Source organism: Gossypium hirsutum, chromosome A13 (assembly GCF_007990345.1).
Source record: "Gossypium hirsutum isolate 1008001.06 chromosome A13, Gossypium_hirsutum_v2.1, whole genome shotgun sequence".
Lineage (NCBI taxonomy): Eukaryota > Viridiplantae > Streptophyta > Magnoliopsida > Malvales > Malvaceae > Gossypium > Gossypium hirsutum.
The window spans coordinates 6,671,757-6,743,845 of NC_053436.1; the positions used below are offsets into that span (position 1 = coordinate 6,671,757).

Here is a 72,089-nt window from a genome sequence, read left to right on the forward strand (position 1 = left end):
GTTGGAGGTCTATGGAGATTCTGCGCTAATGATCTATCAGCTTAAAGGTGAATGGGAGACAAGAGATCCTAAGTTGATAGATTATTGAAGTTGGTCCTTGTATTAATTAAAGAGTTTGATGATATCATCTTTTGTTACCTCCCACAATAAGAAAATCAAATGGCTGACGCCCTAGCAACTTTAGCTTCCATGATCAAGGTGAATAATCAGGAAGATGTGAAACCGATCCAGATGAGTATTTATAAGGCTCCGACTCATTGTTACAACATTGAATAAGAGGAAGAAAAAGATGATCATCCTTGGTACCACGATATACTGCAATATGTGAAGAATCATGAATACCCTGACTAAGTTACTGAAAATGATAAAAGGATGTTGAGAAGACTGGCCAGTGACCATGTCTTGGATTGGGAGATCTTATATAAAAAGAGAAAAGATCAGGTGTTGCTAAGATGTGTAGACGCTGTTGAGGCCAAAAAAATTTTGGAAGAAGTTCACGAAGGTGTCTGCGGAACACATGCTAATAGTTTCACAATGGCCAGGCAAATCATGAGATTCAGGTATTATTGGTCTACCATGGAAGGAGACTATATCAATTTTGCCAAGAAATAGCATAAGTGCCAAATTTATGGAGATAAAATTCATGTACCCCATTCGCCTCTACATGTTATGACTTCTGCATGACCTTTCTCTATGTGGGGCATGGATGTCATTGGGCCAATTTCGTCAAAAGCTTCAAATGAGCATCAATTCATCTTTGTGGTCATCGACTACTTCACCAAGTAGGTAGAAGCCGCTTCATATGCCAATGTTACAAAGTCGGCAGTTAACAAATTCCTGAAAAAAGAAATCATTTGTCGATATCATGCTAGAAAGGATCATATTTGACAATGCATTGAATTTAAACAACAACACGATAACAAATGTTTGTAGTCAGTTCAAGATCAGACACCACAACTTGTCACGGTATCACCCGAAAATGAACAGTGCAGTCGAGGCAGCCAGTAAAAACATGAAGAAGATCGTGGGGAAAATGACTGAGACTTATAAATATTGGTATAAGAAGTTGGCATTTGCCCTCTATGCTTATTGAACGTCTATCAAGACCTCTACCGGGGCAACGCCTTTCTTATTGGTTTATGGAATGGAAGCGGTTTTGCCCATTGAAATTAAGATTCTTTCTCTCCGGGTTTTGTCAGAATTGAAGTTGGATGAAGCAGAATTGATCCAATCCCATTATGATCAGCTAAACTTGATTGAAGAGAAAAGGTTGAAAGCCATACGTCATAGTCAGATGTACCAAAAGTGAATGATGCAAGCTTACAACAAAAAGGTTCATCCCAGAGAATGCCATGAGGGAGACCTAGTATTGAAAAAGATTCTGCCAATACAAAAAGATTTAAGAGGAAAATGGATGCTAAATTGGAAAGGACCTTATGTGGTAAAAAAAGCCTTTTCTGGAGGAGCGTTGATATTAACTGAAATGGATGGCAAGACTTTGCCTAATCTGGTAAACTCAGACTCAGTCAAGAAATACTTCACTTGAAAAAAAAAGGAGGGGACGCCAAAGCAAAAACCCGCAAAGGGCGTCTTGAGACTAAAGGGGTTTTAAATTGAAAACCCGTAAAAGGCAATTCAAATCTTGATCAAAGATGGTATGCGGTAATCTTGCTTCCTTCGAATTAACGAGGAAGAGAGATTCTACGTCTTAGGGCATCGACAAAGTACTCTAGATCTCCTTAACACATGTTGAGCTCAAAATGGTCCTCAAGAAGTTCGTGCAGAGAAGCTCATGCTGCGATATTTAGGGCACCTATTTTCCTTTTACTCATTTTGTATTTCAGTAATGTTTACTTTCTTTGATTAATTTTTTTCCTAATAAATTTCAGCTCTGTCCATTATTATGATCTTTTTCAGGCATTTTGCATTGAAATAATGATTGTTGGACTAATAATACTTTCATAAAAGGAGTTCCGAATATTACTCTAAAAGCTTCTAAGTAGTATAAGAACCTAAAACAGGACCACTAGTTAGAACTAACCAAACCTAGGAGCTGGAAACATTTAAGAAAGAATAGTCTAAATTGTGACTATTTCTTCAGATTTTCTGCTAAAGATACTAGCTGAACAAGAATGCTTGGTAACACATCAATGACAGAACCTCGATGCGCAATGAGCAATGACAACCTAAGCATTAAAAAGGGGATCATTCTCTCAACATGACATTCTGCATTCATGAAAATATCATGCATACACATCTAGTTAAGAGCATTTGATTCATTCAGATCATGATATCCAAATCTGTAATACCCCCTACCCGTATTCATTGCCGGAATAGGGTACGAGGTATTACCAGAGTTTACGAATTTATTTATTTATTTATTTTTAGAAAAACTCAATATAATCCCTTTACAGATATCTAACCTTCCCTGCAATATTATATCGAGACCAATCCAAATCAACCAATCCAATTCAACATATTTTCAAGATAAATTCATGCATATTTATAAAATAACGTCATCACATACCCAAAATCAGGTTTGTTAACCATACCAATGGCCAACTCTACATTCATTTCATAGAATCATTTACTTTATTCGCTTATACATGCCATTGATTTCCAAAATAAAGTTTCTTTATATACCGAAGTCCTGAGGTTGATAGTGTGATGTGTCTTCGACCAAATCCGACCTCCGAGCTCTTAAAACTACAAAACAGGGAAAAAGGAAACGAGGTAAGCATTTTGTGCTTAGTAAGCTCATGTAACAAGGATTATACTTACCTAATATTTTCAATACAATACAATAAACATTCCTATATCCATTCAATGCATTATTACCCTAATATGCACAAACTCAACATTCAAGTTAGTACAATAATTTCCATGTACCAATAATATATACTATGATTGATGAGCTCATCAATACCATGATTTCCATTTCCTTGTTATTTTTCCATATTTATCCCGTTGAATTTCTTGGAATTTTCGATGGATTTTCAGAGATACACTTTTAGTGTACATTTTCAGGTTCGTCAATTTATATTCATGTGCGCACATATCCATTTCAGAGAGCACACTCCCGTGAACCTCAACCTTGCAGCGGGATTACCAGTCCAGGCTAAATCCCCTGCAATATAAACTCATAGAGTATTGTCGGGATTACCAGTCCAGGCTAAATCCTCTGCAACGACAATTACTCTAATAAGCTTGGATCTGAATTACCAGTCCAGGCTAAATTTAGACCCTAATTCGGATTACTCGTCCGGGCTAAATTCATTTTACACATATTCTTCGGGAGGGCTATATCAAGATAGGATCACCCGTTCGGGCTAGATCCTTTTTACCGTCAATTCCTTTTCAGAGATGCATCGAATTTTCCTTTCATTCAACCGGGATTTCTTCCCATTTTATCAAATATATCAATGTTTCATAAATTTTCATACAATGAACATTCAAATCATATTCACATCAATAACATACAATCTCAAGCATTTAAGAATATAATTCAAGTTACACGAACTTACCTTGATACTTGTTTGTAAACAAAAAAAAATCTACTAATCCCGAACTTTTTCCTTTCCTCGATCTAGCTTCGTATTTGAATCTTCTGAATCTAAATAAATAAATTTAATTATCAATTTAATACATTTCATGTTCATATGCAACATTCTCTATAATTCAACTATTATTTATAGTTCATTCAAAGTTGTCTACTTGAGTCATAGTCACTAAATTATTTTTATCTTGAGATACAAAAATCCAAATTAGGATCTGATAATTTTCCGTGAAACTAGACTACATATATTCTTACCATAGAATTTTTACAATTTTTGGTTTAGCCAATCAGTACAGTTTATTCTTTAAAGTCACCACTGTTCTGATATCGACAGTTCTGACCCTTCTTCACTGAAAATTAATTATCTCTTCATACAGAATTAAAATGATGTTCTCGTTTGTTTTTATTAAAAATAGACTCATTAAGTATTCTATACATATAAATTTAAGCCCCTAATTGTTTCTATTCAATTTTTTATGATTTTTCAAAGTTAGAATAGGGAATTTGAATTCATTCTGACCTTGTCTCACAAAATTAATTATATCTCAAAATTTACAAATCCATTGCTTACACTATTTCTTCTATGAGAAACTAGACTCAATAAGATTTAATTCCATATTTTTTTCATCTTCTAATTCGATTTCTAAAATTTATGGTAATTTTTCAAAGTTAGTCTACTGCTGCAGTCCAAACTGTTTTTGTGCAAGCTGTTTATTACCATTTTCCCCTAAGCTTTTAATAAATGATAATTTCGTCCCTACTCAATTAGCCTCTCAATTGAACTGATTTTTCTCAATTAATATTTTATTCTATCACCTTAAACTAGTTTACAACCTTTAGGAATCAGAATTTCAGCAATAGACTTTAATTCCAAGCATTTTCACAATTAGGTCTTAAAAATCAATTTCTATTGAAATTACCTAATAAAATCATCTCATAAACAAATTAAAGCTTTAATTTCATTCTATTTCATCATAAAATTACAGCACTCAACCATGGTGACTTTCAATTTCATCCATGAAATCAAAAACTAATGAATTTAATAGTAGGACCTAGTTATAAAAGTCTTAGAAACACAAAAATTACAAGAAAAAGGCAAGGATTAACTCACTTGGTGCAAAAATTATGAAATACCAGCTTAGAGAACCCTCCTATGGCGTTTTTAGCTGCTGGAATTGAAGAGAAATGAAGAGAAATCTAGATATTTCCTATTTAGTCCTAGCTTTATTTAGTTAATTTTGCAATATTCCAATTTTACCCTTAATTTATCAATTTTTCTACTGATTTCATACCCTAGCTGTCCAGCCCAAATAAATTTTGGGTCTAATTACCTTTTAAATCCTTTTTCATTAGACTCTTAAGCTATTTAATCATTCTAGCAACTTTTACACCTATTACAATTTAGTCCTTTTCATTTAATTGACTACCCAAACATTAAAATTTCCTTAAAATTCCACACTAATAACATTTCATAAATATTTATAAAATTATTTTCGACTCGGTTGTACAAGATAGAGGTCCCGATATCTTGTTTTTATCCAATTTCTTCAATAATTTCTTTTTCTAACTAACCATTAAATCGGTAAAATTTTTCTATCAATATTTTCATACGATTTTCCTATCATATCAATTTTCATGCAAAAATATTGAAATAAATTTCTCTTTATATCAGATTTTTGGTTATGAAACCACTGTTCCGATAACCTTGAATTTAGGCCATTACAAAATCAGTAGGCATAAATAGGTCCATGAAATGGATTCTACAGGTCATGTTCCCCAGAGAACGGTGTAACAGATCAGTAAAGCCACAATTCCTATAACCTTGAAGTTACAGTGGGACAAATTGAAGTTATAATGACGAATCTCATTTCCCTAAAGTTGTAGTGGAAAAGATTAAAGCTACCAGTCACAAATCCTATCCCACTAAAATGGTAATGGAATAGATTGAAGTTACAAATCTTATCTCTCTAAGTTGCAGTGGAGTAGATCAAAGATAGAAAACCTTATCCCCCTGAAGTTGCAGTGGGGTAGGTTGAAGTTACAAGTCTTATCTCCCTGAAGTTGCAGTGGAGTAGATTACAGCCACTAACCTTATCTCTCTGAAGTTGTAGTAGAGCAGGTTGAAATTACAAGTCTTATCTCCCTGAAGTTGCAGTGGAGCAGACTGAAATTACAAATCCTATCCCCCGAAATTGTAGTGGATCAGATTAAAGCGACAAGTCCTATACCTTTGAAGTTGCAGTAGGCCGGATCAAATCTACCATGGCAAATTTTATCTCCCTGAAGTTGCAGTGGAGCAAATTGAAGCCACAAGTCTTCTCCCTAAAATTGCAACGGGGTAGACTGAAGATAGCTAACCTTATCTCTCTGAAGTTGTAGTAGAGCAGGTTGAAATTACAAGTCCTATCTCCTTGAAGTTGCAATGGAGCGGATTAAAGCGACAAGTCCTATACCTTTGAAGTTGTAGTAGGTCGGATTAAACTTAAAACCACAAATCTTACATCCCTGAATTTGTAGCAGAGTAGATTAAAACTACAAGTCTTATTTCTCTGAAGTTGCGATGGAATGGATCGAAGCAACAAGATATGGTGTACTGGAATGAGGTGACCTGAAGAAGAGGAGCACCAAAGAAGTCAAGACTCAGTGAAACCGGGCAAAATTGGTCTTTCTTAAAAGTCTTTGCTCTGTTCTCGTTACACGACAACGAGCAAAGAGGGATAGCTGTACAGCCCAATTTTGGCCCCGGCTAAAACAAACCCAAAACAAACCTAAACCAACACCCAAAATACAAAACCAAAACCAAACCAATAACCCAAAGCCCAATTACAAAACCCAAAGCCCAACTAAAAACCAATCAGCCAAACTAAACTACCCTAGCCCAATAACCCGATAGCCCAAACCCAACATTTTCAGAAAAAAACAGATGACGTAACCCCAGCCCCAAGTGGTGCCGTTACTACCACCCTTAGCCTACGCCGCCACCGCACCTCTTCTGCCACCAACTGCACCTACAAAAGAGAAGAAGAAACATGTAAAAATCAAGTACAAGAACAATAGAAAAAAGTAATAAAAATAATATGTAATGTAATGACTATAAAAGCCATGAAAAAGATTGTAATAGGGTTCTTTTTCTTTTTGAAATAAAAATACGGAGAGAAATATAAAACAAAAAAATAGCAAAAAAGAAAAGAAGAAGATCTTCAAAGATGGTTCTATCTTTATTATTATTATTATTATTATTCCTTTTTTTTCTTTTTCGAATCTGTTTTTGTATATACGTATATATAACAAAAAAGAAGAAGAGAAAACTTATCTTTTTTTGACCGCCTGGAAAAAAGAGTATTTTTGGGCTCCAGCCGCCATGCATGACGGTCGTTGGCGGCGGAGCCCACTGTGGTAATTTGCTGGAGTTAAGCCGGACTTGGAGAGGGGGGGAGAGAGTTCAAAGTTCTTTTTTTTTGAAGTTTTTTTTAAAAAAATGATAGAATGATTTTTATTTTTATTTTGGAAAAAATGTGACTTAAATAGTACGTTAAAACGGCGTCGCTTTGGCTTAAGCTCATAAGCTTTAAAACGACGATGTTTTGCCCTGATCCGACCCGATCCGACCCTACCAGCCTAGGATCTGTGTGTTTTTAAGCGGATGGGCTATTTGCGCATTTAGCCCTTCCGCTTTTTTTATGGTTTTGCAATCAAGTTTTTTTTAATTTTAATTTTTTCCCTTTAATTTATTTCGTTTCCAATTTAGTCCACTTCGAAGCTGTGCATTTTGGGAGGAAGGGAAAATTTCCCTTTTGGTCCCTCCTTGTTATTCGCGCGTTCAATGTGGTCATTTTCCTTTTTTATTTATTTCATATTTTCCCCGAATTTTTGTTTTGAGTTCAATTTTAGTCCTTTTTTGGTTATTTTTTCTATTTTATTAGTAAAATTAATTAATTAATTATTATTATTAACATATCATTATTATTAATGTATTATTATTACTATTTATTATTGTTACCATTATTATTACTATTATTTTTATTTTTATTACTATTATTATTACTAATTTTATTATTGTTATTATTTTTATTTTTATTACTATTATTATTACTAATTTTATTATTGTTATTATTTTTATTTTTATAACTATTATTATTATTATTACCACTATTATTTTCTTTTTTATTTATTTACTTACTAGTTATTATTTTCATATTATTAGATCAATTTTGTATTATTATTACTACTATTATTATATTTATATTTATATTTATTTACCTAATTTTTTATACATTTATTTTATTATATCGTTTATTATTTATTTATTTCATTTTCTATAATTTTAAGACCTTTTTATATTATTATTATCATCATCATTATTATAGATATTATGATTTTTAACTTGTTTTACTCTATATTTATTTATTTGTTTGTTTAATATTAGTTCTTTTAGTTTCAATTTTTTTACTTATTATTTCTTTTTATTTTGACTCGTTTATGTTAGTTTATTTTCATCCTTATTATTGTCATTCATATTAATGCTTTTACTATTATTATTATTATTATTATTATTATTATTTATTCATATTAGTGTCATTGTTTATTCTTTTACATTTTACTACAAAATTGTGTTACATTTTACTCGATACATAAATCGTGTTTTTTAAAATAAGTAATATTTCATATTTTAAGATTCGAAAAATCGTTCCCTAACTTACGGGTTTTGACTTTCTCGATAAATCTAAATACTCGAACATTTTCAAAGCATTAATTTTTAAATATTCTCGGGAATTAAGAAAAATCGTATTCTAACTTACGGAATATAATTTCTTTCTAAAATCGAGATAATCGAACATTTTTTAAAATTAATAAATTTTTGGCGTTTATTCTCGTTTCGAGGATTTAAGGCATTGTGTACTAACTTACGGGACTAATCCTTTTTCTCAGTTAACGTGAAATATACCTATTTTTTAAAAAAATCAATTAAACAATGTTTAACAAAAGGATCTTATTTTTAAAATTTTCCTCAATTTTTTAATTTTCGACACTAAAAACACCAAGTAATCGACTAGGTACCAATTTTGGGCGTATCGAGGGTGCTAACCCTTTCTCGTGAGTAATCGACTCCGGAACCCGTTTTGTGGATTTTGTAGACAAAAAAATCATCGTTTTAATAAATATTAAACTTTTGTTAAAATGATTGAATTACCAGGTGATCCGATCACACCTAAATAAAAAGGATTGGTGGCGACTCCCGTTTTTTCCATTTTCATTTTAAAATCAAAGTCGACCCCGTTTTTCAAAAAAAAAAGGTTTCGACAAGTCCAATTCAAGTTTTTATGATTTTTTAAATATTTATAAGTTTATATCAATTTTAATATTTTTTTATTATTTTTAAGAATTCTAATATGTTTTTTTAATTTTAAATATGTTTTATTAATTTTATAAATTTTTTTGTAATTTATTTCAATTTATTAGATTTTTATATTTTTATAATTTTTGCAAGTTTTTATAATTTTATTGCAATATTAATATTTGTAATACTTTTAGTTTTTATAATATCTTTTAATTTTTCCTGATTTTTAATTATTTTTATGGGAAATTATTAGGTTAAACCTGAAGTTGCTATTTTTCACCATTTGATTCGTCCGTCAATTTATTTGAACAGTCAACACCGTTGATGACAAAAATTGTTAATGGATGGTTTAATTAATTATTTTAGTTAACAATATGGGCTTAATTGGGTGTGAATTTAATATAGGAGCTTAATTGATTTTTATTTTTATTTTGCATTATTAAAGGATTTTTTTACACGTAAGCCTAATAAAAAAAATATATTTTCTTCTCATCAAGAATATTTTCTTCTCATCAAGAATTAACGTGGACAAATAGTTGTTCGGATACATATGAATCTAAACACTCATTTATCTAGATTCATTCTAGATGTATTTTTAGTAAATTTATATGTTTTTTTATAAAATGTTAATTTTTTTATATTATTATTTTGAAATAAAAAATATATAAAATTTTAAAATCATAAGATATATAAATTAATAAAAACATAAAGTTTTTTACGTTAAGAATGAAACCTAAATACAAGGTTATTTAGATACAAATGTATTTGGACAACCATATGTCCTTTCATTGTAGAGAGTTTTTTTAGTTCTTTTATATGTTTATGTATTTTTATAAATTTATAGTTTTTATTAATTTATATATTATATATTATAAATTTGGGAAATTATTTGATACATTGTCAGTTGAGTTTTTAAATTCCACAAGCAGGGTCAGGAGTTGATAAGTGTTTTATAGAGGTATAGTAAAATATTAAAAAAATAAGTATTTTTTAATGAATTACAATAGAAGAGTAAAGTCCTAACAGCAACGCGACTATCGTAACTCAAACCTAAGTCACATCTGGGGCAGTGAACACCCTAAAAATAAACATTTAAAAAAAGAAATATATGTCAAGTTTTTAAGGCTATTTGTGGAATAAAAAAGTACATTGTTAGTGTATTAAATACTCACCCTATAAATTTTTATATATATTTCTAATGGAAAAATATTTGGTACACTACTAGTGGAGTTTTTAAACTCCACAAATAGGGCTAGGGGGTTGACAAGTGTCCAATAATGTATAGTAAAATATTAAAAAATAAATGTTTAAAAAAAAAGAAACACATGGCGATTTTTTATGGTTGTTTACGGAATAAAAAAAACACACTGCTAATGTATCAAATACTAACCCATTTTTATTTGCATATGTATATATTTATGGATTTATGTTTTATATATTTTAAAATAATAATAACCAAAAAATTAATATTTATAAAAAATTGAAAATAAGTAAACTTATTAAAAAAGAGAATGGATCTGGACAACTATTTGTCTAAATCCATTTGTCCAAATTGTAACCTCCCTAATCCGGCCTAAACGTTAGACCCGAATTCAGGAGATTACATTGACCACCGAAATGGCCTAGTAGCGATCGAGGTTTATAAAACAGTCAATTTAAAATTTTATTTATTTTAGAAGAAAACTTAATTTATTTTCAGAAAAATCCATGAGTTAAAAAAGACAATTAGTTTAACATCTTTCTTGTAAAGAATGATTATCATTGAAAAACAAAAGTGATTTTTAACTTAGTTTTAATAAAATCTATATTTCATGCATATTTGATTAAAGTCTATAATTCAACATTTTTTTAAAAAAAAATTAAAAGATATGCATGCTAATTAAAACAAACCTAAGTCCCAAACTACGATTCAAAATAAAACGATATAGTCTTGGAATAATAAAAATATCAAATAGTAATTTTAAATTTTTCTTATGATAGAACGGTCAATCCGAGTTGAATCCTCTGTATGCAAAGTCCACATCCTAACCTAGTGGGTTATTTGTAAATATAGAAATAAAAAGGGAGTGAGCTATGAAGCTCAGTGTGAGTTTCATCACAATAAAATCAGTGCAAACAGTAGACAAAACATATAGAATATTAACTGAAAGGATAAACACAAATTGAATAGCAACTCGAAATTTCGGTGTTTTAGATTAACTCATTATCATAATTTCTCGATATTCACTGCCATTAAAATGTTTATAAATGCAATGCAATTTTAATTTATCAGAAAAGGGTCCTACCTCACAGCTATACACCACAGTAGGAGTTCTCTAGAACTCCTCTACCTTTACACCACATTGTGGATAACACCACATGAACCACTCATTGTAGATAAACCACTAGTAAAAAGGGTGGATGAACCATCGGATTTTTTGATAAAAAGTTTTTGCAGATAAGTTGCCAGAAGGTTGTGGATGCATAACATGTTTGCAGATTGAAGCTGCTAATACGGTGTGGATAAACCACTCAATAGTGCAGATAAACCACTCAACTTTCTCCGTTCGCATCATCCCACCCCTTACAATGCAATATGGCAAGCTCAAACAGAAACTCCTTTCGTAATTCTATACATAATGTAAGTACCCAAATTTACCCGGACCCAAACCATTAACCAGCCCAAACAAAAACATAAAAACAAAAACCAAATAACAAATAGTCCAAGTCCAAATCTAAGCCCCAAAAAATACAAAGCCCGACAGGCCCAAAATGTTTAAAATTTTCAAAAACCCTAGGGTTTCTATCCAACCCCAGCGCCGCAGCCTTGGTTGCCCCGCACTCCACGTGCCTCCGTCAACGTACCCTTTGCCCGATGGTTCCTTCCTTGCACCGAAATGACAAGGTTTTCCCTCGTTGACCTTTGCCCCAACCTGCAAACATGGCAAAGAAAGCAGCAAACAAGAAGAAAGCAGAGAAGCGAAACAATAACAATAAAAATAATGTATTTTGTTTGGCTATAAAAGCCATCACCGAATGAATGTAAAAAAAAAGGGATTTAAAAAAAAAAGGTTGTATTACACATATTAGAAATCAAAACGTAGAATAGATTTTTGAAAAGGTTGTTATTTTAATCTTTTTTTATTTCTTTTATTTTCTTGTTTTTATTTTATTTCATTTTTTACAAATTTATTTAAAAAAAAAAGAGGGGCTCACCTGAATCTCGCGGCCGCGATGTCGGGGACTCTTCTCTGTCGCCGATATCGGACCTAAGAGGGGTGTTGAGAGTCTCCTCCCTTCGATTCTTAGGGCTTCGGTGGTTTAGCCTTCAAGGGCACTTAAGAGTAGGACTGAAAGAGCCCGTTATTGTGTGGTTCCGGCCACCGCTCATGGCGAAGGCACGATGAACCACCGGCGAGCCAAGGGTCAGCCAAGAGTGGGGGGGTTGAGAGTATTTTGAGAGTATTTGAGGGTTTTGGAGATTTTTTTTAAAAGGGGTAAAGAGTAGAAATAAAAAGGAAATTTTTGCTTTTATATAACACATGAAACGACGCTGTTTTAATGTGTAGGTTCAGAGGCCAAAACGACTTTTATATAACACATGAAACGACGCTGTTTTAATGTGTAGGTTCAGAGGCCAAAACGACGTCGTTTTGGCCTTTAACCTGTGACCCAACCCGTTCCCCTTGAGGATCCACGTGTTTGCAGTGAATGGGATAATTGTGCGCCCAGCCTTTCCGCTCTTGCGACGCCTTGCAATGTGACCTTTGTTTGCCTCTTTTATTTTTTAATTTTTCCACGTATTTTTGCGTTTACTTCAGATCGGTCCATCTTGAAATGCAACGCATGAGGGCTGGGGATATTCCCCATTCAATCCCTCATTGTTTCAGCGCCTTTCATCTCGGTCCTTGATGGCCAATTTTCCGTTCTTTACAATTTGCACCTTAATTTTCAATTCAATTTCTGTCTAGTCCTAATCAACTTAATTAATTTATTTGTTTACTATTTCAGCTTCTTAGAAACTGTTTTATTATTTATTCTAAGTTTGTTTATCTTTTATTATTTATATTGAACCATTTTATTATTAGTCATTTGAACCCTTTTTTGTTTTTTTTTTCTTTTTACGTCTTATGTACTGTAAATTATTATAGATTTAAATATTTTACTTATATTATTTATTTTAACTACTATACATATTATTTATTCTGAAATATTTCCATACGTTATTTATTTTAAACTATTATTTATGTATTATCTATTTTAAGTTTCTTTTCAAATGTTATTTAGTTACACTATTTTACATGAAAACTATTTTTAAATTCTTTTATTATTTATCGTAAACCTTTTATTATTACTAATTTTAAGATTTCATACGTTACTTATTTTAAACTTTTATATATGTGTATTATTTATTTTGGAATATTTATTTATTTATATATTTCTATTTAAATTATTTTTGTACATTATTTATTTTAAATTTCTCCTTTACACATTATTTATTCTTAAGTTCTTTCATATGTTATTTTAAAGGGTTCTTTTTATTTTACCTTGTGTATTATTTTAATTTATTTAGCATATTATTTATTTGAAATTTGCGTTATATATTATCTTATTTCAAATTGTTTTATTAACGTTGAATCTTTTTCATGCGTTGTTTATTTTGAACCTTTCTTTGGAATTATGAGTTTTAAATCTTAATTATTTCATTTGTTATCATTTTTAAACTTTTATCCTATTTACTTTGAAATAGTAAACATTTTTAAGCTTTTATCATTTTTAAGCTTCTTAGAAATTATTTATTAACATCTTCATATTGTGACATTCATTAATATTGTATTTAATTCATGTTTCATTATTCCATGCTTTATCTAACACTTTTGTTTTATTTAGCTCAAATCATATTGTGTGTCAGCTCCAACGTATTTGTTCAATATAGACCCATGTCTTTTATTCAAAAACAAAAATTTTCAAAATAAGGTAATGTTTCGCGTTTTGGAATATCGAGGAATTGTGCCCTAACTTACGGGATTTCGGTTTTCTCATTAATCCTAAACGGCCAAAACATCCTTCCGAGTTTTAAAATACATAGAATTCCAATGAAAGTTAAGGATAAACTTGCGCTCGGGAGTTCATGGTATCGTGTCCTAACTTACGGGATATGATACTCCAGTATCTCGAGACGAAGAAAACTTTAGCGATCATTTTGATCTAATTCAAGCATTTTTAAAATCGACGTTAATAAAAAAGGATCGCATTCTAAATCCATTCCCCATTTTCAACTTCCGACATTAAGACACTAACTAATTAATTTGGTACCAATTTTGGGCGTGACAAGGGTGCTAATCCTTCCTCGCATGTAACTGACTCCCGAACCTATTTTCTCAAATTTCGTAGACCAAAATTGTTGTTTTAGCAAATTGAAAGATTTTATTAAAATGACCAAATTTCTAAGTGATCCAATCACACCCAAACAAAAAAGATTGGTGGCGACTCCCGTTTTCTCGTTTTCTCGTTTTCATTTCCAAAATCAAGTCGATCCTGTTTTTAAAAAAAATGGTTTCGACACATAATTTTAGACATAATTCATACGTAACCATATTTAAGTAAAAATAAATTTAGATAAAACATAGACTTGTTCAAAGATTGAATTACATATTCAAGCTAAGAATTGAGCCGGTTTTGTAGTACAACACAATGTTGTAGGCCAATTTTGGCCCAGATACAACCAAATACCCACCCCAATTTCATCAGCCCAACATCATCAAACCCAATCTAAACCAACAGCCCACCTAAACTAACCTACTAAACATTTTCCAGCAAAGAAAAAAACCCTAGCCACCTCCCCACTTTCCTCTGACACCAGCCACCATCACCTGCTCCACCAGTCACCCCCATACCCTGCAAAAACAGAGCAAACAAGCAAGACGGGAAAATATGGCAAAAGTAATAAAAAAACTTGTAAAAGATGGCTATAAAAAGCCATTCAAAAATGTTGTAAAGGGGGGTTTATTTTTTTTTAAAAGAAAGATTGTAACACAGATATTGGAAATAAAAACGGATACGAAAACAAAAAAAGAGAAGGAAGGTTCAAGAGGTTTAGTTTTGTTCTTTTTTTCCATTTTTCTTCTTTTTGTTCTCTGCTTACCTTGTTTTTTTCATATTTATTCATTGTTTTTTTCCTTTTTTTTCAAGAAAACCTTTTTTTAACAAAGAAACATAAAAAAATTTTAAAGTAGGTACCTAGGTTGCGCTCCTTCGCTGTACACGGCGGTCACCGCCGTCGTCGTTGGCGGTAGGGCGGGTCTCTAAGGAACCCAATCGACAGAAAGAAAAAGGGGGAGGGGAAGAGAGCATGGAAGTTTTTTTTGTTTTTTTTAAGATTGGGGGTTGAAAATGAAACACAAAAAAAAATCTTTGTTTTTAAATAATGGTGTTGAAACGACACTATTTTGTTTGGTGGATGGGGTTTGTGCACTTTCCCTAAAAGGGAAATTTATGCGTTTAGTCCTCCTCTCTCACAACCTCATTCAATTAACCCCCATTTTCTATCTTCTTTTGTTTTTTTAAATTTGGCCCTCAGATCTTGTTTGGTTTTCGTTTTGATCCCTAATTAACTATCCAATATTTATACTTTTATATCCCGAATTTTAATTTGTTTTTAGCCATGTCATAAATCTATTTAATTCATTTATTAACCTTTTTTTAAAAAAATGTTTCATTTATATGTTATTTCAAATATTTTATATGTTGTTTATTTACATCATTATTGTAAATATTTTATATATATATTTTTTGTACATTTCCTAATATTTTCTTTTATTGTAGATATTATTATTATTATTATATACTCTTATTATATGCATATATATGAAGTATCTTTTATGTACATATTATTTTATATTATTATTACCAAATATATCATTTTTTCTTATTATTAGTACATGATTTATTTTTATTTTCTTTTTTTGCAAATATCATTATTATTGTTATAATAATTTCTAGTATTCCATGTTAAAATTTTTCATTAATGATATCATTGTTTGCGTCGTTTATCTATTTTTAAATTCTCACTTTAGAAATATTTTTTTCTTATGTTTTAATTAATTTCAATAAATAAAGCAACGCGCCGATTTAACATTAAGTCGTAGATTTCATCGCTATGTTGGGTGGAATTTGTCGGCTCGTGCTAAAGACGGAACACCCTTCTAAAAAACCAAAAAAATAAAAACTAAAATTTTTCGTCTTTTCAATCGGATCACGACTAAATATTACATTGAACTCGCATTTTTTAAAATCAAGACAACACGTGTTTATAAGATACTAATTTTGGGCGTCGCGAGGGTGCTAATACCTTCCCCGCGCGTAACTGACTCTCGAACCTTATTTTTCTCTGGACTTTTGACGTAGACCTAAACTCGACCTTCCTTTTGTTTTAAAAAATAAATCTAATAGGTGTCCGATCACACCTAGGAAAAAAGATCGGTGGCGACTCCCTCTTTATTTTAAAATCAAACTTCAGTTTTCAAGTTTTCAATAAATCGCCACAATTAGCGACCAAAGCTAAACATTTTTACGTCGCTACAACTGGCGACTCCGCTGGGGAACAGTTTTTGAGAGTCGAGTTGAATTAAATGCGTGTTGTCAAAATTTTCAAAGTTCCGTGTTCAAATTAATCTATAATCATGATCCTTAAGTTTTGTTTTCAAAAAATCATACATACATATCTCCTAATTTGTTTTATCTTTCGTTTTTCAGTTTTAAGTTTTACGGTTTTAGTGTTGTAGTTTTAAAATAAATGAAAGGTTTGCAAGTTTCTCCTCACGCACCGTGCACTTGCATTTTGCATAACATGAGCTCTCTACCCGGGCTCCGTCCCTGTTAAGTGAAAGTAAACGCTACGCCTTCGTGAGTTAACTCGTTCTTCCGCACAGGCTAGTGAATACTTTCGGGTTACATATGACTTATGCTTTCGTGAGTTAACTCGTCCCTCCGCATAGGCATAAGTAAATGTAATCCCTCGAATTGATCTCGTAAGCTTATGATGGGCCATGGCCGAGACTCTGTACTAATCTTAGTAGATGACAGTACAGACGATTCGAGTACCCATCTAGAACCAAAACCGCATATAGTGAACCATACGAGCCATCCAACTAGAGCCATGCTGAACCTCCGTCTGTTTAGTAGTCACCAAAATAAGTGCACGGGAGGAACGCCTCTTGCCTTTTGCATTTTCACTGTCTATACAAAGAGGATTGGGTCTGTTTAATAAACTAGATTTGGGTAATTTGATTCGTTCAATTTTCCATATTTTTTCTGTCTGTATTTAATTACTAATCAAGATTATTTGTCTTTGCCGTATTGTTTTTCATCATGCATTATAGGCATCATATTAGAAAGGTGTTAACTAAAGATCGGTTGCCAAAAAACGGGTTTCTAATGGAAGAGTCAATTATACAAACAACCGAGAGGAATGCCGCGGTTCGAGACTGGTCTCTAAAGACTCAGAAAGAAAGAGGGGATAGTCTAGTGGAGGGATGTATTGCCAATCTGCCCGAGCACGTAACTGTAAATGTTCGCCAAAATAACCTTGAAGATTTGGTTCGGGTGTGGAATCAGTGGGACTCAGATACTAGGGGTATCTTCACTGAGAGATATGGAGACATAGCCAACTTGATTGCTGTCAGCGTAGACGAACGATTGATCCAAGCCATGGTCAGATTTTGGGATCCGGCTTACACATGTTTTATCTTTAACCAAGAAGATATGACTCCTACTATAGAGGAGTATGCTGCTTTGCTCCGTGTCGATAATGTAAAATCCTATAAGATATATGTGAAAGAGCCTAAGCCAATGACCTTCAAGAAAAAGTTAGTGAGATTGACAGACATGACTGACGCGTGGGCCGAAAAACAGATAAAGAAAAAGAATGAAACCATTTGCATTCCATGGTTTTCCCTACGAGACTTGATTCTGAACCATCCCGACATGTTGAAAAGGGTAAATCTGTTTGCTCTGGCCATTTACGGTTTGATCATCTTCCCGAAGGTCCTTGGACACATAGAAGTTGCGGTGGTAGATTTCTTCGAAAAATTAAAACAAGGAATCAACCCCGTCCCAACTATCCTGGCAGAAACCTTCAGATCACTAAGTAGCTGTAGGAAGAAAGGGGAAGGTTGTTTTATCGAATGCGCGCAGTTACTTAATGTTTGGATTCTGAGCCACTTCTGGAAAGTAGAGCGCACACCGTTCCATATGTTTTCTAAAGCATTCTCCCCGTTAGAAGCTTATCTCAAGAAAGAATGGCCGAAGGAGGTCACTGAACAACACTGGGTCTCAGTCTTTCAGAATCTTCGCGCCAATGACGTAACTTGGAGAGCGCCGTGGATACGCCCGTCAGTTCTGCTATACAAGGTCGAAGATCAAGATTAGGTGCCACTACTCGGACTATGGGGAGGAGTCGGATATGCCCCACTATTAGTCCAAAGGCAATTTTCTTCGCGGCAATTCATACCAGCCACTGGAGGATTAGCATAATCAGAATTCGCTTTCGTGGGTGAAGGATATATGAAGAAGGTCCGAGACAATGCAAAATCTTGGAAGAAAATTCATCTAATGGAATTGACCTTATATGCTGATACCCTAACTCAAGATTACGACATATGGAGGAAGCAACAGATAAATAGTCAGCAAATCTCATCAACAAACTACACCGTCCAGAATCCTTTCTCAGAGGAAATGTCATCTGAACTAGAAATAGCAAGACAAGAATTTGAACGAGAAAAGGCCAAGATGTCTCGGGACCTTAGTGCCCTTCAAGAAGAAAACTACCAATTGAAGATCGACATTCAGATTGAAAGATCCAGAACTGAGAAAGTGCAAAAAGAAGTTGAAGTCGTGAGAAATGACTTAAGAGACCTCCATCTGGAAAATAAAAAGTTAAGAGGCACAATAAAAAATAGTGGGCTGGGCAAGTCGTCAGCAGAATGGAAAGAGGAGATAAGCACCATTAAAGGAGGGATGGAGTTTTGGAAAGGAAAAGCAAAGAAAGAGGAAGAAAAGGCTGCGCGGGCTATGATAGAATTGAGGAAGAAGAATGCCGAATACGAAGTCGTGTCTGCCGAGGTGATGACTAGTCGATCTAAACGTCAAGAACTAAAAGAAAGGATACGAGAGTTAGAAGATATGCTGTAAGATGGCCAACAATAGTTAGATACTCTCTTGAAGGCTTTGGAAGAAAAAGATAGTCAGTATGATAGAGAAGTTCATGCTTACGAAGAGGGCCTCCAGGAAAAAGAAAGTCAACTTAGCTATTTGATCAATGAAGTTCGTGGGGTAGCCATGCACGTGGTACAATTATCGAAAGAAGTTGAAAATCTCAGTTGTCAATTCCCACCAAGCCAACGATCGAGCATATCGGAATTCTTAGAGCGAATAAAGAAATATGGCGATATAGCTAGAAAGTTTGTGTAATAGCTGAATCAAAAATGGCAAAATATTTTGTAATGAACTCTTTTGATGAATGAAATGCCTAAATAGGGGCTATCTTGAAATCAACACCAATTCCTTACATGTCATTCATGACTAACATTCATTTGGCATTCAAGCATTCATGCATTTATTCATTCATTCATGGCATATCCTGTACTCATTTGCTGAGGTTAAAACGTACAATTCGCAGTTGCAATACTTCAAATCTGGAACCACGCCACTCGTATAGAACGCGTCGGCAAACTAGAACAATGGAGGCTGCATTCAATGAAAGGATTGAAAGAATGGAAAGAATCCAAAAGGAATTACAAGAGCAGTTGGCTAGGTCACAGCAAGAGACGAGAGACTTAATGGTGAGATCATGAGAAGAATCGCTCGAACAGAAGGATCAAATGGCCAAGATGATGGAGATGATGTCAGTTTTAGTTAAAGGAAAGGGACCCATGCAGAGCCCTGACATCGAGGAATCTTGGTCAAGAGTTAATCACAATCAAGACCCGCTCTATCCCCCCGGATTCACTCCACCACACGCCCGCGCAGCACAACGAGAGTACACCTAAGGAGAACCTACAGACCCAGAGCAACGGCCGGTGCCACATACTCATTTAGGTCAAGGAATATTCATATCAAATTCTGGGGCTAATCCTGCCAATCCAATTGTTCCAGATTTGGACGATCCAGAGGAAATAGCCAGGTTGAGAACGGACGATCATGAGGCTCAAGAGAAGTATAGGAGCTTAGAGGAAAGACTCAAAGCAATAGAGGGTACTGAAGCCTTCTCTGCACTAAGTGCCAAAGAGCTCAGTTTGGTGCCCGATCTAGTTCTGCCTCCGAAGTTCAAGGTGCCTGATTTCGAAAAATACGATGGCACGAGATGTCCAAAGGCGCATCTTATCATGTTTTACCGAAAAATGACTAGTTACGTGAATGAAGACCAGCTACTCATACATTGTTTTCAGGATAGTCTAGTAGGATCGCTCTTCGGTGGTACAACCAGCTTAGTAGGGAAAGGATCCGATCTTGTAAGGACTTGGCATCAGCATTCTGTGAGCAATACAAGCATGTATCGGATATGGTACCAGACCGGATAACTTTGCAAATGATAGAGAAAAAGCCGTCAGAAACTTTTAGACAGTATGCGCAGAAATGGAGAGATGTCTCTGTAATGGCCCAAATTTGAGGTTATCGGAACAGTGGTTTCGGGACCACAAATCCGATGAGAAAAATTTTATTTTTCTTATATTTTTATGGTCTACAATTTCACAAAATGATTTTTTGAAAATTTCGTTCGAAAATTTCGACGTTTGGGCACTCAATTTAGTCAAAAGGACTAAATTGTAAAAAGTGCAAAAGTTGAGTTCTACATGTTAGAGGTGTCCAATTGTTATGAAACTTTAAATTGGAGGTCTTTATATGATAATTATACCATTGGTAACTTGGTAGACAAAAATGGACATGAGATAAGTGAAATAGAAAATTTTTAAGTTAGGGGCAATTTGGTAATCTAGTAATTAAAATGAATTAAAAGGGAAAAAGATGGCAAAAATCATCATCTTCTTCATATGAACGAAATCAGCAAGGAGGGAAGCCATAGTTAGGGTTTTCAAGCTTCCAAGCTCCATAGTAAGTGATCCCAAGCCCCGTTTTTAATGTTCTTTACGTTTTTGAGATCCCGGTAGCTTAATTTAGCTTATTCTAGCAATAATTTAACCTAGGGTTTATATTTGGAAAAATACCCATAGGTGAAAAGTGTTTATTTTGATGTTTTATGATAGAATATGAAGCTAGAAATTATGTTAAACAACTTTTGCTAAGCGATTTTAAGTGAAAACGAGTAAAACGACATAATCGGTAAAAATACCTAATGTTCATAAGTACATGTTAGAGTGGGAATTTGATGTTGCCATAGAAGGGAAAAATGTTCAGAATGTTATAAAACATAAGAATAAGAGATTAAGTTTAATTTCCGAGCCTTGGGGCAAAAATGTAATTATGTAAAAGTTTAGGGGCAAAATTGTAATTTTGAAAAAGTTAGAGTCGAGGGCTGTTTTAATGAATGTGATTATTAAATAAGTTAAATTTACTATTTTAGATCAAGAAGTACGAAACTCGAGGTTAGACAAAGGGAAGAATAAAGTTGAAGACTAAGTTGGTGAATTTGGCTATAATTGGTACCGAGGTAAGTTTACGGTAAATAAATGCAATATTTCAATATTTATTATTAATGCTGTTAATTTCCAGCAATTATGAATTTATTTTATGAATTTATTTGATGATGATCCAAGCATGAAATGATAGAGAATTAAAATTTAAAAGTCCCGTTGATATATAAGGATGGTACTGGATACGAATGTCATGACATTTGGGTAAAGAGATCCCATGTAAGACCATGTCTGGGACATGGCATTGGCATCCTTAAGATCATGAGAGGTCCCCTGTAAGACCATGTCTGGGACATGGCATGGGCACCGAGACGAGAGGTCCCATGTAAGACCATGTCTGGGACATGGCGTTGGCACCGAGATGAGAGGTCCCCTATAAGACCATGTCTGGGACATGGCATGGGCACCATCACGAGAACATCCCATGTAAGACCATGTCTGGGACATGGCTTTGGCATGTTATTATCAGAAGAGACCCGAGTATCCTTATTATTCCAATGTAGCTCAACGGACTTGTAAACGAATCATGTTCATGAAAGTTCAGTTTAAAGCATAAATGGCAAGCTCAGGTAAGTTGTAAGACTTAAGAACTTATTATACTATCAATTGATGTTCAACGATGCAGCAAGGATTGAGTAAGTTATGCACACAAGTATTCTAAGTAAACAAGTAAGAGAACTAGTATGAGATTAACTAAAGAGTAAACTAGAGATATAGACATTGAGTTTAATTATTTAAGTTAAATATTGTTATTTATTTGCTAGTAAACTTACTAAGCTTTATGCTTACTTCTTTTATTTCTCTTTCTCTTATAGTATTGCAAAGCTACTTCAAGGATCCTAAAGAAGTCGGAGATCGTCCACACTATCAACTACAACTGCTCGGTATTTTATATCGAAACACGTTTGAGTTATGGCATGTATAGGGATTTAGTTATTTTGTATGTTTGTAATGATGATTTTGCTAATGAGTGATGTGTAAGTATTTGATGATGTACGGTTATTAAAATGGTTAAGGATGAAGGTGTTTGTTGTTATGAAAGATTAGGTGATAAATTATGCATGGAAATCATGAAAGGATAAAATTTTGCAAAGAAACAGAATTCAGGCAACACAGTGACGTGAATTTGAAAAATCACCCAAGATAGTATAAAATGAATTAGAGGGTGAATGATATATGGAATTAAAACTTGTTGAGTCTATTTTCATGGAAAAATAACGGTGTAGAAAAAGGAAATTTATATTTTAATATATGTGAATTTTAGTAAGATAGGGTCAGAACTGTTTTTGGAGTCCCCTGTTCTGAGTTTAGAAAATAATTAAAAATTGTAAAAAAATGGTTATGAGTTGAAATTTACATGCTTAGATTCCTTAATGAGTCTATTTTCTGTAGAAACAAGTAAGAACTTCATATGAAAATCCTACAGTGAGAAAACTTATTTTTAGTGACTAGAGGTCAGGACAGTCAGGTGGTGAAACAGGGGAGACTTTAACTAATAAACTGTACTAATTTGCTGAACAAAAAATTCTAAAAATTTTATGGTGAGTAGATATATGAGTCTAGTTTCAGGGAAAATTTACGGAATTAAATTTCGAGTTCTGTAGCTCAATTTATAATTAATTTAGTAACTGCTGCGCGATTGGACAGATTTGCTGCGAATAATGAAATAAATTTTCAAACCTAGTTTTTATGCTCCGAATTGGTAAGATAAGCTAAGTAATGCCTCGTGCTCGACTCCGGAAACTGTCTCGGGTAAGGGGTGTTACATTTTATTGGTATCAGAGCAGGTTTAGTCGGTTCTCGGAAATACTCAGTAAGAATAAGAGTCTACCTATACATGCCATACTTATATATTTTGATAGTGTGACGACTCCTGACGATTTTAAAATGTTTTCTTTTATAGTTATGGATCCTGAACGAGCTAGTACAGATGAAGTAGAGAGTAATGCACCTATTCCCGCAGAAGGGACGGTGCCATCAGATGTTAATGTTAGTGAAAGACCTGCATCAGATAGACAGGGAGGAGGAGCTAGAGAAGCCTTCTTCCAAGCCATGACTGATTGGTTTGCCGAGTTCGTTCGTACGAATCCGGCTGTAAGACCTCCACCCCCTCAAGATTCACAGGTTCCCCATGTAGCTTCCCCAGCTGCAAGTATATTTATCAGGGAGAGACCACCTGTTGATAAGATTAGGAAGCAAGGGGTTGAAGAATTTCGGGCTACCAAAGATGACGATGCAGAAAAAGCAGAATTCTGGCTTGAGAATACCATCAGGGTTTTTGAAGAATTATCTTGTACACCGGAAGAATGTATGAAGTGTGTGGTCTCACTTCTCAGAGATTCCGCTTATCATTAGTGGAAGACTCTCGTGTCTATCGTACCGAGTGAGAGGGTTACTTGGGATTTCTTTCAGGAGGAGTTTCGAAAGAAGTACATCAGCCAGAGATTTACAGAGCAGAAAAGGAAGGAGTTTCTTGAGCTAAAACAATGTAAGATGTCCGTGACTGAATATGAACGCGAATTTGTCAGACTTAGTAAGTATGCTCGGGAATTTGTATCCACCGAAGCCAACATGTGTAAGAGATTTGAAGATGGGCTTAATGATGACATCCGACTATCAGTGGGTGTATTGGAAATCAGAGAGTTTGTTGTTCTGGTAGAAAGAGCTTGTCAAGTAGAAGACTTGTTAAAAGAAAAAGAGAAGAGCAAAGCTGAAGCTGGAGCGCAGGATACAAAGAAGAGGCAAATGAGTAAATCATTTCAGTCTACATCTAAGAGGCCTAGGGAGCTCTCTAGCGGATCACATTTTCCACATATATATTCTGGCCGAAGCAGAAGTAGAAGATTCGAGGGTTTTAGAGCTCAAACCACTACAGTTGCAAGTACTGGCAGTACTCGACCTCCTAGACCGGAATGTCCTCAATGTGGGAGACGCCACCCCGGAGAGTGTAGAGCAGGTGAAAATGTTTGTTTCAGATGTGGAGCATCCGATCACTTTATTCGGGATTGTCCTGAAACAACTAAAAGAGAAGAAATAACGAGTGCGAGATCAGGTAATGCTCCTACCAGAGGTAGACCGCAGAGAAACTCAGGAGTGGGGGCAAGTAATAGGGGTGCATTCAAAGATTCAGCGGTTAGATCAGATGTTAGAGCACCTGCAAGATCATATGCTATTCGAGCTCGTGAAGAGGCGTCCTCTCCTGATGTAATTGCGGGTACATTTTCTCTCTATGATACTACTGTTATTGCATTAATTGATCCTGGCTCTACACATTCATATATATGCACAAAATTAGCATTTGTTAAAAATTTGTCTGTTGAACCTACTGAATTTATGGTTAAAGTCTCGAACCCCCTGGGCCAGTTTGTGATAGTGGATAAAGTTTGTAAAAATTGTCCACTGATGGTAAAAGGTATTTGTTTCCCGGTTGACTTGATGTTATTGCCTTTTGATGAGTTTGATGTGATATTGGGCATGGATTGGTTAACTCAGCATGATGCAGTAGTAAACTGTAGACAAAAATATGTTGTGTTGAAATGCCAGAATGGAGAATTACTTTGGGTTAAATCTAATCAGACAGAGGGATTATCCGATATGATTTCAGTTATGACAGCTCAGAGGTGTGTTAGAAAAGGGTATGATGTTTATTTGGCGTATGTGTTGGATACTAAGGTATTTGAGTCAAAGATACAGGCAGTGCCAGTTGTATGTGAATTTTCTGATGTATTTCTAGAGGAGTTACCAGGGTTGCCACCAGAAAGAGAAGTGGAATTTTCTATAGATCTGATTCCGGGAACTGCCCCAATTTCCATAGCTCCGTGTCGTATGGCTCCTACAGAATTAAAAGAGTTAAAGGCACAGTTACAGGAACTTGTTGACAGAGGTTTTGTTCGTCCGAGTCATTCACCTTGGGGTGCTCCAGTTCTGTTTGTGAAAAAGAAAGACGGGTCTTTGAGATTATGTATTGACTATCGGCAGCTTAATAAGGTAACTATAAAGAATAAGTACCCATTGCCTCGAATTGATGACTTATTTGATCAACTGAAAGGTGCCACAGTATTTTCAAAGATTGATCTCCGATCGGGTTATTATCAGTTACGGGAAAAAGAGCCAGATGTGCCAAAGACAGCTTTCAGAACCAGGTATGGGCATTATGAGTTTCTGGTTATGCCGTTTGGGTTGACTAATGCACCTGCAGTATTCATGGATTTGATGAACCGGATATTCAGACCGTATCTAGATAGGTTTGTAGTAGTTTTTATTGATGACATTTTAGTTTATTCTCGGGATGAAACTGAGCATGCAGAACATTTGAAAATAGTGTTGCAAATTCTGCGTGAAAAGAAACTTTATGCTAAATTCAGTAAATGTGAATTTTGACTTCGAGAGGTAGGTTTTCTCGGACATATTGTATCCGCAGAAGGCATCAGGGTAGATCCGAGTAAAATTTCAGCTATTGTCAATTGGAGTCCACTGAAAAATGCATCTGAAGTTAGAAGTTTCTTGGGTTTAGCTGGTTATTATTAGAGATTTGTACAAGGGTTTTCTATGATAGCTTCTTCAATGACCCGTTTATTACAGAAAGATGTTAAATTTGAATGGACAGAAAAATGCCAGCAAAGTTTCAACCGATTGAAGGAGTTGTTAACGAAAGCACCTGTGTTGGTACAGCCTGAATCGGGTAAGGAATTTATTATTTATAGTGATGCATCATTAAATGGTTTGGGTTGTGTCTTGATGCAAGAAGATAAAGTAATAGCCTATGCTTCAAGACAACTTAAGCCACATGAAAGAAACTACCCGGTACATGATCTCGAGTTAGCTGCTATTGTATTTGCATTGAAAATATGGCGGCATTATTTGTATGGTGAAAAGTGTCATATTTATACTGATCACAAAAGCTTGAAATATTTGATGACACAGAAAGATTTGAATTTGAGACAACGCAGGTGGCTTGAATTGATAAAGGATTATGATTTGGTTATCGATTACCATCCGGGTAAGGCTAACGTGGTAGCTGATGCTTTGAGCCGAAAATCTCTATTTGCTTTACGAGCTATGAATACCCGGTTGTCACTATCTAATGATGGTTCAATCATAGCTGAATTGAGAGCTAAATCGACATTTCGTCAACAAATATGTGAAGCTCAGAGGAATGATGAGAAATTACAGGCTAAATGGGTGCATTGTGAGTCAGGTAATGATTCAGAATTTCAGATTGGAACTGATGGTTGTTTATTATTCAGAGGCAGAGTATGTGTACCGAAGAATTCAGAACTTGTACAGAAGATTTTACACGAAGCACACAGTGGTATTATGTCCGTACATCCGGGAGGTAATAAAATGTATAATAACTTGAAAAAGATGTATTGGTGGCCGGGTATGAAACGTGATATCTCTGAGTTTGTATCAAGATGTTTAGTATGTCAGCAGGTTAAGGCTGAACATCAGGTACCTTCGGGGTTGCTTCAGCCAATCACTATACCAGAATGGAAATGGGAAAGAATCACTATGGATTTTGTATCTGGGTTACCGTTATCTCCGAGGAAGAAAGATGCCATTTGGGTAATTGTCGACCGATTGACAAAGTCCGCGCACTTTATCCCAGTATGTATGGATTATTCTTTAGATAAATTGGCTGGATTGTATATATCTGAGATTGTTAGACTACATGGAGTGTCTGTCTCCATTATATCAGACAGAGATCCCCGATTTACGTCTCGTTTCTGGAACAAATTGCAAGAAGCTTTGGGTACTCAGTTGTATTTCAGTACTACATTTCATCCTCAGACAGATGGCCAATCTGAGCGTGTAATTCAGGTATTGGAAGATATGCTCCGATGTTGTGCATTAGAGTTTCAAGGTAATTGGGAAAGATATCTACCTTTGATTGAATTTGCTTATAATAACAGTTATCAGTCCAGTATTAAAATGGCTCCGTATGAAGCTTTGTATGGTAGAAAATGTGGAACACCATTATATTGGACAGAGCTCAGTGAAAAGAAGATACATGGGGTTGATTTGATTCGGGAAACAGAAGAAAAAGTAAGACTGATTCGGGATAGTTTAAAAGCAGCTTCCGATCGTCAAAAGTCATACGCCGATCTTAAACGAAGGGAGATTGAATTTCAGGTGGGTGATAAAGTATTCTTAAAAGTGTCTCCTTGGAAGAAAGTTCTCCGGTTCGGTCGAAAGGGTAAATTGAGTCCAAGATTTATCGGACCATATGAGATTATAGAAAGAATTGGACCAGTTGCTTACCGATTGGCTTTACCACCGGAACTCGACAAAATTCATAATGTATTTCATGTATCTATGCTACGACGGTATCGATCAGATCCTTCACATGTTATTACTCCAACAGAAGTAGAAATTCAGCCGGATATGACTTATAATGAAGAACCGGTTAAAGTATTAGCACGAGAAACAAAGGAGCTTAGAAACAAAAAGGTAAATCTGGTGAAAGTGTTATGGCAAAAGCACGGGATTGAGGAAGCAACATGGGAACCGGAAGAGACAATGAGGAAGCAATACCCGAATCTCTTTACTGGTAAGATTTTCGAGGACGAAAATCCTAAACAGGGGGGGAGAGTTGTAATGGCCCAAATTTGAGGTTATCGAAACAGTGGTTTCGGGACCACAAATCCGATGAGAAAAATTTTATTTTTCTTATATTTTTATGGTCTACAATTTCACAAAATGATTTTTTGAAAATTTCGTTCGAAAATTTCGATGTTTGGGCACTCAATTTAGTCAAAAGGACTAAATTGTAAAAAGTGCAAAAGTTGAGTTCTACATGTTAGAGGTGTCCAATTGTTATGAAACTTTAAATTGGAGGTCTTTATATGATAATTATACCATTGGTAACTTGGTAGACAAAAATGGACATGAGATAAGTGAAATAGAAAATTTTTAAGTTAGGAGCAATTTGGTAATCTAGTAATTAAAATGAATTAAAAGGGAAAAAGATTGCAAAAATCATCATCTTCTTCATATGAACGAAATCAGCAAGGGGGGAAGCCATAGTTAGGGTTTTCAAGCTTCCAAGCTCCATAGTAAGTGATCCCAAGCCCCGTTTTTAATGTTCTTTACGTTTTTGAGATCCCGGTAGCTTAATTTAGCTTATTCTAGCAATAATTTAACCTAGGGTTTATATTTGGAAAAATACCCATAGGTGAAAAGTGTTTATTTTGATGTTTTATGATAAAATATGAAGCTAGAAATTATGTTAAACAACTTTTACTAAGCGATTTTAAGTGAAAACGAGTAAAACGACATAATCGGTAAAAATACCTAATGTTCATAAGTACATGTTAGAGTGGGAATTTGATGTTGCCATAGAAGGGAAAAATGTTCAGAATGTTATAAAACATAAGAATAAGAGATGAAGTTTAATTTCCGAGCCTTGGGGCAAAAATGTAATTATGTAAAAGTTTAGGGGCAAAATTGTAATTTTGAAAAAGTTAGAGTCGAGGGCTGTTTTAATGAATGTGATTATTAAATAAGTTAAATTTACTATTTTAGATCAAGAAGTACGAAACTCGAGGTTAGACAAAGGGAAGAATAAAGTTGAAGACTAAGTTGGTGAATTTGGCTATAATTGGTACCGAGGTAAGTTTACGGTAAATAAATGCAATATTTCAATATTTATTATTAATGCTGTTAATTTCCAGCAATTATGAATTTATTTTATGAATTTATTTGATGATGATCCAAGCATGAAATGATAGAGAATTAAAATTTAAAAGTCCCGTTGATACATAAGGATGGTACTGGATACGAATGTCATGACATTTGGGTAAAGAGATCCCATGTAAGACCATGTCTGGGACATGGCATTGGCATCCTTAAGATCATGAGAGGTCCCCTGTAAGACCATGTCTGGGACATGGCATGGGCACCGAGACGAGAGGTCCCATGTAAGACCATGTCTGGGACATGGCGTTGGCACCGAGATGAGAGGTCCCCTATAAGACCATGTCTGGGACATGGCATGGGCACCATCACGAGAACATCCCATGTAAGACCATGTCTGGGACATGGCTTTGGCATGTTATTATCAGAAGAGACCCGAGTATCCTTATTATTCCAATGTAGCTCAACGAGCTTGTAAACGAATCATGTTCATGAAAGTTCAGTTTAAAGCATAAATGGCAAGCTCAGGTAAGTTGTAAGACTTAAGAACTTATTATACTATCAATTGATGTTCAACGATGCAGCAAGGATTGAGTAAGTTATGCACACAAGTATTCTAAGTAAACAAGTAAGAGAACTAGTATGAGATTAACTAAAGAGTAAACTAGAGATATAGACATTGAGTTTAATTATTTAAGTTAAATATTGTTATTTATTTGCTAGTAAACTTACTAAGCTTTATGCTTACTTCTTTTATTTCTCTTTCTCTTATAGTATTGCAAAGCTACTTCAAGGATCCTAAAGAAGTCGGAGATCGTCCACACTATCAACTACAACTGCTCGGTATTTTATATCGAAACACGTTTGAGTTATGGCATGTATAGGGATTTAGTTATTTTGTATGTTTGTAATGATGATTTTGCTAATGAGTGATGTGTAAGTATTTGATGATGTACGGTTATTAAAATGGTTAAGGATGAAGGTGTTTGTTGTTATGAAAGATTAGGTGATAAATTATGCATGGAAATCATGAAAGGATAAAATTTTGCAAAGAAACAGAATTCAGGCAGCACAGTGACGTGAATTTGAAAAATCACCCAAGATAGTATAAAATGAATTAGAGGGTGAATGATATATGGAATTAAAGCTTGTTGAGTCTATTTTCATGGAAAAATAACGGTGTAGAAAAAAGAAATTTATATTTTAAGATATGTGAATTTTAGTAAGATAGGGTCAGAACTGTTTTTGGAGTCCCCTGTTCTGAGTTTAGAAAATAATTACAAATTGTACAAAAATGGTTATGAGTTGAAATTTACATGCTTAGATTCCTTAATGAGTCTATTTTCTGTAGAAACAAGTAAGAACTTCATATGAAAATCCTACAGTGAGAAAACTTATTTTTAGTGACTAGAGGTCAGGGCAGTCAGGTGGTGAAACAGGGGAGACTTTAACTAATAAACTGTACTAATTTGCTGAACCAAAAATTCTAAAAATTTTATGGTGAGTATATATATGAGTCTAGCTTCAGGGAAAATTTATGGAATTAAATTTCGAGTTCTGTAGCTCAAGTTATAATTAATTTAGTAACTGCTGCGCGATTGGACAGATTTGCTGCGAATAATGAAATAAATTTTCAAACCTAGTTTTTATGCTCCGAATTGGTAAGATAAGCTAAGTAATGCCTCGTGCTCGACTCCGGAAATGGTCTTGGGTAAGGGGTGTTACAGTCTCAGCCCAAGTGGAACCCCCATTAACAAAAACGGAGATAATCGTTCTTTTCATCAACACTTTGAAAGTACCGTTTTATGACAAACTAGTGGGAAGTGCCACGAAAGACTTTGCGGATATTGTAATATCCGGTGAGCTTATAGAGAATGCTGTCAAGAGCAGTAGAATGGAAGGTCAAGAAAGTTCAATAAGGGCAGCGCCCATGAAGAAGAAAGAACCAGAAGCCCACATGGTGGGAATGGGAAGCCGTTATGCCCCTAACCCATATCCAAACCAACCCCGACCTCGAAATTATCCTCCTCCGAATTTCTATTATCCTCCTCAGACCCCTTACTACCAAGCACCACCTCCTTCCTACCCCGTATACGCCATGAACAACCAAAGGCCCGTCATACATTCCCACAAAATACAATACCCGCCCAAGGCCAACCCAAAAACGAGCAGAGGCCAGCAAAACCCTATTCCGAGAGACCACAATTTACCCCTATTCCTGTGTCATATGGGGAACTGTACCCAAAACTTTTGGAGAAGCAATTGATATCCCCGCATTATATAGCACCCTTGAGGCCCCCATACCCGAAATGGTACGGCCCAAACGCTAGTTGTGCATACCATGCGGGACACCAGGGACATTCCACGGAAAATTACCTAGCCTTTAAGAGGAGAGTTCAAGGACTAATTGATGCGGGTATCCTATGATTCGATAGTGCCAGTAATGCAACTGGGAACCCATTCCCTAACCATACTGAAGGGAATGTGAGCACAGTAGGGAAAGAAGATGAATGGCAAGTCAGAAGATGTGTTTCAGAAATAAGGACGCCTCTGCAGAAAAACTGGGAGGCACTGGTTAAGAATGGATTGCTCTGTCACCCCGACGATAATCTCAGAAAAGAATGTCAGATTTTTTGTGATTTTCAAGGAATTGTAGGGCACGACATTCAATCATGTGAGGAATTTAAAAGGTTACTGCAAGACCGGATAGATAATAAGGAGATTGGGATTTTTTATGAAGGCGAAGAGGCCGATAGAGGAGAAATATGTGCTTCTGACCATCAATCGTTAGGTTTCCCGTATAGCGCCGACCGACCGTTAATAATTTATTATGACGCGAAGAAGGAACCGGTGAAACCAAAAGTGATAATCGAGGTACCATCTCCTTTCCCCTACAAGGACAATAAAGCAGTACCATGGAAATATGACGTTAATATCATCACACCTGAAGATGAAAAACCCAAAGCCATGACTGGAAGCGTTGGGGAAGTAGGTTATTTCACTCGTAGTGGAAGATGTTATTCGAAAGAGGTCGAATCAGTAAAAAAGAATAGTGACTTGAAACAGAAAGGAAAAGCACCGATGCATGTGACCGAAGATGAGTATGAAACTGTGCCTGAACAAGAAGCTAAAAAGCCTGTGGACGAGGAAGAAGCACAGGAATTCTTAAAATTTATCAAGCACAGTGAGTACAACGTGGTAGAACAATTGAATAAGCAGCCAGCGCGAATCTCGGTATTATCTCTACTGTTGAATTCTGAACCACACCGGAACGCTCTGCTGAAAGTGTTAAATCAAGCTTATGTGGCAAACAATGTATCTGTTGAAAAACTGGATAGGTGGGTGAAGAACTTGAATGCGGATAATTTCATTTCTTTTAATGATGATGAAATACCGCCCAATGGTAGAGGCTCAGTGAAAGCATTGCATATCACAACCCGTTGTAAGGGCTATATAATACCAAACGTGCTCATCGACAATGGATCGGCACTCAATGTCATGCCTTTGGCCACACTTTCCAGGATTCCGATGGATTTGTCCTATCTAAGGCCCTGCCATTCTACAGTAAGGGCATTCGATGGAACAAGACGAGAAGTTATGGGAAAATCGAGATCCCTCTAGAAGTGGGTCCCTACATATACAATGTTGAGTTTCAAGTCATGGACATTACACCATCATACAATTGTCTCTTGGGAAGACCTTGGATCCATTCTGCTGGAGCAGTACCATCATCCTTCCATCAAAAGGTGAAATTTATCATGGATGGTTGTTTGGTCATTGTCGAGGGAGATGAAGACATTGTCGCATCTATCTCTGCTGATGCACCCTACCTCGAAGTAAGCAAAGACGCAGTAGAATGTTCCTTCCGATCCCTTGAATTCGTCAATGCCACATTCGTCGCTGAGGGAAACAGAATTCCCGCGTCAAAACTGTCGAGAAATACCAAGATGGGTGTCAAGATGACTGTAGGAAAGGGAGTCCGAGCAAGGAAAGGTTTGGGAAGGTATCTGCAAGGAATAGTCAGGGCTCTAAAGCCAGTACACCACAAGGCCCGATACGGTTTAGGGTTCCAGCCGGACATGCGTCAAAGAAGAAAACAGTGGAAGAAAGATCAGGAAAGAAGGATCGTGAGAACACTAGGCCGAGAATCAGAATGGGAGCCCATGGAATTTCCTCCTTTGTCAAGAATATTTACGTCAGTGGGAATGATATACCCAGGGCAGTATAGTGCACAAAGCACAATGTAAATGATCGAAGAGGGTTTTCAGAATATCAGTATAAATGTCATTGACAAAGGAGCTGACGCGAGTAAAGACGTCTCAAAGATACGCCCTTGTCCCCCGGGTTTCATGTTGGACAATTGGACTGCCGAGGATCTTCTTGTAGTTTATAAGTCTTCAGAGTAATGCTCAAACGTTAATGTTCTGTTATGTCCTTAGATAAAACAGAATTATTTTGTAAAAGCTTGCATTCGCTCTTTATCACTTAAATGAATATCAATAAAGATGTATTTTGTCACGATTTTTTTCGCATATCACTAATTTCATAATCATCTCCTCATTTCATAGCCTATCTGTACATTTGCCTCATACCATGCCATGACATTTCGTTTGTTGGTTCCAATACTTGGATGCCCCTCTATAGTTTCCTTTTCCATTCAACCTTCAGGTGCTCAGATATCAACAGCATGAACAAACCCGTTACGAGTCCTGAAATTGATTTTGAGAAGGCTGTTTGTTTAGGAGAATTTGAGGTCGAAGAAAATGCTGAAGACTATGTCTCGTCTCCTGACTTGCTAAGAATGGTGGACAAGAGGATAAACAGATTTTACCTCATCAAGAATCTGTTGAAACAATAAATTTGGGAACTGAAGAAAAGAAGCAAGAAGTGAAAATTGGGACTTCTATTTCAGAGGACACCAAGCATAATTTGATTGCTTTGCTCCGCGAGTACAAAGATGTATTCGCATGGTCATATCAAGACATGCCAGGATTGGATGAAGATGTAGTGGTCCATAAGCTCCCATTAAAGCCAGAATGCAAACCCGTTCAACAAAAGTTAAGACGGATGAGACCCGAAATGTTGTTGAAGATAAAAGAGGAAGTCAAGAAGCAATTTGATGCTGGCTTCCTACAAGCCTCCAAATATCCAGAATGGGTGGCTAATATAGTCCCGGTGCCAAAGAAAGACGGCAAAGTACGAATGTGCATGGATTATCGTGACTTGAATCGAGCAAGTCCTAAAGATAATTTTCCCTTACCACATATTGATACGTTGGTGGATAACACAGCAAAACATTCATTACTTTCTTTCATGGAAGGATTCTCGGGGTATAATCAGATCAAGATGGCCCCTGAGGATATGGAGAAAACTACCTTCGTAACAATGTGGGGAACATTCTGCTACAAGGTGATGCCATTTGGGTTAAAGAATGCTGAGGCAACATATCAGAGGGCTATGGTGACGTTATTCCATGACATGATGCATAAAGAAATAGAGGTCTACGTCGACGATATGATTGCTAAATCCCGAGGGGAAGAAGAGTATGTAGTGAACCTGAAGAAATTGTTTGACAGACTGAGAAAGTTCCAGCTAAAGCTCAATCCGGCCAAATGTACGTTTGGGGCTACCTCGGGAAAATTGCTAGGCTTCATTGTCAGTGAAAGAGGTATCGAGGTTGATTCAGATAAAATAAAAGCTATTCAAGAGTTACCACCTCCGCGCACGCCAAAGGAAGTTAGAGGATTTTTAGGGAGGTTAAACTACATCGCCCGATTTATCGCTCAACTTACCAACCAATGCGACCCAATCTTTTGACTTCTTCGAAAACATAATCCCGGATAATGGAACGAGGAGTGCCAAGTGGCTTTTGACAAGATAAAATAGTATTTGTCTAATCCTCCAGTGCTAGTACCGCCAATGCCGGGAAGACTATTGATATTGTATTTGACTGTGTTCGAGAATTTAATGGGTTGCGTACTGGGGCAACACGACGAGTTAGGAAAGAAAGAAAAGGCGATCTACTACCTCAGCAAAAAGTTTACTGAATATGAGGCAAAGTATTTGTCCATTGACAAATACTGCTGCGCTTTGGTTTGGGTAGCTCGGAGATTCAGGCAATATATGTTGTATCATACGACATGGCTAATTTCAAAGTTGGACCCAATAAAGTACATGATGAAATCACCGCACTCTCAGGAAGAATGGCACGATGGCAGATCTTACTATCAGAATATGACATCGTCTATGTGAGCCAAAAGTCGATAAAAGGAAGTGCAATAGCTGACTTCTTAGCAACTCGAACAACGAAGGAATACGAGCCATTGAAATTTGATTTCCCAGATGAAGACTTAATCTGCATTACAGAAAAAGAATGTGAGTCATCAAAAGAAAAGTCATGGAGGATGAGCTTTGATGGTGCATCGAATGCATTGGGGCATGGGATTGGAGCAGTCTTAGTATCACCAGAAGGGAACCATTATCCGTTCACTGCCAGGCTGAATTTCTTCTGTACCAATAACATAGCGGAATATGAAGCTTGTATCATGGGACTTCATGCAGCAATTGAACGAAACATCCAAACTTTAGAGGTATACGGAGACTCAGTATTAGTGATCTATCAGATCTGTGGAGATTGGGAAGTGAGGGATTCAAAATTAGTCAAATACAGTGATTTCGTGGCAGGATTGATTAAAGAATTCAAAGAAATAACTTTTAATTACTTTTCACGAGAAGAAAACCAGTTAGCTGATGCCCTGGCCACTTTGGCTTCAATGTTTAAAGCAAACAGAGAAACAGAAATAATGCCTCTTCAAATGAGCATATATGAAGTCCGTGCACATTGTTTCAGCATTGAGAAAGAGCCAGATGGGCAGCCATGGTTCCATGATATCTTAGAATACATCAAGAATCAAAGGTATCCCGAGCAAGCAAATGTGAACGACAGAAGAACAATCAGAAGAATGGCAGTGAAATTTATTCTTGATGGGGACATCCTATACAAAAGAGGAAAAGATCAGGTGTTCTTGAGATGCGTGGATACAGTTGAAGCCAGAAAAATACTTGAAGATGTCCATGAAGGAATTTGTGGAACACACGCTAATGGTTTCACTATGGCCAGGAAGATTATGAGACTCGGTTATTACTGGCTGACGATGGAAAGTGACTGCATTAGTTTCGCACGGAAATGTCACAAATGTCAAATTTATGGTGATAAAATTCATGTAGCTCCTTTGCCCCTTCATGTCATGACTTCTCCGTGGCCGTTTTCTATGTGGGGCATGGACGTTATAGGGCCTATCTATCCAAAAGCTTCTAACGGACACCGGTTCATTTTTTTGGTTATTGATTACTTCACAAAGTGGATAGAAGCCGCTTCGTTTGCCAACGTGACAAAGACCACGGTTTGTACGTTTTTGAAAAGGGAAATCATTTGTCGATATGGTTTGCCTGAAAGAATCATTTCAGATAACGCCATGAACTTGAACAACAAGATGATGAAAGAAGTATGTGAACAATTTCAAATAAAGCATCATAACTCATCGCCTTATCGCCTGAAAATGAATGGAGCCGTTGAAGCAGCCAACAAGAATATTAAGAGGATTATTGGAAAAATGACCGAGACATATAAAGACTGGCACGAGAAGTTACCCTTTGCTCTGTTTGCATATCGCACATCCGTACGGACATCTACAGGAGCAACTCCTTTCTCTCTGGTCTATAGAATAGAAGCTGTGCTACCTATCGAAGTTGAGATCCCCTCTATGCGAGTCTTAACGGAGTCGAAATTAGAGGAAGCAGAATGGGTTCGAGCTCGATATGACCAGTTAAACCTCATCGAAGAAAAACGTCTAAAGGCAATTTGTCATGGACAGATGTACCAGAAAAGAATGATCGCGGCTCATGATAAGAAGGTACGGCCAAGAGAATTCCACGAAGGAGAACTCGTGCTAAGAAAGATTCTCCCAATACAAAAAAACTTCCAAGGAAAATGGGCGCCAAATTGAGAAGGTCCATACGTCATAAAGAAGGCATTCTCGGGCAGAGCTTTGATTCTCACCGAGATGGATGGGAAGGAGTTACCGAATCCAGTAAACTCAGATGCTGTAAAGAAATATTATGCTTGAAAAAGAAAACCCGAAAAGGGCATTTAAAAAAAAAGATTAAGGTGAAAACCCGAAAAGGGCGTCTTGATTAAACATAAAAGATTGGCATGAAAACCCGAAAAGGTATTCTAATGAAGCAAACCCGGGCTTAAAGAACAAGGCGTTTTGAACGGTGGGTCAAATAGTGAGACTACCGTATTTGAAGCATTTCTGAAAGCTCGAAATTTTCTACGCAAGAAGCCATGCTCGAAAAGATTCTTGATTGAGGACGTGGAAGAGTTCATGCATTGATTATCTAGAGCACTTGTATTTGTTGAGCGCAATCCTTTTCTTTTATAACATTTTTTACTATCATGGGTTAACTTTCTTTGTTTGCTACATTTGAAATGAATAAATGCGAGGTATCCTTTTGTCCCTACCTGACCATTTTTTTCATGCATCTCATTCTGTGGTTCATTTACACGATAAATAGTGAAATGACATACTCTAAACAAAAGAAATGTTAAGCATTACCCGGGTAAGAATTTGATAAGTACAAGAGCCTCAATGCAAGGACAAAGCTCAACCAAGGGCCAAAGAGTGATATCTGGGAAATATAGATTATTCATGAAGCTTGAGGACGGGTACATAGCCTGAAGAGAAAGTCAAGAATCAAAGCAATGAACACAGATCATCAAAAATCGTGACGAAAAAAGGATATATGACAAACATGCCTAAAGCTCATATCATAATCATGTAGGCATAAATGTATTTAAGACAAAAATGTGCATATCATGATAACATCATGCAGGACATTTACAGGTACTCCAGTAGAGCAAGAGGATGTGATGATAGCTGAAAAGACACATGAATTCCACCAGATGACATGTTTTGGTATTCTGATGTTTTATTTCTATTTTTCAAAAATCAACTCATATTGCGAGAGGTGAGTTGAGCCTCAAGACATGCTGAGGTAATTTCAATTTCTGTTTTCTTCAATTTATGTTTTTCAAAAATCAGCTCATATTACGAGAGGTGAGTTGAGCCTCAGGGCACGCTGAGGTATTTTCAATTTCTGCTTTTCAATTTCTGCTTTTCAAAAAAAAATCAACTCATATTGCGAGAGGTGAGTTGAGCCTCAGGACACGCTGAGGTAATTTCAATTTATGTTTGTAAAAAAAATCAACTCATATTGCGAGAGGTGAGTTGAGCCTCAAGGCACACTGAGGTATTTTCGATTTCTGCTTTCCAATTTATGCTCTTTAAAAAAATCAACTCATATTGTGAGAGGTGAGTTGAGCCTCAGGACACGCTGAGGTAATTTCAATTTCTGTTTGTCAAAAATCAACTCATATCGCGAGAGGTGAGTTGAGCCTCGTCTCACATGTTGAGGTCTTTTCAATTTCTGTTCGTCAAAATCAACTCATATTGCGAAAGGTGAGTTGAGCCTCGAGGCACGCTGAGGTATTTTCAATTAATGTTTTTTCAATTTATGTTTTTCAAAAATCAACTCATATTACGAGAGGTGAGTTGAGCCTCGGGTCACATGCCAAGGTATTTCCAAAATCTGTTTGGCAAATTCTGTTTTCAAAAATCAACTCATATTGCGAGAAGTGAGTTGAGCCTTTGCTCACGTGCTGAGCTATTTTTCTATTTCTGTTTTTAATGTCTAGTTTTTAAAAGTCAATTCATATTTCGAGAAATGAGTTGAGTTCAGGATCACACACCGAGTAAAGAACAAAGATCCGATTGAAGGCACCAGATTTTGTCTCCCTGAAGTTGCAGTGGAGCTGGTCGAGGATATCAGATCTTGCCTTTCTGAAGTGGCAGAAGAGAAGACCAAAACCTTATCTCACGGAAGCAATAGAAGAGAAGATTGAAGCTGTAGATCTTATCCTTCTGAAGTTACAATGAAGCAGATGGAAGCCACAAATCTCATATCCTTGAAACTACATTGAAGTAGATTGAAGCTACAAGGCCCATATCAGAAGATGCAGTAAACTGAACCAAAGCTACAAGATGCGATGGACTAGTAAGAGACTGCCTGGAAAAGAAGAGCGCCAAAGAAGTCAACAATTGGCAAGACTGGGCAAAATTGGCCTTTCATTATGTCTTTGCTCTATTCCCATTACACGATAATGAGCAAAGAGGGGTAGCTGTTGTAGGCCAATTTTGGCCCAAATACAACCAAATACCCACCCCAATTTCATCAGCCCAACATCATCAAACCCAATCTAAACCAACAGCCCACCTAAACTAACTTACTAAACATTTTCCAGCAAAGAAAAAAACCCTAGCCACCTCCCCACTTTCCTCTAACACCAGCCACCATCACCTGCTCCACCAATCACCCCCATACCCTGTAAAAACAGAGCAAACAAGCAAGACGGGAAAATATGGAAAAAGTAATAAAAAAACTTGTAAAAGATGGCTATAAAAAGCCATTCAAAAATGTTGTAAAGGGGGGGTTTATTTTTTTTTAAAAGAAAGATTGTAACACAGATATTGGAAATAAAAACGGATACGAAAACAAAAAAAAGAGAAGGAAGGTTCAAGAGGTTTAGTTTTGTTCTTTTTTTTCCTTTTTTCTTCTTTTTGTTCTCTGCTTACCTTGTTTTTTTCATATTCATTCATTGTTTTTTTTCCTTTTTTTTCAAGAAAACCTTTTTTTAACAAAGAAACATAAAAAAATTTTAAAGTAGGCGTACCTAGGTTGCGCTCCTTCGCTGTACACGGCGGTCACCGCCGTCGTCGTTGGCGGTAGGGCGGGTCTCTAAGGAACCCAATCGACAAAAAGAAAAAGGGGGAGGGGAAGAGAGCATGGAAGTTTTTTTTGTTTTTTTTTTAAGATTGGGGGTTGAAAATGAAACACAAAAAAAAATCTTTGTTTTTAAATAATGGTGTTCAAACGGCACTATTTTGTTTGGTGGGTGGGGTCTGTGCACTTTCCCTAAAAGGGAAATTTATGCGTTTAGTCCTCCTCTCTCGCAACCTCATTCAATTAACCCCCATTTTCTATCTTCTTTTGTTTTTTTAAATTTGGCCCTCAGATCTTGTTTGGTTTTCGTTTTGATCTCTAATTAACTATCCAATATTTATACTTTTATATCCTGAATTTTAATTTGTTTTTAGCCATGTCCTAAATCTATTTAATTCATTTATTAACCTTTTTTTTTAAATGTTTCATTTATATGTTATTTCAAATATTTTATATGTTGTTTATTTACATCATTATTGTAAATATTATATATATATATTTTTTGTACATTTCCTAATATTTTCTTTTATTGTAGATATTATTATTATATACTCTTATTATATGCATATATATGACATATCTTTTATGTACATATTATTTTATATTATTATTACCAAATATATCATTTTTTCTTATTATTAGTACATGATTTATTTTTATTTTCTTTTTTTTGCAAATATCATTATTATTGTTATAATAATTTCTAGTATTCCATGTTAAAATTTTTCATTAATGATATCATTGTTTGCGTCGTTTATCTATTTTTAAATTCTCACTTTAGAAATATTTTTTTCTTATGTTTTAATTAATTTCAATAAATAAAGCAACGCGCCGATTTAACATTAAGTCGTAGATTTCATCGCTATGTTGGGTGGAATTTGTCGGCTCGTGCTAAAGACGGAACACCCTTCTAAAAAACCAAAAAAAAATAAAAACTAAAATTTTTCGTCTTTTCAATCGGATCACGACTAAATATTACATTGAACTCGCATTTTTGAAAATCAAGACAACACGTGTTTATAAGATACCAATTTTGGGCGTCGCGAGGGTGCTAATACCTTCCCCGTGCGTAACCGACTCCCGAACCTTATTTTTCTCTGGACTTTTAACGTAGACCTAAACTCGGCCTTCCTTTTGTTTTAAAAAATAAATCTAATAGGTGTCCAATCACACTTAGGAAAAAGGATCGATGGCGACTCCCTCTTTATTTTAAAATCAAATTTTAGTTTTCAAGTTTTCAATAAATCGCCACAATTAGCGACCAAAGCTAAACATTTTTACGTCGTTACACACAATATTTAGTCATAAACACAAATTAATGCCGATGAAAATGAAATATTTAGTCATAAACCCTTCGTATTTGACCTTATTTTCATCACCCTCAACAGTAAAGCAAATGCTATTTGCAGTGAATACCAAATTCGTCTCCATTATTACCTAATTTACATATTATAAAACAGTAATTCATAACTTGGAATAAGAAGAAGCTCACCCATACGTACTGAAGCTTACAGCCATGGGATGTCCACCCTAAGTTTGCTGTTCTTAGGGTTGGATGTTGAAATGCTTTGCTTTCTTGTTTAGTTTTTAGGTCAATCTGTATATGAAGTCTTTGTACCATACATTTTCGATGGATTTAATCTATCTACTATAATTAGATAACTTCAGTCTCTCTATTTTAATTTTTTTTGTCTTGAGATAATTTATTTTCATTAATTTCTATCAAATAATTTAATGAAATATATATATTTAATATTTAAATCATGATTTAATCTTTAAATTATACTCATATTCCCACTTTGATATTTAAATTTTTGTCTCATTTCGATAAATGAACTATCAATTTTGTTCTAATTTATCCCAAAATAAAAAAGTTGTCAATAAAAATGTGACATTATTATTGTATCTAGGTAAATTTTGGGGGGTAAAATAAGATCGAAAATAATAGTTCAACTACCAAAATGTGAAATAAAAAAAAATTTAGATACCAAAATAATAATAATAATAATATAGTTCGAAGGTCAAATCAGGACTTATTTTTTAAAAAAAATATATGATGACATGATATGTTTTTTTAATTTTTTTAAAAAAATCATGTCAAATTAATCAATAGAATTTTATGGTTGAAAAATTATGTTTTAAATAGTAGAGAGACTAAAAGTAATCAAATTATAAGCAAAAGAGAGTAAATTTATCGAAGACACATAGTTGAAGCTCATTCCATAAAATTTTACCTAGTTTTCGATTTTGATGTATCAGCGTCGGGAAGTTGTTGAGGCAGGCTTAACCGGAGATCAACAACAGGTGCTTGCAAATAATCATATCCATTGTTGAAACCATAACTGTGGGATAAGCTTTTGCTGCTTTCATTTGCTTCTTCTGTTCCATTTCCATTAACCTGTGTCACCCCCAAATATTTGTGTTGCTTAGTAAATTTTTTAATAGAGGTGTTTATGGGTCGAACAAGATTAACGAGTTCCAAATATTTTTTAGATCTGAGCTCGAGTTCTATCCATCTAAATTCACTTAAAAGGTTATTTTATTATTTAAAAAATTATAACAAATATTTTTATATTTTAATTATTTATAAACAGCAAACCTAGCTAGATCAAAGTTGAAAAATATAAATTTAAACCAATCCTTATACATCTCTAGTTATCATATATATATATATATATATATAGTGAGTACCTTCTTTTGAAGTTCAGTATTTTCATGGCAAATAAGGTCTAGCTTCTTGTGTACTTTTAGATTCTCTTGATCAATGTGGTGTCCCTGCAATATCAAATAAATGAAAGTTGTTAAACTCGACCAAAAAAAGAAGAAGAAAAAACCCGGTTTAATTGTGGTTTTAGTCATGTAATAGTTGAAACTCTTATAATATTATTAGCAAGTTCGAATTGATAATTATGTTTGACTGAATTTTCACGCGATTCTGATCGGATAACAAAAGAAAATTTTAATTCATCAACAATAGCAATGTTGCTATGAATTTGAACCTACTGGTAACATTATATAAAATAAAATAATTGAATCATATCAAATTGAAATAGAGTGACTAAATCTCGAATTGTCGTATAATAAAAAGACTAAAATTATAACTGGACCCAAGAAAATCACTACGTACATATGAAAATCAACAGAAAGGAAAATGCAGCAAAACCTTTTCTAACCTTGCGCTTTAGCTCATCGATTTGATTTGTCAGAATTTGGTCCTATGACACAACAATAAAAGGGAGCAAATTGCATTGGAAAATTATTATTGAATCCTTGAAAGTTGTAAATGCAAATTTCATCTTGGTTTTAAAGCTAATTTTACCTTTCTCATGCGTACCCTTTTCAAACTCATTTCAAGCTGGTTTTCTAGGCCCTGTAGATCTTTGAAGCTTAAACCAGATAGCTCTTTCTCTTTCCCCTTCAACTGCCTACAGAATTCAAAATCGGTTAACTTAATCGATTCCATCAAGTCAGTTATGATAGTTGATTTGATTCTATAGGTGGTTAAAATAGATTAGTCATTTGTTATGAATAGACCTGGTCGAGTTACCCGTCCAGATTCGAAGGTTAGTTCAAAATTTAAAAAGGTTTGGGTTAAAATATTAGGCCCGAAAAATGTGCTTAGATAAAAAATTAGGTCCTTTTAAAATATAGGTTGGTCTTGGGCTTGAATATTTAAGGCTCGAGCCTGACCCGACCCATTTTTAAGTTTATAATACTTTATATTATGTAATTTAGAACACATTAAAAAATAAACCTATATAAAATATATAATATTATTCTAATGTAAATATTAAAATAATGTTAAGATGACTATATAAAAAATTTTAAATAAATAAAAAAGGTATAAATTATTAAAAATTAATATAATATAATATATATTTTTAAAAAAAATTAAAAAATAATATGGGTGGGTCTAAAATGGGATACGGTTAGTTTTTTTTATAAATATGGACGAGTTTGGGCAAAATTTTAAGCCCATATCTCGGGCCGGGCTATGCTTAGGCAAACATAAAATATGTTAATATCATGCTTAGGTCAGGTCAACCCGGCCCATGAACGCCTCTAGTTATGAATTTTCATATGATATATACATTTTTAATTTTTATAAAATATATTTACAATTATAATATTATAAAATTTTAACCCAAATTAAAATTTCATGTTATATTTTTAATACTTAGAAGAAAATAAGAGAAAAAAACGATTTAATCAACTGATTTAATAGATGTTAACTTAGTTTTATTATGTCAATTAGACGATCAGTTAATCAATTAAAGTACGAATTTAGTTCAGTTAATTCGGTTTTTTAATCATTTTAACTAAATTGATTGGATATACACGTCAGATACTTAAAAGAAGTAACAAATTATGTTAAATTAAGTTATAAAAACTACATCACAATCTTTTTAAAGATTAAAGGGTACATATTGAGAATATTCTTTTATTTCCAGCCTTTGAACTTCCTTGTCATAATGGTGTATTTATTAGCTTACTGAATTTAAAATTAATTTTATTGTAAGTCCTAGTATTTTAGGGGTTAATTACACCTAAGGTTATTAAACTATTGGTAATTTTATATTTTTTCCACTCAAAATAAAAAAAGTTACAAAATGGTCACTGAACTATTCAAAAGTTTTCATTTAAGTTTTTGAGATGTTAAAAACATTGTTGTATGATATTTTATATTCACATTGCTTGCACCAATCAAAACCTCTCCTCTTTTACAGTTCTTTTTTTTTCATGGAACAATTTTAAATGTCATAAATCTGTGAACCAAAATTTAAATAGTTTTTTTTCTTCAATCTTTGACATTAACTGTCAAATCGACTTAGATCTAATGTATGTTGGTATTGATTCACTGTTCCAATCATCGAATTGTTGCTTGGATCTCAATAGCCAAATTTAAAAAAAAAAAGAAACTTAACAATCCAGTGACTTAAATAAAAACTTTCAAATAGTTTGATGACTCAAATGAAAACTTTCGAATAATTCAGCGACCATTTTGTAACTTTTTTAAATTAAGTGAACAAAATGTAAACTTACCAATAGTTTAGTGACCTATTTACCCATATTTTAATTTTATAAAATTAAATAACTGAACTATTATTAATAAATTCGATTACATATGCTAATCCTGTTACATAATTTTAATATAAATTTGTCTCAACATGCATAACTTATTTTTGTAAACACATTTCATGTTAATTCACAATTTTTTTTAAAATTTTTGTCTCAGTTTATGTTCAGGGTTTATAGTTACTTCTCCTAATAATGTTGTCTTTAAAGTTTAAACTCATATTTTTTCTTAAAAATATAAAATATTTTATCACTATACCTAAAACTTTTTAATATTCACAGACATATTTTGAGCCAACTTATTGAGGGTAGCATAAATGACTTAATTTTTGGTGATCTAATTCAATGGAATTGAAGTTTTGTGACCTAACATTAAAACTGATGCTAAATTAAGTGATAAAAAAAATATAAATATGCTCAAGTTTTACATATGATGAGTTAAAATTAGGATTAATATGTAGTTTATTTCCTGAATTTGTTTAGGATTAATATGTATTTTATCTCTTAAACTTGTTCAAAAGTACTTAGTTAGTATTTAAACTTTTTTTTGAACTTAATTGATATTTGAATTTGTATTTCATTGCCCAAGTTGATACCTCTACACTAACACAGTTAGTTTTTACTGATGTGACACTGATAACTAATCTTATAGTGACACATGCCAACCTTTCAGTATGACATGTGGCGTATATAAACTAAAAATAAAAAATCTTTTAAAAAATTTAAATTAATTTTAAAAAATATAATTTTTTGAAAAGTTCAGGTAACAATTAGGGGGTAAACTACATGTTAATCATTAAAATTTTGACACAGTTAACAAAGTGTGAACAATACGTGTGACAGAATATAAGTTTAGATACTAACTAGATAAAAAAATTTAGACAAATTTGAAGACTAAACTACATATTGACCTACGAATTATGAAGAAAATGTTACCTATGACACAATAAATTTCTTTAAAATTTTCCGTCCAATGCACTGCAAAAGTGTTTTATGTATGAATAATGGGAGGTTGAGTACCTTTGGTATTCTTGCAAGTCATTTTGTTGTTGCCTCAGGCTTGCTACCTCCTTCTTCCAAAACTATCATGCACAAAGCCATATATTAAAGCATTTTATAGTAAACTAACATCACAAAAAGACGAAAAATTGGAAGTATGTCACGCAAAAGTTAGGGACATCAATCTCTATTTAATTACAATAGTTGGATTTGTGAATTGGTTAAGTAATTTAGATTTTAAATTTTTATGTTAATTTTGGGTTCAAATTCTTTAGATAAAATTATTTCAATTTTAAAATATTTATTTAAGCTATTCTAAATTTGAATTGTTGATATTTTATAATCAAATCAAATTCGATTTAAAATTCACAAGTCAGATATTTAGACTTCATTTGTGAGCTTAATATATAGCCTTTAAAATTAATTGGCATGTTTTGTAACTATGAAAAACCAACCGAAAGGGGAAAAAGATAGCAACAAATGCCATACATACATTTTGAACCAAAAAGGGGGAAAATGCAGGAAATTTTATAGAGAAAATACATAAGCAGATGATGGAGAAATAATTACCTTTAATTCAGAAGCAGGATCAAGTAGTTGATGATGATATTCCTCTTCATACTTGGTGTAACGTTCTATGACAGATTTCATGCTGATATAAAACATGCATTAATACCTTTTTTCTAATTAGAGGCAGATAAATATTAATAAATTTATTTAAATATAAACTTGACAATAAATTCTAAATCCAAAATAAGAATTGTTGTAATAATTTTAAATAAAATTATTAATATTTATTTATAAGTCTTTTGATATTTTTTGTTTTATCTAATTATATTGTGATATGGTGCTATTTACTGATATGCATAGAAATTCATGTATTGATAGCACATTAGATATTATTTCATAATAAATAAGATATAGTTTAAATTGTGCGACCCCAACCCTCTACATTAATATTGTATAAAAAAATAATGTTTGAACTAGAATAAAGAATGACTTTGAACCTTTAGATCGAGAACCGAAGATAAAATATCGAATTATATTTGAACGACAATGACACCGAAAAAATATGAAAGATCATTTTAATTGATAATGAAATAATATAATATAATAATAATAAATTATTATTATATTGTACATGAAATTGGAAATATATAAGATAAAGGTTAAGAAAAATAGTTTTTATTTATTTGGTGTAGGTGGAAAGTGTTTTCAACCATTATTTTGTTTATTAATTTAATATAATTATCTTTTTTATTGATCGTGAATTAATATAATTTCTTACTCCTACTTTATTTAAATTAATTAGCTATAAAATTAATTTAAATTATTTATCATTTAAAATGATAAATAAAAACATTGTGATACATATTAATAGTTTATTAAATAAAATCACAAATTCATATAATTTTTAATAAGTTTATAAAATAAAATAATTTAAAAACTTGTATCATATATAATTTCTAATCTAATGTCCTTAATAATCACACCTCACTGCTAAACGTGTGTTTGAATTCAAGTACATGCCTCGTCACTATTTTTAATATCCAATCTCACAACCATTGTTATTTTTAATTTCAATAAAGAAAAACACACCATCCATTCAAAGGAAGCCTAAGTCGTCCTATTAATATTAAAAGAAATCATCTAAATATTCTTAAAATATATATTAAATGTTTTTAAGAAACAAATAATAATAAATTTTGTGCTATAATCCAAATCTTGACATTTTCACATTTAATGTATTATTGTCAGTATATATTATAATGAAGGCATCATTTTGAAGAAGTATAAATTCTTGACAAATACATCATTTCCACACATACATACATACACACACATTTATATAATCACCTATAAATAAAGTTATTCTTATTTTATTTTTAAGGAAATTTACAAATTTATATTATTTATGAATGTCAACTTCGTACCATTTATTAATAATGTACGGATTCGTCGTCACTAATAGAAGGATTTACTTACAGTATTAGTCTAGAATTGATCTTACACGAGCAATGAAAAACTAATGATAATATTTCATGTTTTATTTGTGTCAAATTTTAAGTAAATTAAAAATAATTGATTATTTCTACAATTTAAAAAGGTTAATTGTTAAATTTTTTTTATCATAAATAAAGTTAATGAAAGTATGTTAATACTGTAAGTGATTTCTTCCTAACTAAAAGAAAAAGAAAAGAACTGACCTAGAGCTGGCAAAATGATGAAGCTTGGAGGTGCTGGAGAAGATAATCAACCCAACTTCAGCATCGCAAAGGATGGCTAACTCTTTAGCTTTCTTCAATAATCCATTTCTTCTCTTTGAGAAGGTCACTTGCCTGCTTGATGATTTCTCTATCTTTTTTATCTCTATTTTCCCTCTTCCCATTATAACCCCCTTAATTTTCTTCCCTTTAAATAAAATATAAAACAAAAATGAAAATTAGGGTTTTCCCCCTTTTTGCTTCTCTTTGCCTGCATCGATCAAGAAAAGAAATTCTCAGCAAAGTCATAAAATATATACACATAATTAAGTAGTATGGGTGCCATCCTGTTTAGAGATTGTTTACGCATGGATCGAGCTGAGAGATTGTTTGGATGTTCTCAAGACAGACGTGAATTTGAGATGTCGGAGCTTAAACTCCTTTCCGATGCTTTTAAGCAAGCAACAAGCTGTATCATCACCCTTCTAGCAACCGTATTCAGACATTTAACCTTGTTTTATGTTTCTGGAATTTAACATCTCTCTCACTCCATCCATCACCAAAGATGCATAAACAGATAACATACATGATTTGCAATAGAAATTAAAAAGAAAGAGAAAAGAAGATCAAAAAGCTTACTTGTTTGAAGCTAATAATGATGGATGAAAGGTGAATGATATACAGAGACTCAAATCTTCTTTTTCCTTTGCAAGTGAAAGAGGAAAATCTTGATTTATACTCTAGATGGAAACCCAGAAGTGGTTTTCTAACACAAAAACATGGAGCCGAAATCAGCTTAGCGGTTTTCCACATTATAGGTCATTGTGCCCCTATTCTCTAGAGCTGTTAAATAATTCAATACTCGCTTTAATTAACAGACATCTGTGTCCGTCAAATATAACAAATTTGTGTTGACCTCGAAAGGTGCAGAAATGGACAAACGTCGGTTAAACAAAGCGAGTAGACTGAAATTGGTAATCGAGAGAGTTAAATTAGAAGTATCCTCAGACTGACTTTGAGAGTGAAAACAACGTTTGTTAATAAAATAATTGTTTTTCGCATCGTACATATTTTATAACGGGATTTTCTAATTTAATTTTTAAATAGTTTTTACCATCTCCGGACATCTTTTCTAATTTAATATTTTTAACAACTTAAATTTTTAAACACAAATTAAAAAAATAATAGTTAGATAGTGACTACTTATAGCTTAAAAATTATTTTATTTTATTTTTATTTCATTTAAAATTATATTACTTTTTTTATAAAATAATTTAATTATATTCAATTACTAGTTTAAAATAATATACGAAACAGATTTTATAACTTACTTAATTTTTCGTACTTGTTTTTCAACACCTACGTGAAAAAAATTAAAATTAAAATTTTGTATCAAATAATCTATTATATATTCTTTTTCATGTGTTATATCTTATTTTAATTTTTATTTTTGTCTAATACTGTGATGTATGAATTTGTGTTGGTCAATGCAAAAAATTATCACGTTCTTCCAATTATTTATGTTTATTGTATTTTTATTTGATGCAGTTGAGGTTATATTAGTAACAAATCGATTTTATTTTCATCAATGCCTCAATTACATATTAAACAAAAAGAAAATCAAAATTTTTTAAGAGTTTATAAGTATAATTGTAACCAAAAATTACTTTTAATAGATATTAAATAAATTAAAATTATAATCAACTCAATACAAATATGACAGAGTAAAAATTAATATATATTCAATTTAAGATCAAAATAATTCTAAAAAAAACTCACACATAAAAAAAATTAAATCTAAAATAATTTAAAAGAGAAGGCACACATCATATGTATGCATGCCAAAACTTGGACCTAAGTGCTCCAAGTTTAGAGAGGAAAAATAGACCAATTTTCTAATTTCAAACTATTTTCATAGTAAAAAAAAAAAAACCAAGCATTTTTAGCAAATGCTGATGTTTGGGTCTTTAAATACTTAACTTTAATTTTTATCGGTATAATTATCATATATGAGCATCTAAGTTTTACATTGCGTAATCTTTGTATTGACATGGCTATTTTTTAATGTAGGAGGATATGTTCGAGTGCATTGAAGTGCATTATTCTCTTATTATGGGCTGAGAAGGGATTATGGATAGTTTTAGACATTTTGTCAAAAAAATCATATATGATCAGATCCTATAATAAAATTATTTTTTTTAAAAATATTATAACTACCATTAAAATTTTATAAATTACACTTTGATAAATGATATTATATAGTGATGAAGATGTACGAATATTATCTATAAAAATGTTAATTAGTCACTATATTATGTATAACTTACAGATTTAGTCTTTATATATTTAATTTGATCATTTTTTACTCATTTACCTTTTAAATTATAAAATTTCAGTTTTAACCAAACGTTACTTGTTAAATTCATCAAGTTCTACTGTTTCTAAATAATCTTATGTGGCCAATATATTATCAAAAGTGTAATGCTATGTTAGATTTTTTTTTCACATAATACTCACAGAAAAGTCACGTTATTTCAATTAATGGATTTCACAGCTATCATTTGAGTCAATATTGAAATTTCAAAATTTTAAAAATCATAAAAATTAAAAATGATCAAATCGGAGGAAAGAGACTAATCCACACAACTCACGGGACCTATATTTGACCTAACATATTTAACTGTTATTATTTGGTTCAAAATTAAAATATCAAAATTAAAAAGTACATGAGCTAAAATTGATTCATTCAAAAAAAATACAAGCCTAAATTAAAGTATGGGGACTAAATTCACAATTACCTATAATACAGGGACTAATAACAGAATTTGACCCTATATAGCTGATAAGTGAATTTTCGCGCATATATACAAATATATATACATCTGATAATTGATAAGTAGAAATTATTTTTTAAAAACTTTTATATAAGAGATAAGTAGTTTTTTTTTATAAGAGATAAGTGGTTTTTTAATAAGAGATAAGTACAAATTAAGTTAATAATATGCAAGTTGGTCGACAGTAGCTGACAGATCATGGGTTAGGTTTAGATTCTAATGGTCAAGGCCCGATAATCAAGTCAGATTACTTTTCGGTTTTATGAAATACTTTTTTTATATATATTTTATGTAATTTATATTATATAAAAATTATAAAAAAGAGGGATTTACTTGTATCGGTATAAAATTATTTTTTCGTAATTTTTTATACAATTAATATTTTAACAATACAACAGTTAAATTTATCTAGATATTTATATTTGTTATTCATATAAAATTTTGAATCGATCTAATATCTCTATCATATCGATCTAAATATTGTTTATGTTATATATATTTAACGATTGAATTCTTTTTACATAAAATGAATAGTTAGAAAAATTTTAATTTATATCAAACCTGACATCCATTATATGCCTGAATGAAGCGTGAAATATAGTGGTTAGATTGTTATTAATCGATTAAAAAGTTACAAAAGGGTGTAAAATCACTTTAGTTTTGTGTTGTTGTTAGTGGATCCCAAATTAAAATATATTTTATTTTAATGGAAATATTAAAAACTAGTCAAAATTAGTGGTATATGCCCATTTTTTAAAATGGTAAACTACACCCATATCACTAAATTCTTAGTAAGTTATGTTTTGGTTATTCAACTTCAAAAAGTTACAAAATGGCCACTAAACTACTATAAAGTTTCCATTTAGTCACTGGATTGTTGGCTAGCAAGCTCCAAGCGACAATTCGACGATTGATATGGTGGATATAAACCCATTGACGAGTTCAACGACATATCTTAGATCCAAGTCGATCTAAGGGTAATGTCGGAGATTAGAGAAAAAAGTTGTTTGAATTTTGGTTCGTTGATTTGTAATGTTCAAAGTTGTTTTATAAAAGAAAAATGATTTGTAAAAGGCCATATAACAGCGATTTTGACAATCCAATGACTTTCATAAAAACTTCTGAATATTTCAATGTCCATTTTGTAACCTTTTGAAGTTGAGTGACCAAACTATAAACTTACCAATTGTTTAACGACTTCAGTCCAATTTACCAAAAACAAATTAGGAGATTAGCCCATTTTCAAGATTATTTCGACAAATTAATAGGTTGTTTTTTTGTTGACTAGGCAAGTGTGGGGGCAAAAACACAAAGCACTTTATACAAAATGCAATTTTTCTTGATATATCATATTTTTTTGGTAGAATGTTTAGATGCTTGAGTCTTTTATCCATGCGGCCCAAGTTTGAATCCTCTCTCAAGCATGTTTATTGATTAAAAAATTATTAATTAAAAATATTTTTTTGAAAACAACATGTTTATTAATTAAAAATTAAAAAAAAAAGGTTGAAAGCAACATGAATGAAAAATATAAAACAAAAAAGTTTGGGATAGGATGAAAGACAATCAAGGAAATGTGGGTTTAATTATGTATCTAGGTAAGATGACATGTTAAGGAAAAAGGCATTTTGTATAAAATGCTTTTCAAAAAAATAGGCATGCTTTTGTCTCGTCAGCTTGCTAGTAAGCAAAAACAACCTATTTACCCAAATAACTTTGAAAATGTGTTAATTCTTTATTTTTTTTTAAACGTGGCATAACCATTAATTTTGTCTTAGCAACTAGGTCAAGTTAATAAAATGTTTATATTTAGATTTAAATAAAATAAATATAAACTAAAAATAGCATATATTAAAAATAAAAAGATAAAATGGATAAACAAATTTGAGTTAACCATTTGTTTGTGAAAAGGACAAAAAAAAATCCACTTACCTTCTTTTAATCATTACTAAAGGAAAAGGAAAGAGACATAACAGGGTTGAATGTAAGTGTTAAATGAAAGTATGTGATATTCCTATAGACAAATCAGGCATAGCTCAATAGAATTTAGATTATAACCTAAAAGAAGCACAAAGCTTGCAAGATCCAAACTTCTTGCATTACCATCTAACAATTGAAAAGTGAGGCACTTAGCATAAATTGCAACTTTTAGGGACTGAAAATCCAACAAAACAACCACTAGACATAGTTGTTATATTGACGCGAGAAGTCAAAATTCTTTTTAGGAGGGTTGAAATTAAATTGTAATTTTTACAATAGTAAAAATATAATATTATTATTTTAATTATTTATATCTTTATAATTTTTAAAGCAGTAAATCACTTTTTTTATCATTTTTAGGGAGCCAAAGTACAATTTTATCTTTACTAATTTTAAAATTTAAAAACTTTAAAGGACTTAAATAAAAAATTTTCTATTTTTGGGGGACCGAAACTCCTATTAGCCCCCTCTTAGCTACACCCTTGAAGACAAACGATTAACTAATCATTATTGTGTGGGCCACTAAGTATAAACCCGAGCTCTCTTTATGATATTTTTTATAAGCTAAAAAAAATAAGTGCTAAAAACAAAAGTATTGAAAAACTAAGTGTTGAACTTAAATTATAAAATATGTTTAGTGTATTACTTAAAATTAAATATTGATTATAATTAAATTGTTTGATAAATGATAATATAGCCTTAAATGAAAAAGAATAAAATAAAAAAATAATTGAATTTTTTCTCTATTATATTATAAGTAAGTCCTTATTTATTTATCATTCTCTACACTCTTTTTATAGAAAATATTCTATCTAATAATTTTCATTGTGGGTTATCAAACAAAGTTTAAAAAATTTAAGTTACTGAAAATATTATTTTTTAATTGATTTATTTTTTTCAACACTTTACTAAATAGGTCCTTAATCTCTAGAATCTACCGTACTCCCTTGCTTAGTTAAGCTCTTGTTTCTCTATTGTAAAGCTTTTCTTACTAATCCAAGCATAAAAAAGCATTTCAATATCAAAGTCCTTATTAGACCTGATCATGGGTTAGGTCGAGTGTCCATCCGAATAGTGGGAGAGTTTGAGCAAAAATATAAGTTCGAAAAATAGGCTTGAAAAAAAAAGGGTCCGTTTAGAAAATGAGTTGGACCTCGGGTAACCTTTTTTTTTTGCTTGGGCCTAGCCTAAATTTGCAAAAAAAAATTGTTGCTTTTTCACTATTTTGTTGTCATTTTACTATTGTATTACTACTTTTTGTTGTTATTATTTAAAAATTGTATAACTCTTATTTTATTGTTAACTTTGCTACTATTTTAGAGGCATTTGCTTGTCCTATCTTAGGGTTATTTAAGTATAAAGAATTTTTTAAATTTATTTTCAATTTGTAGGGAAATAGTTATTTTAATATTTTTAGTGTATTTGATGTATTGGATTTTTTAATTTATTTTTATATAAAAAATAATACGGGCAAATAGGGTTGAGCTTAGGTTTTAGCTTTTTTATCCGGATTAAACTAGAGCAAAATTTTAGGCCCAATTTTCGGGTCGAGCCGAGCCCGAGCCTATAAACAGGCCTAAAATTTTATTATGACCTGACCCAAACTCGACCTGACTCAACCTATAATCACTAATGATCCCCTTAATTCACTTATGTCCACAGGAAGCAGCAACATCATAAACCCAATTCTCCAACTTAAGAGATCCACTGCCAATGCGACACATCAACAAAAGGAAAAACACTTTTTAAGCATCACTTACTAAGTTGATTGTTATTAAAGTTGCGAAGGTGTTAAAGTTTTAGACTGAGTTTGGATGAACGATTAGGGGCGGTGCGTTTAGCTTACTTTTTATCTCACACTACAGTATCTAATCTCACTGCCACCACTGTTTTTCCACTAATTGCAATTAAACGTGTAACACCACTAACCTATATCCGTCGCTAGACTAAGGTAAAGGACATTACCAAACATATCTAAACATTCCGCATTCATTTTGCAATCATCATTACATCAAAGTCACACATCATTATAGAGTCCCTTACAAAGGTCAGGGAGACCTTAATCATGCTTTAGAAAGGGGTCGGGACTAAACCGAGCTCATACAAAATTTTTCGAAACTTAAACATTTGTCAAAGTTATAAAGGTCACACGCCCGTGTGAACAGGCCGTCTGCCTCACACGGCATTGGACACGCCCGTGTGTCAAGACCGTGGAAAAATAGGGCATACATACTTACTTCACCACATGGCCACAAGACACACCCGTGTGTCTTGGCTATGGTCGAAACTAACTTAGGTTACATGGTCAAGACAGATGCCCGTGTGTTCAACCATGTGGGGTGAAATTAGGCTTGGTTTAAGCCACATTTCCCACCTATCTTAAGTATTCAAAAACCACCACATTTTAGCATTATTTGCATACATTCATAGGCAACCAAATTAACCAATTTATATATATATATATATATATTTCATGCTATTCAATTGCCATCCAATTCACTACTTAATTTCACAACCAACATACCAAATCAATGTACCAAAATGATCACAACTTGCATAAGTTCCAAATACATAAACTCATCATTTTATCACATACTTCATACCACAAAACTTACCAATTCAACATTCCATATTCAAATCATCACATAAACATTATATTTATCATATAACCTACCTATCAAACACATCATTTAGGCCAAATTAAAAGGCCATACATACCAACATTACAAGCCAAATCTCATGGCTAGATATTCACATTACAAAACATACTAATTACTTCTAGCTTATACATGCCATATACCATATATAAAACTCTCAAAATGGTACCAAAATAGATATCCGATAGAGTGAGTGAGTCACTGATGATCCCTGTATCCTAGCTAGCTTTATAACACTGTAAAACAGAGAACATTTCACACAGTAAGCTTTAAAGCTTAGTAAGTTCATGATATAACACATTTAACTTATCAATTAAAATAAAATTCTATCAATTAGCTAACACTTAATACAACTCATCTCAACTTTCATTTACATAACCTTTCATCTACTTCATACTTAATATCATCAACCACATAGGTTTCGTACATACCGGTATCATCACATTCTTATCTATCACATTTATCACTTCGATGCTCAATGCACTACTTCATTCGATCATACTTGAACATTCGATGAACTCGCACACTTAGTGCCAATTAATTAGCCGAAGCTATAATAATATCTCACACTTAGTGCCATTTCATTAAACCGAACTTATATCTGTATCGCACACATAGTGCCATTATTCAACCATTGCTATTATATTCTCGCACACTCAGTGTCATTTTTAATAGCCGTAGCTATTTCATTTCTCACACATTTAGTGCCTCAAATTCGTTTTACATTTCACATACTCCAACTTTTCAATCTCATTTCTATTTATTTCATCACATACAAACATTATACAAACAATATGTATTATACACGAACTTACCTCGAACGTAAAAACGACGATATTAGTTGATCAATCGAGAACTTTGTTTTTGCCTCGATCTAGATCTGAATTTCTCCTTTCTTGATCTATATGTATTCAAAATTAACTCATTTAATCACCAACACATTCAATTTAATACACAAACACATTTTTTGGAATTTTTGCACTTTAACCCCTAAAATTACACATTTTGACATTTTAGTACTTATTACACAAAACACCAAATATATAAAATTTATCAAAACCATGCCTTAGCCGAATTTTCCTATGGTCCCTATCAGCCCATATTTATCATTTATTTCACATTTTATTTGTAATGACCCAAAGTTTATGAATATCGAAAAAGTGAATTTCCGGGTTACCATTTCTATAAGAGACATTCGTAAATATTTATTAGAAATTTTTACAAAGTTAGTAGTGTGATTAATTAGATTTTTGGCTAAGTGAATTAGCTTGAATTAAGGCTAATTTAGTGAAAGGACTAGATTGAATATAAGGTAAAAGTTTAATTATAGACTAAAGAAAAGTGAAGAGACTAAATTAGTAAATAAACCGAAAAAGGGGACAAATGTATGGTATAAATTAATACATTTGTAATAATTGTATTTATACAAATGTAAAATATATATGTATTTACTTATATTTTACTTATAAGATATTTAATATATATAATATATTATTATAATAATATAATATAATAGTTAAAATAAATAAAAGAAACAAAACAGAAAACGAAAGAACAGAGAATGAAAACGAAATAGAAAGGAAAGAAAAAGGAAAATAAAAAGAAAGGAAAAATAGGGTTTTGAGGTTTGAAACTTAATTGGTAAGTCAATTTAGTCTCTTTTCTTGTAATTTTGATGTTTTTGAAATCCTAGAATAAAGCTCTACTTGAATTATGTTGAAGTTTAGAAAGTTAGTGAATTTTTAGATGTTGATTAAGTTGAACAATTGAATGAATTATGAGATAAAGTGATAGAAATTCAAGTTAGAAGTGGAAAAAGGATTGAATTGTAAAAAGAGATATAAGTTTTGTTATAGTAGGGGCTAGAATGAAAATTATAGAATTGATGTTTTATGGAGGAACTTAAGTGTTAAAACTTGTAAAAGATAGATTAGAATGAAAATATGAGATTGGTTTTAAAGAGAAAGAATGGTTATGGTGATGGTGGAAGGACTAGATTGGAATTTATGTAAAAATTACATGAAAAATAGAAGAGTGTGTTATTAAATGATATGTATTGATGATTTTAAATATTAATTTTTCCATAGCTAAAATAGCACCGGGAACGTCAACAAAGAAAGGAAAAGAGAAAGTGAGCGAAGATAACAAATAAACTCGAGAACTACGGTTTGTATTTCTATAAACCGAGCTTAGTAATTGTTTATTGTATTTATTATTTAAAATTGCATGAAAAATAAAAATGAGGTAAGTATTGTTCTCTTACTAAACTGTTTTGAGATGTGAACGTTTAAATTAATAAGAAATTGAAATCCTTATTAACGGTGTCGGGCTAGTCGGATATAGTTGGCATGCCATAAGATTGGAAGTGTTCAGGGATATTCTGACTTTGTGTCGATGAGGCACTATAAGTGTTAACTACTATTATTGTTCTGGATTTATTCTGATGAGGTACTTTGTGTACCGATACTGCTACTGTTACTGTTACTATTATTATTACGGTATATTCCGGCTTTGGCCAATGAAACACTGTTTACTATCTCAGTGTTTGGGTTGGATCCGTGTATCTGTCTAGGTCCAAGTTATGTTAATAGGGGTAAATTACTGCATTGAAGACTGAATGATACTGACTGAATTGAATATTTTACTGGTTTCGATTTTAATGTTAAATGTTATTATGAAATGAAGACAATTAATTGAATGTTTATGATGTGTTTATTTATTGGATTCTATAGTTTAAGTATAAATGCATAAATTAGGTATTGGTTTATAGAAATACCACTGAGTGTATACTCGGCGTACGATTTGTTTCCATGCGCAGGTTAGGTACAAAAGTAACTAACGTCTCAGCATCCAAGCCAACTCCCGAACTCAAATACTTTGGTGATGTTTCTTACCCTAAAGAATGGCATGTACCTAGGTTGTTTTAATGTTATTTTATGTATAAAAGATAATAGTAAAGAATGTTGATAGTTGGCTCATAATGTAAAGTGTATGATATAATATAGTTCATTTTGATCTAATTTCAATGGTTTTTAAAAATAAAATACATATGATAGATTGTTGTACTAGTGGTTTTAGTGTGTATTAGATATGTTTAATTATGTTTTGGACTTGTTGAAAAATTGTATTTTTAAATTGCTTTTATTCAAGGTTTGCAGGGTTGGTAAATTTGAACTATAAGGTTAATTTTGAGTCCACACAAGCGTGTGATCAGACCGTGTGAGACACACAGCTTGTACACGGGCATGTTGATAGACCGTGTGACCTCTACATCCTTAAATGTAAAGTCAGGATTGTACACGGGCAAAAGACACAGCCGTGTGTCTTGGTCATGTGAAGAACACGAGTTTCAAGCATGGTCGTGTGTTAAAATTTTGTGAAAATGGCTTAAAAATGGTGAAAAATCAGTTTACCATACGGTCTAGCCACATGGGCGTGTGCTCAAGCCGTGTGCCCCTTTGATGCTTAAGAAATTGCAAGTCAAAATTGCCCACGGGCTGGTCACACAGGTGTGTGCTTTTAATTTCAAGAAAAATTTTCAAAGTTACCGGTTTAGTTCCGAATCATTTTTAAAGCATGTAATGGGCCCTGTAGGCTCATATTAGGAACATTATGGTGAAATTTTAAAAGTTTTAATCTGAAAAGTAAATTTATGACTCGGTTTTTGTATAAATGCTAGTGTATAAGTCTGGTAATGCCTCGTAACCCTATTCTTGTGATAGATATGGGTTAGGGTGTTACATTTAGTGGTATTAGAGCTAATCAAGTTTAGTCGATTCTAGGACTAAATCGAGCTCGGAATTGAGTTTAGAGGTACATGCCATTATTGAATTAAATTTGAGTTGGGATTGGATGCTGAATTATATATGACTAAATGTTTCTGTTTTACAGTGTTAAAGATGTTTAACGAAGGAATTGAAGAAACTGATCAAGAAATGTTAGTGAAGATAATAAACCATATGATATGAATGAATTGGAGTCTGCAACTCCAAGTGCAAACCCGGTAGGTAATCAACCGTCAAATATTGGGAGGGGTTGTGCTAGTGAAAGAGATAATTCAAAAATACTCAGAGTAATAGATGATGCTATTCAAAAAGCAGTGGGAACCATACCTACAACGATTACTACGCCTACTACCTGACGAGCCCTGATTAAAGAATTGCGTAAATATGGAGCTACTGAATTTTTGGGTTTGAAGGGAGATGATCCGTCAAAAGCCGATAACTGGTTGGAAACTACAAAGAGAATTTTGAAGCAGCTCGAATGTACGCCACAGGAAAGTCTAACGTGTGTCATTTCTTTACTGCAGGAAGAAGCGTATATATGATGGGAGACAGTAATTCAAAGTGTACCAGAAGAACAAATAAGCTGGGAGTTCTTTCAAAGAGAATTTCAGAAAAAGTATTTGGGGGAAATGTACATAGAAGATAGAAAATAGGAGTTTTTGACACTGAAACAATGCGAAATGCCAGTAGTGGATTATGAACGGGAATTTTTTAGACTAAATCGATATGCAACTGAATTTGTTCCAACTAAAACTGACAGATGCAAACGATTTTTGAGAGGGTTACGTGATGAATTTCGATTACAGTTGATGTCACTTCGAATTATTGAATTTGCAGATCTCATGAAAAGATCTAAGATGACTGAACAGGTATTAGGGAAAAATAAGAAGTCTGAAGCTGCTCGTTCAACTGAAAAACATCCTAGAACTGCTAGTTCAAGTCCACAACCTAAACGATCAAAGGAATCTCGAGGTAATTGGAGATTCAACACTAGATCAAAAAGAAGTAATAGAAGTCGAAGGAAACAGACAACTGTATCCACTGGTAGTGTTAAAAGTCCAAATCAGAATACTGAAATTCCAAAATGTGAACACTGTGGAAACAGACATAGGGATGAGTGTAGAATATTAACTGGGGGTTGTTTCCGATGTGGATCCACTGATCATTTTGTAAAGGACTGTCCGAAGATTGGTAAGGCAGCACCAACGGTATCACAACGATCTAAATTTGCTCCCACAGGCCGAGGGTCAGGCCAAAGTGGTCTAGTTGCTAGAGGAGGTACTAGAAGTATTAGTGATAATGCTACACAACAATCTGAAGTAAAAGCTCCAGCTCGAGCATATATTGTAAGAACTCGAGATGAGGGAGATGCTCATGATGTAGTAACATGTATATTCTTATTACATTCAAAACCTGTTTATGTTTTAATAGATCCAGGATTGTCACATTCCTATATTAATACAAAACTGGTTGAGACGGGAAATTTAAAACTTGAATTATCTAGAATAATGATAGAAGTGTCTAGTCCATTGAGGCAAACTATGTTAGTGAATCAGATATGTCGAAGATGTCCATTAATGATTCAGGATAAAATCTTTTCTATTGATCTGTTGATCATGTCATTCGGCGACTTTGACATTATACTGTACATGGATTAGCTGTTAGAACATGGAGTAATTTTGAATTGTTATAAAAAGAAATTCACTGTTCAAAATGAAAGTGGTGATCAGATTGAAGTAAATGGTATTCAGACTAGTGAAACTGTTCGTGTTATTTCAGCAATTAAAGCTAGTAAGCTCATTTATCAAGGATGTGTTGCTTTTTTAGCATATGTTATTAATTCTGATTTAGTTGAAAGTCAGTGTAGTAAAATCCGAACTGTATGTGAATTTCTTGATGTGTTTCCTGAAGAATTGCCTAGATTGCCTCTTGATCGGGAAGTGGAATTTGTGATTGAAGTATACCTGGGTACAGATCCAGTGTCAATACCTCAATATTGAATGTCACCTACTGAGTTGAAAGACCTGAAGGTACAACTGCAAGACTTAATGGACCGAAAGTTTATATGACCCAGTACATCACCGTGGGGAGCTCTAGTGTTATTCGTTAAAAAGAAAGATAGTTTGATGCGGTTGTGTATTGATTATCGACAGTTGAATAAGGTGACTATCAAGAATAAATACCCGTTATCTCGCATTGATGATTTGTTTGATCAACTAAAAGGAGTTTCTGTATTTTTAAAAATTGATTTGGGGTTGGGATATTATCAGTTGAAGGTAAAAGAGAGTGATGTATCAAAGATAGCATTCTGTACACGGTATAGACATTATGAATTTTTGGTGATGCCATTTGGGTTAACAAATGCTCCGGTTGCTTTTATGGATCTTATGAATCAGATTTTTCAGCCATGTTTAGATCAATTCGTAGTGGTTTTTATTGATGATATTCTAGTATATTCAAAGTCTGAAACTGAACATGAACAGCATCTTCAAATTGTTTTGCAAATATTGTGAGAGAAGCAATTGTAAGGGTTGTATCATTTTAGTACAACTTTTCATCTACAAACTGATGGACAGTCAGAACGAGTCATTAAGATTTTAGAAGACATGCTCCAAGCTTGTATCATTGATTTTGAATCAGGTTGAAAATGTTATTTACCGTTAGCTGAGTTTGTATATAGTAATAGTTACCAATCAAGTTTTCAAATGGCACCGTATAAAGCTCCATATGGTCGGAGATGTCGATCACTAGTGTGTTGGATGAAATTGAATGAAAGAAAAGTGGTTAGTCTAGAGTTGATTCAAGAAACAGAAAGCACTGTTAGAAAGATTCAAGAAAGATTGAAAGCAGCTTTTGATAGGCAGAAATCGTACACAGATCTAAAACGACGGGACATTGAGTACTCAGTTGGAGACAAAATATTTCTTAAATTCTCTCTTTGGAAGAAAATTTTGAGATTTGGTCGGAAGGGTAAATTGAGTCCACGATATATTGGACCGTATGAGATTATAGAAAGAATTAGACCAGTGGCATATTGTTTAGCTTTACCTCTTGAATTGAAAAAAATTCATGATGTTTTTCATGTCTCTGTGTTAAGAAGATACAGACATGATCCTTCTCATGTGATTTCAACAGAGGATATAGAGATTCGACATGATTTATCATATGAAGAAGAACCGGTTAAAATACTGGCACGTGAGGTAAATGAATTACGAAATAAACGAGTTCCCTTAGTAAAAATGTTGTGGAGAAGTCATAATATTGAATAAGCAACGTGGGAACCAGAGGATACAATGAGATCACAGTACTCCTATCTTTTTTCAGGTAAATTTCGAGGACGAAATTTATTAAGGGAGGGAGAAATGTAATGACCCAAAGTTTATGAGTATCGGACCATTTCTATAAGATGAATTCGTAAATATTTATTAGAAATATTTATGAAGTTAGTAGTGTGATTAATTAGATTTTTGGCTAAGTGAATTAGCTTGAATTAAGGCTAATTTAGTGAAAGGACTAGATTGAATATAGGGTAAAAGTTTAATTATAGACTAAAGAAAAGTGAAAGGATAAAATTAGTAAATAAACCAAAAAAGGGGACAAATGTGTGGTATAAATTAATACATTTGTAATAATTGTATTTATACAAATGTAAAATATATATGTATTTACTTATATTTTAAGTATAAGATATTTAATATATATAATATATTATTATAATAATAATATAATATAATATAATATAATAGTTAAAATAAATAAAAGAAACAAAATAGAAAAAGAAAGAACAGAGAATGAAAACGAAATAAAAAGAAAAGAAAAAGAAAGGAAAAATAGGGTTTTGAGGTTTGAAGCTTAATTGGTAAGTCAATTTAGTCTCTTTTCTTGTAATTTTGATGTTTTTGGAATCCTAGAATAAAGCCCTACTTGAATTATGTTGAAGCTTAGAAAGTTAGTGAATTTTTAGATGTTGATTAAATGAACAATTGAATGAATTATGAGATAAAGTGATAGAAATTCAAGTTAGAAATGGGAAAAGAATTGAATTGTAAAAAGAGATATAAGTTTTGTTATAGTAGGGACTAGATTGAAAAAATTGTAGAATTGATGTTTTATGGAGAAAGTTATGATGTTTTATGGAGGAAGTTAAGTGTTAAAACTTGTAAAAGATTGATTAGAATGAAAATATGAGATTGGTTTTAAAGAGAAAGAATGGTTATGGTAGAAGGACTAAATTGGAATTTATGTAAAAGTTACATGAAAAATAGAAGAGTGTGTTATTAAATGATATGTATTGATGATTTTAAATATTAATTTTTTCGTAGCTAACGTAGCACCAGGAACGTTAACAAAGAAGGGAAAAGAGAAAGTGAGCGAAGATAACGAATAAACTCGAGAACTACGGTTTGTATTTCTATAAACCGAGCTTAGTAATTGTTTATTGTATTTATTATTTAAAATTGCATGAAAAACGAAAATGAGGTAAGTATTGTTATCTTACTGAACTGTTTTGAGATGTGACCGTTTAAATTAAAAAGAAACTGAAATCCCTATTAACAATGTCAGGCTAGTCGGATATAGTTGGCATGCCATAGGAGTAGAAGTGTTCAGGGATATTCCGACTTTGTGTCGATGAGGCACTACAAGTGTCAACTACTGTTACTGTTCCGGATTCGTTCCGATAAGGTACTCTGTGTACCGATACTGCTACTGTTACTGTTACTATTACTGTTACGGTGTATTCCGACTTCAGCCGATGAAACACTGTATACTATCTCGGTGTTTGGGTTGGATCCGTGTATCCGTCCAGGTCCAAGTTCTGTTAATAGGGGTAAATTACTACACTGAAAACTGAATGATACTAACTGAATTGAATATTTTACTGGTTTCGATTCTAATGTTAAATGTTATTATGAAATGAAGACAATTAATTGAATGTTTATGATGTGTTTATTTATTGGATTCTATAGTTTAAGTATAAATGCATAAATTAAGTATCGGTTTATAGAAATACCACTGAGTGTATACTCAGCGTACGATTTGTTTCCATGCGCAGGTTAGGTACAAACGTAACTAACGTCTTAGCATCCAAGCCAACTCCCGAACTCAAATACTTGGTGATGTTTCTTAACCTAAAGAATGGCATGTACTTAGGTTGTTTTGATGTTATTTTATGTATAAAAGATATTAGTAAAGCATGTTGATAGTTGGCTCATAATGTAAAGTGTATGATATAATATAGTTCATTTTGATCTAATTTCAATGGTTCTTAAAAATAAAATACATATGATAGATTGTTGTACTAGTGGTTTTAGTGTGTATTAGATATGTTTAATCATGTTTTGGACTGGGTGAAAGATTGTATTTTTAAATTGCTTGTTATTTAAGGTTTGCAGGGTTGGTAAATTTGAACTATAAGGTTCATTTTGAATCTACACGGGCGTGTGATCAGACCGTATGAGACACACGGCTTGCACACGGGCATGTTGATAGACCGTGTGACCCCTGCATCCTTAAATGTAAAGTCAAGATAATACACGGGCAAAAGACACGGTCGTGTGTCTTGGTCGTGTGAAGAACACGGGTTTTAAGCATAGTCGTGTGTCAAAATTGTGTGAAAATGGCTTAAAAATGGTGAAATATCAGTTTACCACACGGTCTAGCCACATGGGCATGTGCTCAGACCGTGTGCCCTTTTGATGCTTAAGAAATTGCAAGTGAGAATTGCCCATGGGCTGGCCATACGGCCATGGGAGCCACATGGGCGTATGCCCCTAACTTCAAGAAAAATTTTCAAAGTTACCGGTTTAGTTCCGAATCATTTTTAAAGCATGTAATGGGCCCTTGTAGGCTCATATTAGGAACATTATGGTGAAATTTCAAAAGTTTTGATTTGGAAAGTAAATTTATGACTCGGTTCTGTATAAATGCTAGTGTATAAGTCTGTTAATACCTCGTAACCCTATTCCGTTGATGGATACGGGCTAGGGGTGTTACTTTAGTCCCTCAATTTCTCATTTTCATAATTTAGTCTAAAATACTCAAATTCATCAAAAATCTCAATACAAAACATAGTAATCTAACACATATCTTCCATTTACTATCATCAAACTTCATAAAACTCACATTATCAACAATGGCTCAACTCAAAATCATTAACAATTTCCAAAATTCATGCATGGGCATGATAGTATACAGAGCAACGATCACAAAAACGTAGAAATTATCAAAAACTGAACGAAAACGGACCTTTAATCAATCTTGGAAATAGTCAAACCCTAAAACACCATAGAAGCTTTCTTTTCTTTCTTTAATTTCGGCAATAGATAGATGATAATGGCCAATTTGATGTTTTGTTTTAATTTAATTAACATAATATGATAAATACCAATTTTGCCCTTGATTAATAACATTAAAATTCCACCAACTAATGCCCACTAATGTCATTTAATTATAACCAAGGTCAAATAACCACATAAGGACCTCACAATTAATAAGCCATATCAAATAGGTATTATAACATATAACAGGCAACTTTTACATTTTATGCAATTAGGTCCTTTAAGCACACGAATGATAAAATTTTCATACGAAACTTTTACACATACTAATTCACATATTATAAGCACGGAAAATAATATTAAAATATTCTTTTTGACTCGGATTTGTGGTCCAGAGACTACTATTCCGACTAGGGTATAAACCGGGCTGTTACAAAACGCACCACTCATCTAAATCCACCCTTAGTACGAATGTTGACATAAGTTGCAAAGATGTCAAAGTCTTAGTACGAATGCCAATATCTTAGTTGGATGCGAATGTGCAAAGGTAAGTAAAGTATTGGTTGGTTTGAAACCAACTATTTTTTTAAAGATTATTATTTTGCTCTCTCATATAATATTTTTTGTCCCAATTTAGTAGTAAAGTAGTAATTTTCTCTATTTTTGGTCCATTTTGTAACGGACATTAAAAAAACTGTTAGACAACTCTAGTCAATAAAAAAGTACCACGTGATATATTTTGACAAAAAAATTTGTCACATAAAAATTAGGTTCATTTAAAATAAAAACATTAAATTTAAATTAAAAATAAAAATATTAAATATATAAATATTAAAAAATGCTTTCAACTTTGACCGATCAATGGCCAACGTTGACCATCTACATATTCTAAATTTAAATATTAGAACATGTCACATGTGCTTTTTTTAGTATTATATATATTATTGATTTAAAATGTAAAATAATTATATATAATATATAATTTTTTTAAAAAAGTTTATAAATATTTTTTATAAAACTCTAAAATATATAATTATAAATTTTAAAATGTCAAAATAATATATAAAAAGTGATAGCTATTATAAAATTTTAAAAAGATATTTAAATTTCAAGTAATTGAAAAATAAAATTAAATCTAAACACCTTAGAATTTTATAATTATAAATTTTATAACTTTATAAAAAATTATTTTTAAAACTTTTTACAATTATTTTTATAATTTTTACAATTGTTTACATTTTTGTAATAATATTATTAATTCAACTAATTTATTTTCAATTATCATATTTTTGTAAATTTTATTTTTATAATTTATATTTTTTTCTAGGTTTTTTATATTTTTTTCTGAATTTTCTATATATTTATTTTCTTTTTTATATTTATTAATATGTATATACATTTAATAAAAGAAAATATTTATTTTTTTTACATAAAGACGGTAAATGGCGCTTTGTGGTTGGCTATAATAATTTTTTTTAATATATGTAAAAATAAACTAAAAATATAGCAAAAGCATACTTTAAGTAACAAATTAGGACAAAAAAATTTAGATATTAAAATGAAAAAACAGGTATACTTTAATAACCAAATCGTAAATTAAACCTATATATAAATAGTTATTTTCAATTTATTATTTTTGTATAAAAAAATTTGGATCCAAAAAAGAATTTGACAGGCACTCCACACAATTTTTCTAAGGGGTCGAGGTTTAGTTTCAAAAATATTTTCAAGTTCAGACTCATTTTTAAGTCTGCTTGACTTGTTTAAAAAGCTTATTTCATTATTCAAAAAATAATAAATTATTAGAAATTATATTTTTAATTGATATAATTATATATTTTATAATTAAATTTAAATTTTAAAAATAATTTTTATTATTTAAATTAAATTCATGTAGGGTTGACTTAAAGTGCGAAAATTCTTATCCAAGCCACTAGGGCCAAACGAGCTACTCAACCAATCTTTAGACAGATCTAATTGCGATAAAGAAATACTATTCTCAATATATAATATAATGTATTTTTCTCGAACGAAGTAATTCTTCTTAAACTATTGAATGGAGCAATTGCACATTTAAAATTGAATAAGACCAAAAATCACTTAGAAGAGAGAAAAGAAGAAGGATTGTATTGTATATATTTTGTACTTGATTCTAAAGCACATATAAACACCACGAAAATGTGATTAAGTGTCGTTTCAGAAAGATCAAACACTAAGTTTCGTTTCAAAAAGGAAATCACCATGAAAAGGTGATTAAGTGTTGTTTAAAAAATGTCATAGCCTCAAAAAGATTATAACATGACATTACGTTCGATTCAGTGGAATGAAATAGGGCTGTAATGGAATAGAGTTGTAATTAGTAATTCAATTGTTTGATTGAGTGGAATGGAATAGAACTGTAATAATATTCTTCAGTTTGGTTAAATGGAATAGAAGTTGTAATAGCATATAAAAAAGCTAAAATGGTAAGAACACCCTAAACAAAATTTTGTTAAGTAAGTTATTATTATTATTAAATTTTAATAGGATTATTATTAAATATAATTTAATAAAAATAAAAATTATATTATATTATATTATATTTTTATTTTTATAAAAATATTATCTATACTAATTTACTTTTGGGGTACTAAAACATTTCTTTTCATTCTCAGATTCATAATAATTTCTCCTCTTATTCCATCCATTTTTCTTCAATCTTACCCATGCGCAAAAACCTAGAAAATAAAAAACCCAAAATCAACCTTCATCCGTTGACTTGCCTTCACCTTTGTCCGTTGCTGGTCATGAATTGATAATGATTCTTTTCTTCTCTTGCTTAGTCTCACCCATTCACTCCTCTTTCTATCTCACCCATGTGCAAAAGCCCAGAAAATAAAAAATCCAAAGCCATGCTTCATCTGTTGCCTTCATCACTATCCATTGCTGGCCATGAATACAGAAAACCAACATTCATCCTCTCCCAGTCTCCCTCTTCTCTTCATTTGGAATATGAAATCTCACCTAAGACCTAAGGAGATAGAGAATCCTCCATTTTTCTCTATTTTTATGTGTTTTTAAGTTGACTCATCTGTTGGGGAGTTTTGATTGAGTTTTTTTCTTTAAATTCTGGGTTTTAGATTATTTATTTTTTCATGGGTAATATGGTAAAAAAAAATTCCCTCATTTCGAGCATTTGCAGAATAACCATTCAAACATGTGTGTACTGAATAGTTATTACAGGAATGTGTTGTTTAGTCCCGTGTCAGGTAATTCTGCGGAATCACATTCAATCAACCAAACGTTTGAAATGCTGTTGAAAACTGAATATACCTGAAATGGTTTAACTATGCAGGCAAACCAAACATAACGTAAGGCATCATTTCAGAAAAGTTATAACTTTTTGGTGGTTGAGTGTATTATATTGAAATTACCATTCATTTGCAAATTCTTAGTACTGTATTGAAATCATCACTAGAGCTGATCATGGGTTGGGCGGTCCGGCCCGGCCCGAAGGCTCGCCCGAAAAATGAGAGAGTTTAGATAAAATATAGGTCCGGAAAATAGGCTTGGGCAAAAAAATGAGGCCCGTTTAGAAAATGGGCCAAGCTTCAGGTAAGAGTTTTTTGGCTCAGGCCCGGCCTGGCCCGAATTATATATTAATATATTTTTTATTTTATTTTTAATCATTTTAAATTTTTAATATAATCATTTTTTATTATATTGTTAATTTGTGTATTGTTTTAATATCATTTTTATTTGTTTTAATATTTGTTTTTATGTTTTTAAATATATTTGATTTATTATATTTTTAAAATTTTTTATTTACTGAAATAAGCAAAAAAAAAATTAATATGAGTCGAGCCGGGCTCAGCCTTAGCAATTTTATTTCGAGCCGGGCTTGGACAAAATTTTAAGCCCATATTTTGGGCCAGGCTTAAAATTTTGTCTGGACCCAGCCCGGCCCAGCCCATGATCACCTCTAATCATCATCATAGTGAGTCACTTAAATCTTAACATTTTAGTGGCTAAGTACACTATATCGGAATCACCGTTAATTTGTAAAATCTTAATTTACACTATATTAAAATTACTATTCATTTGTAAAATCTAAATACTGTATTAAAATCACTATGGTAACTATGTTAATTGCAAAATTTTAGTATTGTAATGAAATCACCCTTCATTTACAAAATTTTAATATTATATTAATTGTAAAATCTTAGTATTGTATTGGAATCACTATTTCACCAAAATCTTAGTTTGCATTGTATTGCAAAATCTTAATACTGTATTAAAATTACCATCGCAATTGTATTGGCTACAAAATTTTAACATTGTATTAAAATCCCCATTCATTTGTAATTACAAAATCTAGGTACGATATTGAAATTACTATGATAATTTTATTGGAATCAACATTCATTTGCAAAATCGTAATACCGAAAATTTTAATATACAATACTATATTAGTTGCAAAATCTTATTACAATATTAAAATCACCATTTCATTCCATTTCACCACCATGGTGAGTTACTTCTTTGCAAAAGGTCAGTCATATATCGATTTATTTCCGAACTAATAAAAATATTATTATTTCACTCTTTCATAATATATTTCATATATTAATAATATATAAATAACTATAAAATATAAATCCCCTCATGAATTTCTTCAAATATAAAACTCTAAATACTCATTTTATACTTATTTATAAGATAAATGCAAGTTACGAGAGTGTTTTGTGAGATTAATATCATTTTTTTAATTTCTTAAAATGTAATTAAGTATGTATTTTTTTTATTTTACTAATTTATTTGTAAGTTAAGAAAAATCTATTGAGGACAAATTACATAACAATTTTTTTAAGAAAATAAGATAATGGGATGTTCGTCAAAACTTTTTAAACTAAAAAATATAAAATAAAAAAAAGTAATAGGAAAAATAATTTTTCACCAAAAATTATTTTTTTAACTAATCACAATTCATGAAAAAAATTGTTCATGTCAACTATATTAATTATTTATTTTAGCATCGCGTTGCAATTGGAAAAAAATTCTATTCGAAAAAGTAGTCCAGTAAGAAAGTGTTTTAGAAATGCTATTTAATATTACTGTAAAAAAATTTTGTAAGTATATATAATGTATAAAAAGCATATCATGTTAAAAGATGGTATTATTAGGTTATTCTTATTTGTAATGTTTTACAAAGTAAATAAATAATATTAAAAAAATACATAAATATGAAAATTAGCTCTGGAAATTTATATAAAACTAATTTTTAAATTTTATTCAAAAAAAATATTATTACATCCTACAAATACTTTTATTTTAATGATTTTACAATTTGTGAATATATTACAAGTGAATAATGTTTTATATTTAAAATAAAATCTAAAATATAATTTTATACATACTATGCAAATATGTGATTACTTGATGAATATAAAAGTAATCATACACTCAGAAGTGATTTTTGCAACCACAAGCACTTTAAATCCGCTTTTGTTTGTGGTTCAAAAAGCACTTTTAAAGAGACAAAAACAATACTAAAGAAGCCCTATATCATATGGTTTACCTATTGAATTTTTTTGGTCCGTGACCATTCGGTATTCGGTAACCACTTCAAGCTCGACTAAATCCAAAGTCGAGCTGAATTAGACCCTTAAATGAGAGATAAATCTCTCACAGCACTGTTTTCTGTTTTCTCCATCTATAAGACGCAAACCCGAAACCTAACTTAAGAGGTATCGAATTCTTTATCACTCGACCCAATAGGCACTGATTTACCTAGTGAATTTTATTACATTGTGTAATTGTCAAGTTAGAGCCTGAGTGAAATACTTAATACCTTCAAACGTTTCAGGATCGCCACTGGTTATACTCATCCATTCTTATTATAAAAGAGCTGGAACTCGGACAGCCGCCACCACCGTATGCCTTCAAGTTCACAAAGGGAAACAAATCATTTTCAAGGTTTATCACAAAATATTTCATTCTACAATAAAATATGAACTTATGAATGCATTAATTTATGATGCCAACCTTTGCAACTTCAGATGTATCGGTTGCAGTATCCGTGCTTCTTAGGCACATCTTAAGATTTTTCCTTCTGATGTTATAGCATATAACAGCTCCTATGGGCCTAACATCAGAAATGCATACATTGTAAGACAAATAGCCAATTACAATGATCACATCTTGCTTGGAAAAGAGAATGATACCACATTTAAAGATCTCATACAAATGTGTTTACCTTAGACCGGCTTTGGCACTTTTTAGACTTAGTTGCTTGCC

The 72,089-nt window shown here is 32.6% G+C and overlaps 2 protein-coding genes and 2 long non-coding RNA genes across 4 annotated transcripts in view; all 4 read right to left on the reverse strand.

Annotated features, from left to right (window-relative positions):
• Positions 1-11,134: 11,134 nt before the first annotated feature.
• On the reverse strand, positions 11,135-12,409 carry LOC107894178 (uncharacterized). Its single transcript, XR_001683176.2, has 2 exons — positions 12,090-12,409; positions 11,135-11,806 (listed from the first exon to the last, which is right to left on the reverse strand). It is a non-coding gene; the product is annotated as an uncharacterized lncRNA (long non-coding RNA).
• Positions 12,410-14,471: 2,062 nt separating this feature from the next.
• On the reverse strand, positions 14,472-15,273 carry LOC121212245 (uncharacterized). Its single transcript, XR_005907410.1, has 2 exons — positions 15,114-15,273; positions 14,472-14,771 (listed from the first exon to the last, which is right to left on the reverse strand). It is a non-coding gene; the product is annotated as an uncharacterized lncRNA (long non-coding RNA).
• A 25,925-nt stretch (positions 15,274-41,198) lies between these two features.
• Positions 41,199-49,046, reverse strand: LOC107894951 (MADS-box transcription factor 23). Its single transcript, XM_016820109.2, has 8 exons — positions 48,919-49,046; positions 48,283-48,550; positions 46,646-46,727; positions 46,097-46,158; positions 43,320-43,425; positions 43,174-43,215; positions 42,692-42,775; positions 41,199-42,398 (listed from the first exon to the last, which is right to left on the reverse strand). The coding sequence occupies exons 2-8, from the start codon at positions 48,462-48,464 to the stop codon at positions 42,231-42,233; spliced, it is 726 nt and encodes a 241-aa protein (XP_016675598.2). The 5' UTR covers positions 48,465-48,550; positions 48,919-49,046; the 3' UTR covers positions 41,199-42,230.
• Positions 49,047-71,187: 22,141 nt separating this feature from the next.
• Positions 71,188-72,089, reverse strand: part of LOC121203130 (uncharacterized) — a 3,216-nt gene continuing 2,314 nt past the window's right edge. Inside the window, exons 6-8 of the mRNA XM_041084649.1 lie at positions 72,049-72,089; positions 71,838-71,937; positions 71,188-71,732 (exon numbers count right to left, since the gene is read on the reverse strand). The exon at positions 72,049-72,089 is cut by the window's right edge and continues 42 nt beyond it. Of these exons, the coding sequence (XP_040940583.1) occupies positions 71,655-71,732; positions 71,838-71,937; positions 72,049-72,089 (219 nt within the window). The 3' untranslated portion in view covers positions 71,188-71,654. The remainder of the gene's footprint in view (positions 71,733-71,837; positions 71,938-72,048) is intronic.

Coding starts and splice junctions, on each gene's coding strand:
- LOC107894951 (XM_016820109.2), bottom strand. CDS start 48,464: ATGGGAAGAGGGAAAATAGAGATAAAAAAGATAGAGAAATCATCAAGC. Junction 46,159..46,645: donor ATCCTGCTTCTGAATTAAAG/GTAATTATTTCT, acceptor TGTGCATGATAG/TTTTGGAAGAAGGAGGTAGC. Junction 43,426..46,096: donor GACTTGCAAGAATACCAAAG/GTACTCAACCTC, acceptor TGAATTCTGTAG/GCAGTTGAAGGGGAAAGAGA.